At 31.9% G+C, this 72,089-nt stretch overlaps 3 protein-coding genes, 1 long non-coding RNA gene and 1 other non-coding gene across 7 annotated transcripts; 2 read left to right on the forward strand and 3 right to left on the reverse strand.

Annotated features, from left to right (window-relative positions):
• Positions 1–8,484: 8,484 nt before the first annotated feature.
• LOC131173914 (uncharacterized) lies at positions 8,485–17,847 on the forward strand. The gene is made up of 4 exons (XR_009144231.1): positions 8,485–9,022; positions 9,473–9,530; positions 13,548–13,604; positions 17,612–17,847. It is a non-coding gene; the product is annotated as an uncharacterized LOC131173914 (long non-coding RNA).
• Positions 17,848–19,443: 1,596 nt separating this feature from the next.
• Positions 19,444–24,982, reverse strand: LOC110647093 (kinesin-like protein KIN-14P). The gene is made up of 18 exons (XM_058143133.1): positions 24,740–24,982; positions 24,380–24,507; positions 24,176–24,259; positions 23,935–24,012; positions 23,760–23,852; positions 23,621–23,650; positions 22,569–23,459; positions 22,411–22,492; positions 22,239–22,334; positions 21,974–22,153; positions 21,740–21,846; positions 21,474–21,652; positions 21,035–21,199; positions 20,691–20,944; positions 20,426–20,586; positions 19,881–20,329; positions 19,711–19,790; positions 19,444–19,613 (listed from the first exon to the last, which is right to left on the reverse strand). Exons 1-18 carry the CDS (start codon positions 24,951–24,953, stop codon positions 19,552–19,554), a joined length of 3,333 nt encoding a protein of 1,110 aa, XP_057999116.1. The 5' UTR covers positions 24,954–24,982; the 3' UTR covers positions 19,444–19,551.
• Positions 24,983–30,166: 5,184 nt separating this feature from the next.
• LOC110647092 (NADH dehydrogenase [ubiquinone] 1 beta subcomplex subunit 10-B) lies at positions 30,167–38,972 on the forward strand. Of its 3 annotated transcripts, none has more exons than XM_021800767.2 (3): positions 30,167–30,554; positions 30,665–30,710; positions 38,702–38,972. In XM_021800767.2, the coding sequence occupies exons 1-2, from the start codon at positions 30,266–30,268 to the stop codon at positions 30,694–30,696; spliced, it is 321 nt and encodes a 106-aa protein (XP_021656459.2). In that variant the 5' UTR covers positions 30,167–30,265; the 3' UTR covers positions 30,697–30,710; positions 38,702–38,972. The 3 variants fall into 3 exon arrangements, with proteins under 3 accessions (XP_021656459.2, XP_021656460.2, XP_021656461.2); XM_021800768.2 differs by having other exon boundaries at positions 30,202–30,554; positions 38,684–38,972; XM_021800769.2 differs by lacking the exon at positions 38,702–38,972 and adding an exon at positions 35,901–36,312 and having other exon boundaries at positions 30,202–30,554.
• An 11,844-nt stretch (positions 38,973–50,816) lies between these two features.
• Positions 50,817–50,923, reverse strand: LOC131178112 (small nucleolar RNA R71). Its single transcript, XR_009147245.1, has one exon. It is a non-coding gene; the product is annotated as a small nucleolar RNA R71 (small nucleolar RNA).
• Positions 50,924–63,633: 12,710 nt separating this feature from the next.
• LOC131173918 (zinc finger protein CONSTANS-LIKE 16-like) lies at positions 63,634–65,573 on the reverse strand. The gene is made up of 2 exons (XM_058136685.1): positions 64,405–65,573; positions 63,634–64,245 (listed from the first exon to the last, which is right to left on the reverse strand). The coding sequence occupies exons 1-2, from the start codon at positions 65,464–65,466 to the stop codon at positions 64,003–64,005; spliced, it is 1,305 nt and encodes a 434-aa protein (XP_057992668.1). The 5' UTR covers positions 65,467–65,573; the 3' UTR covers positions 63,634–64,002.
• Positions 65,574–72,089: the final 6,516 nt, after the last annotated feature.

Here is a 72,089-nt window from a genome sequence, read left to right on the forward strand (position 1 = left end):
TTTCTTCCTTTTTTTAAACCCTAAGTTTAATGATATATTTATAGTAGTTTAAAGATAAATTAACCTAAATCTAAAGCTTTTTAACTAAAAGTTTTTTAAAGAATAAAGATAAAAATAATTAAAAGAAATATATGTTTTGGAATTTATTCCTTTGTGGATGTTCACCATGGGATAAATATCCTCTTTTTTATTTTTTTTTCTTTTTTAATTGATTAAAAAATGATTAAAAGGCTTTTTTTTAATTAATTGTAACACCCCTAATTTTTAAATTTATTATTTTTGGGTAAATATTGATATTTTATTTTAATTAAATTTTGGGAAATTATTTGAGATTTTTTGGGTTTTAGAAATCAGGTTCGATTTTCCGAAATTATAAAACTTTGATGATTTTTAAAAATTAATTTAAAGACCACGTGGCAAAACTAAAAATATATTTGGAGTCTACAAATTTTTATGAGTTTTCTACAATTTTTTCAAAATTTTTGGGCCTCGTTTTCGGTCCCAAGGCAGAGTAAAAATTTAATTTTGGGTATCCTGAATCGAACCGGCCGAATCAAACCGGATCGGATCTGACCGGCCGAATCGAGCCAGCTCCTTCTTCTTCTTCTTCTTCTTCTTTTTCCTTCTCGCGCGTTTTCCTCTCTTCCTCTCTCTCCCGTTTTCTCTCTCCTCCCTCGCCCCCAGGCCGCGCTGCCGCCACCCAGCCTTCCCCACCTCGCCGGCGCACTGCCCCATTACCTCCCCACGGCCGGCTGACGCTCCAGGCAGTCGAAAAATGGGGGCGAAGACCACCTGCGTGCAGCGCGCAGTTTTAGCTTCCCGGCCAAAATCCGATCGATCCGGCCACCGATTGGGCCGGGTCTTGTGTCAAACAACATCTACACATCGAGAGCTTTCTATAGACACTAAGAACACCAAAATCCATCTAGCGGTTTGTCCAATTTTTGTCCGGGAAGTTTTAGCCTATTTTGACTTTTGGGCTAGATTTCTCGCAAACCGTGAACCCCACGAGAAAACTGAGAGTATCAGAGCGCTCCACTCGTCGAGAATTTCGCGGCAATATAAATTTCAAAATTTTTCGACACCGTTTTTCAGTGGATCCCACAAAACTTTATAGTATTTTTCCTAGCATTAAATGAGCTTAAAAAATTTCGTAAAAATTATATACTAACCCCCGTGTTGTGGGCTTCGTGTAGGTACCTTCAATTCGCAGAAATTCGACGGTTGCCCAGGTCTATGAATTTCCAGCCAGACAGATAGGCTAGTGAAAAAGTCTCGGAATTGGATCAAGATTTTGGCTACCCCACCATTGTCAGACGTCCCGAGCGCGTTCCCGAGATCAGAATCAGCATAGGTAAACCCGAACCTTGCTTTTTCGTAATTTTCTAGTGCTTGAATAGGATTAAAAATCTATAAAATATTCGTGATAGCTTAGAAAATTATGATTCTTTTTGCATTAGCTTAGTAATATTGCTAAGGACCGCAGGGCAAAGTTTTAGAATTTTTAGAGCTTATTTGGTTAGTTTTTGCAAAAAGGGTCAATTATAAAGACTAAACTGTAATTTTATATATTATGATTGATGACTGTTTGGATGGGCCCAGGAGGGGCTGTCTGATATGATTGAGTTATGGATATATGGTTTGTAGATATAGAAGTGTGTTTTAAGCCTTTTTGCAGGTTTGGTAGGTCCTAGGTATAGGGAAGACTCTGCCGAATTTTCGGCACGACTTAGGACATATTTTGTATTTTCTTGATTTGTATTGAGTCAATTGTATTAAATAATTGTAATAAAAATTGTCAGGTGAGCCAAGACAGCTTTCCTCCTCTGCCCAGCCACCACAGTGACTTCGGTTGAGTCTGTGAGTAAAATATTAATTTTAATTGTAATTTTAATATTATTATATGTTCAAGCATGCCCATGCATCACTTATAAATATGTATTTATGTAGTTAAACACTAGGCATGTTTTATGTTACATTCATAATTATTAAAGTGCCTTGGATGTTATTGTGGTAATTTGGAGCAGCATACGTGCGTTGGCGTGCGTGTGGTATAGTGTTGGCTATGGACAGGACGGGTAGACACGGCTTGAGATCTTCGCTGGGACCCTGTCCTTCGGGGTAAACATGGCTTGAGTTCTTCACTGGGACCCCGATTTGGTTTATTAAGTGGAAGTCCGAGCTTGAGTTCTTCGCTGGCACAGTTTGGATTAAAAGAGCTGTATAGGGGATCAGCTCCCATATATGTATTGTTTGACATTATCCGGTGTGTGAGTGCTCCAAATTGCCTTTTTGATGTGATTTGTATGAAATTGATGACGATGTTGCATTTCACTCTACAGGGTGCATTAGCTTTAGATAGCTATAGAGATTATGGTTAAAATTGATATTTTACTCTCTAAGTCAAACGCTCACTCCTGTTCATTATTTTTCAGGCTACAGGAGGATTATTTTTGTGGTTAACCTGCTTTTCTCCTTCGCAGGTTGTTTATTAAAGTTTGTGTAATTCTGATAACTCATAGAATTTTCGCATGTGTTAGAAATATTCATTTGATTTGGGTCTGTAATATAATTACCATGTTGGACTTGTAAACTTATAATTATATGCATGTTTGTTGGACTGGATGAGAGAGCCGAGCTCCCATTTATTTTTATGTTGTTATGAGTATGTGGAGAGTGAGCTGAGCTCCCCAATTGATTATATATCATGTTTACAGGTCGGGTGAGTCAAAAACTCCCTGTTGAAAGGTCCATTTTATGGTTGGACTCTGTTTAGTTGAATTCTTGAAATTGGTCCCGAATGGGCCTTAGAGTTGGGTTGAGGAATAGTTAGGCTTACTACGGGCCTCGGGGGCTTTAGGCTGGCCCAGGTCCTAGTGCCAGTCTGGCCCATAGGTTGGGTCGTGATAAATGTGGTATCAGAGCTTAGGCTCTAGATTCATGGGAAAAAAAAATTGTCTAAAATGTTGGAAAGAGTCTAATAGGAGTCACATGCGGAAAAATAGGGTCCACATTTGTCTTGCATTGTCATCTTTGCTTCTAGTTTCTGCTTTATATAATTGTGTAAAATATGAGTCTATAGAGCTGTGTAATATGTCGTTTTGAAATTTTGTGGGCTAATGCTGCTGAATTTTAGAAAAATGCGTAGTGGCAGGAGAGTTGCCACTGCACCAGAACCAGATGTGCCTGACGAGGTGTAGGCACAGGATGAAGTGCCTGCCCCGAGGAAGCGGGGTAGGAGGCCTAGAGCTGCTCAAGTAGAAGAGCAGCCACCACCAGTTCAAGAACAGTCTTTTATGGCACAGGGTCCCATGGACCCAATGGCAGCTACTCTAGCTGGTTTACAGAGAACCATCGATATGATGGCACAATACATGGTTCACCCTCCCCAACAGCAGTAGTCCACCGCACTAAGAGAGGAACCTTATAAACAAATAATTAATTTCAAGAAGTTGGTGCTTGGTACTTATGATGTGTCAGATGATGCCTATCGGTTTTTGAATTCCTGCTGACAGGCAGGAACAGAGTTGTAGTTGACTGATAGGAGACTCATAGAGTGTGTGCAGCATGTCATGGGGCTTATGCCTAGACAATGGATGAGTGACTTTATATTACCTCAGATGGAAGGTTTGTCATGGGCCCAGTTTGTGGAACTGTTTATCAATAGGTTTGTGCTAAAAAGTTTCAGAGATCAAAAACAGTGGGCCTTTGAGGCCTTAAGACAGAATGGCAGGTCTGTAGATGAATATGCTACAGAATTTCTGGAATTGAATAGATATGCCCCTACAGAAGTGGCTACAGAAACTATGAAGGTGAAGAGGTTCCTAAAGGGGCTTGACAGGAGGTATGCAAACTTAGCCATAATGTCTGATTAGTCTTTTGATGTGGTAGTAGATCGAGCCAGACAGATTGAGATTAGTTACACCGGAGATGACAGTGCTAGAGCAAAGAAAAATAGAGCAGAGAGTTCTTCAGTTGTTTCTCACATGAGTGCTCAGGATAGCGGAGGCCATACTAATTACAGAGGAAGAAGTAGGAACAAGAGAAGTGGTTTTAGACACAAATCTCGAGGATTCAGATTAGGTACGGATCTAGCAGTGGTCACAGCTCGGGATACAGCAGTTCTGGCTCTGGTTCAGGATCCTCCCTTGCGCCTTGTGCACAGTGTAAAAGAGGACATTTAGGACCTTGTATGATGGGTTCAGGAGTATGTTTCAGGTGTGGCTAACCAGGTCACTTTGCTAGGGAATGCCCCGTGTTCAGCGAGCCACAGATGGGGTTACAGGGTTCTATTGCAAATGTTCCTCCTCAGTTGTATCCTGGTGCTTTCAACATGGCAGGCAGTCTGTTCAGTGGCCAACAAGGCCGAGGACAAGGGGGACATGGATTTGGAGGCAGATCAGGAGGTAGAAGTTAGTATCAGGGTTCTGCCACCCAGGGTAGGGGTCAAGCTCGGGTTTTCACCCTGACCCACCAGGATGCTCAGGCTTCTAATGCAGTTGTGGCAGGTATTCTTCTAGTCTGTTCTTATAAGGCTCGTGTTTTAATAGATCCGGGTGCTATGCACTCATTTTGTCTCCCCAGTGTTTGCCATAAGATTGGGCAGAAACCCTACAACTTTAGAATGCCCTTTGTTTGTAGCTACCCAGCTTAGTGACAACATAAATGTAGATATGATTTTTCCGGGTAGCCCAGTAGTAGTAGATGAAAAGATCCTCCCAGCAGACTTAGTTCCTCTACCCATAATGGATTTCGATGTAATCTTGGGAATGGATTGGTTGGCAACTCATTATGCCACTTTAGACTGCAGGAACAAAAAGGTGTATTTTCACATACCTGGTGTGGAAGAGTTTAGCTTTGATGGTGACAGGAGCGTGGCTCCATATAATTTAGTGTCAGCAATTAGTGCTAGAAAAATATTGAGGCGTGGATGTCAAGGGTATTTGGCATTGGTGAGAGATACATCTATAGAAGGTGTCAACATGGAAAATGTTTCTGTTGTCAGAGAATTCATGGATGGCTTCCCTGAGGAGCTTCTAGGGTTGCCACCAGGAAGGGAAATAGAGTTCTGCATTGATGTTGTGCCGGGTACAAACCCCATATCAATGCCGCCTTACAGGATAGCACCAGCAGAATTGAAAGAGTTGAAGGAGCAACTACAGGAGCTTTTGGACAAGGGTTTTATACGTCCAAGCACTTCACCCTGGGGCGCTCCTGTTCTATTTGTGAGAAAGAAAGATGGGTCCTTGAGGTTGTGTATTGATTATAGACAACTGAACAAGGTGACTGTGAAGAACAAGTATCCACTTCCTCGGATCGATGATCTGTTTGATCAGCTCCAAGGGGCTAGATTCTTTTCCAAGATAGACCTATGATCAGGCTACCATCAGTTGAGAATCAGGAATGAGGATGTGTCCAAAACAGCATTCAGGACAAGATATGATCATTATGAGTTCTTGGTGATATCTTTTGGACTAACTAATGCGCCAGCAGCCTTCATGGACTTGATGAACAGAGTGTTCAGGCCATTCCTAGATCGTTTTGTCATCGTATTCATAGATGACATTTTGGTATACTCTCGGACCGAGGAAGAACACATGTGGCATTTGAGGATGGTGTTGCAGACTTTGAGGGAGCACCAGCTATATGCCAAATTTTCAAAATGTGAATTTTGGATAGAAAGCATCTCATTCTTGGGACACGTGATTTCTAGTGAAGGCATTTAAGTGGATCCCAAGAAAATTGAAGCTGTGACTGATTGGCTTAGGCCTACAACAGTCACTGAGGTGCGAAGTTTTTTGAGTCTAGCTGGCTACTATAGGCATTTTGTGCAGGATTTTTGCAGGATAGCAGCTCCCCTAACTAAGTTAACTCGAAAGAATGTTTCATTCATTTGGACAGATGATTGTGAGGAGAGTTTCCAGAAGATTAAGGAGTGTCTAACCACCGCCCCTGTGTTGACACTACTTATGAGTGGTAAAGGATACACCGTATACTGTGACGCCTCCAGAGTTGGCTTAGGGTGTGTTTTGATGCAGAATGGAAAAGTAGTGGCTTATGCTTCAAGACAGCTGAAGAGGCATGAGCAGAACTACCCCACCCATGATTTGGAAATGGCAGCTGTAGTCTTCGCACTAAAGATCTAGAGACACTACCTGTATGATGAAGTGTGCGAGATATACACCAACCACAAGAGTTTGAAGTACATCTTCCAACAAAGGGATTTAAACTTGAGACAGAGGAGATGGATGGAGCTTCTGAAGGACTATGATTGCACCATCTAGTACCACCCTGGGAAGGCCAATATAGTAGCAGATGCTTTGAGTAGAAAATCTTCTGGCAGCTTGGGGCACATATAAGCGGAGAAGAGACCGTTGATTTAGGAAGTATATGAGTTGATGGATCAAGGTCTAATCCTAGATCTTTCAGATGAGGGGTATTGTTGGCCCATTTTTCAGTGAGGCCAAACCTATGAGACAGAGTTAGAGTTTTCCACACAAAGAACAACAATTGATGAAGATCATAGAAAGAGTACAACAGGGTGAAGGTGGTGAGTTTGGATTTGCCAATGATGGCGCTCTTATGCAAGGTTCTAGGATATGTGTGCCCGATGTGAACAATCTCAGAAATGAAATCATGCGAGAGGCACACTATACACTTTACAATGTCCACTCGGGCTCCACCAAGATGTACCATGATGTGAAAGACAGCTATTGGTGGAATGGCATGAACAGAGACATAGCAGACTTTGTGTCCAAGTGCTTGACTTGTCAGAAGGTGAAATTTGAACATCAGAGGCCGTTAGGAAAGCTGCAAGAGCTCCCTATCCCGGAATGGAAGTGGGAAATGATTACTATAGATTTTGTGACTGGGTTGCCTCGTACCACACAGGGATATGATTCGATATGGGTAATTGTAGACCGCCTAACCAAATCAACTCATTTCTTGCCTGTGAAGACCACATGTTTGTTGCACAGTACGCCCAGCTCTATATTCGAGAAATAGTCAGATTGCATGGAGTTTCTGCTTCCATAATATTTGACAGAGGGCCTCTAGTTTACTTTTCGATTTTGGAGGAAGTTACAGGAGGCACTTGGCACACAGTTGAACTTTAGTACCGCTTTCCACCCTTAGACAGACTAACAGTCCGAAAGGACAATCCAAACACTGGAAGACAAGCTCCGCATGTGTGTTTTGGATTTTGGAGGTCAATGGGATAATCAGCTACCATTGGTAGAGTTTGCCTATAACAACAGTTATCATTTCAGCATAGGGATGGCACCCTGTGAGGCACTATATGGAAGAAAGTGTAGGTCTCCTTTGTGTTGGACGGAGATGGGAGAAGCAAAGGTGCATGATATAGACCTAGTGCAATACACTTCAGAGATGGTTCCTTTAATCAGGGAACGATTGAAAATAGCTTTCAGTAGGCAGAAAAGTTATGCAGATTTCAAACGGAGGGATGTAGAGTTTGTAGTATGCGACTATGTATTCCTGAAGGTTTCTCCGATGAAGTGAGTCATGAGATTTGGAAAGAAGGGCAAGTTGGAACCTCGGTATATTGGACCTTTTGAGGTTACTGATAAAGTTGGAGTAGTTGCCTACCGGTTGGAGTTACCACCCAACCTTTCTCAAGTTCATCCTGTATTTCACATCTCCATGCTTAAGAAATACATACCTGATCCTTCTCATGTTCTACAGCCGGATGTAGTAGAGCTGAAAGAAAACTTGACGTTTGAGGAGCAACTTGTAGCCATAGTGGACTACCAAGTGAGGCAGTTAAGATCAAAACAGATCCCTATGGTTAAGGTTTTGTGGAGGAGTCAGTCAATGGAAGAGTGCACTTGGGAGTCAGAGCGGGGCATGCATAGCAAGTACCCTTATCTATTCAATGTGTAATTCTGTACTTTATTCTGCCTTGTGTAAAATTCGAGGACGAATTTTCTATAAGGGGGGAAGAATGTAACACCCCTATTTTTTAAATTTATTATTTTTGGGTAAATATTGATATTTTATTTTAATTAAATTTTGGGAAATTATTTGAGATTTTTCGCATTTTAGAAATCGGGTTCGATTTTCCAAAATTATAAAACTTTGATGATTTTTAAAAATTAATTTAAAGACCACGTGGAAAAACTAAAAATATATTTGGAGTCTACGAATTTTTCTGAGTTTTCTACAATTTTTTAAAAATATTTGGGCCTCATTTTCGATCCCAAGGCAGAGTAAAAATTCAATTTCGGGTACCCTGAATCGAACCTGCCGAATCGGGCCAGCTCCTTCTTCTTCTTCTTCTTTTTCCTTCCCACGTGCGTTTTCCTCTCTTCCTCTCTCTCCCATTTTCTCTCTCCTCCCTTACCCCTAGGTCAGGCCGCTACCCACCTTCTCAGATCTCACCGCCAAGACCGCCCATCGCCTCCCACGGTCACCGACGCCCAGAGGCCGAAACGCGAAGACCACTTGCGCGAAGCGCGCAGTTTCGGCTTCCCGGCCAAAATTCGATCGATCCGGCCACTGATTGGGCTGGGTCTTGTGTCAAACAATATCTACACCTCGAGAGCTTTCCATAGACACCAAGAACACCAAAATTTATCGAGCGGTTTATTCAATTTTTGTCCGGGAAGTTTTAGCCCATTTTAATTTTTGGGCTAGATTTCTCGCAAACCGTGAACCCCAAAAGAAAACCGAGAGTACTAGAGCGCTCCACTCGTCGAGAGCTTCGCGACAATATAAATTTCAAAATTTTCTGACACCGTTTTTCGGTGGGTCCCACGAAAATTCGTAGTATTTTTCCTAGCATTAAATGAGCTTAAAAAATTTCGTAAAAATTATATACTAACCCTCGTATTGTGGGCTTCGTGTAGGTACCTTCAATTCACAAAAATTTGATGGTTGCCTGAGTCTGTGAATTTCGAGCCAAACAGGCAGGCTACCGAAAAAGTATCGGAATTGGATCAAGATTTTGGCTACCCCACCGTTGTCAGATGTCCTGAGTGCGTTCCCGAGATCAGAATCGGCATAGGTAAACCCGAACCTTACTTTTTCATAATTTTCTAGTGCTTGAATGGGATTAAAAATTCATAAAATATTCATGATAGGTCAGAAAATTATGATTCTTTTTTGCATTAGCTTAGTAATATTGCTAAGGACCGCGGGGCAAAGTTTTAGAATTTTTAGAGCTTATTTGGGTAGTTTTTGCAAAAACGGTCAATCATAAGGACTAAACTGTAATTTTATATATTGCGATTGATGACTATTTGGATGGGCCCAGGAGGGGCTGTGTGATGTGATTGAGTTATGGATATATGGTTTGTGGATAATAGAAGTATGTTTTAAGCTATTTTGCAGGTTGGGTAGGTCCCAGGTATAGGGGAGACTCTGCCGGATTTTCGACACGACTTAGGATGTATTTGGTATTTCCTTGGTTTGTATTGAGTCAATTGTATTAAATAATTGTAATAAAAATTGTCAGGTGAGCCGGGACAACCTTCCTCCTCCGCCCAGCTGCCACAGTGACTTCGGTTGAGTCTGTGAGTAAAATATTAATTTTAATTGTAATTTCGATATTATTATATGTTCAAGCATGCCCATGCATCACTTATAAATATGTATTTATGTAGTTAAACACTAGGCACGTTTTATGTTGCATTCATAATTGTTAAAGTGCCTTGGATGTTGTTGTGGTAATTTGGAGCAGCGTGTGTGCGTTGGCGTGCGTGTGGTATAGTGTTGGCTATGGACAGGACGGGTAGACACGGCTTGAGATCTTCGCTGGGACCTGGTCCTTCGGGGTAGACACGGCTTGAGTTCTTCGCTGGGACCCCGATTTGGTTTATTAAGTGGAAGTCCGAGCTTGAGTTCTTCGCTGGCACAGTTTGGATTAAGAGAGCTGTATAGGGGATTAGCTCCCATATGTGTATTGTTTGATATTATCGAGTGCGTGAGTGCTCCAAATTGCCTTTTTGATGTGATTTGTATGAAATTGATGACGATGTTGCATTTCACTCTACATGGTGCATTAGCTTTAAATAGCTATAGAGATTATGGTTAAAATTGATAGTTTACTCTCTGAGTCAAACGCTCACTTCTGTTCATTATTTTTAAGGCTACAGGAGGATTATTGTTGTGGTTAACCTGCTTTTCTCCTTTGCAGGTTGTTTATTAAAGTTTGTGTAATTCTGATAACTCCTAGAATTTCCGCATGTGTTAGAAATATTCATTGGATTTGGGTCTTTAATATAATTACCATGTTGGACTTGTAAACTTATAATTATATGCATGTTTGTTGGACTGGATGAGGGAGCTGAGCTCCCATTTATTTTTATGTTGTTATGAGTATGTGGAGGGTGAGCTGAGCTCCCCAATTGATTATATATCATGTTTACAGGTCGGGTGAGTCAAAAACTCCCTGTTGAAAGGTTCATTTTATGGTTGGACTCTGTCAGGTTAAATTCTTGAAATTGGGCCCAAATGGGCCTTAGAGTTGGGTTGAGGAATAGTTAGGCTTACTACGGGCCTCGAGGGCTTTAGGCTGGCCCAAGTCCTAGTGCCGACCGGCCCATAAATTGGGTCATGACATTAATAAACTCAAGTTGCCCCAAAGCTCAATTTTATATTGATAACTAAAATAGTAAAATTTTATTGGCGTAGTGATACATGCATTTCCTATAGTCATATAGATTAGATTTGATAGTCATTTTATCCATTTGTTAGTTATCTTAGTTAATTTCATCAGTTATTTAGTTGATTTTTCACAATTATCAATTTTTAGATTAATTTGTAATTTTTTTTTTTTTGGAGATAAAATGGTGTTCTTAAGGGACTAAAAGGTACTTATGCAATGAAGAGTAAATTCCAAGTCCAAAAGTATCAAAAACGAAGCCTAAAAATTGAAAATTTTGAAGGCTACTGAAAGTTGCATAAAGAGTTGCATAGCCTATATAACTTTTGTCTAGAAAATGAAAGAAATTTTCAACTTGTCGAAAGTTGCATAGCCTAGTGCATAGGCTATGCACCTGCCTATGCAGAAAGCTGAAAATTGCAGAACCTACCAAAAGTTGCATAACTTCTTGCATAGGCTATGCAGCTTCACGCACTTACTTATGCACCTTTATGGAAGACAAACCTTAACCTGTCGAGAGTTGCATAACTTCTTACATAGGCTATGCAGGTTCACGCACCTACTTATGCACCTTCACAGAGAACCTCTGAAGCTTGCCAAGTCATGCATAGGGGTTTGCATGGCCATGCAAATATGTCTTCACTCATTCTCTACAGCTTTGACCCTGCATAAGATTGTATGCGTACAGTTTCAACTATGCATTTCCTCATTAATTGGCTAAAGTGGCAAATCTTCCCATATGAGCAATGACTTTGCCACACACTTTTTTTAAACCATTCTAGGGTTTTTGTCAAGGGTTATTTAAGTATCCTTAGATCACTTTTTATTACAAGAAGAAGAATAAGAAAAAAATATTTGGAAAAAGAAGAGAGAGAAAGCAAGGCACACACCATTTTTGGACGGCAATAGCTTAGATTCTTCTTCTTCTTCTTCACTGTTTCTTCACGTCAAACATTGGGTTTTTTAATTTTAGTTTATTTTTCATGTTTTATTTCTTCTTCTACTCAAAATCTCTTATATTAAACATAGATTGTGAGTAGTTTTCTTTAATTTTGAAGTTAGGGAATTGAACTAGGTTAGTGCAAATTTAATAAAATTTATGAGGTTTAATCAATTTCTTATGTGCTTATTTACATGCTTAGTGAAAGGCCCCCATTAAGTCATGTTCTTAATCTTTGGCTGAATGACCGAAAGGAGAAGATCAAATGATAGATAATCAAGAAATTGGACTTAATTAGCTTAGATCTAGAAATAAACTAAGGATTAAGAGGACTTATTAGATTGATTAAAGAACTTAATGGGTCTTGATTAATTTTAAACTCTGCAAAAGTAGAATTTAATTAACCAAGGCACTCTTTGATTCACTCAAAAGAGATTTTAAAGGATTTTAGAATTAGTCTACTTTAAACCCATAAATTTCATAGATTAGACTAACTAAGAAAATCCCAAACTAACTTGAATATGAACCCTTAACTTCAGAATCTTCTTTTATCAATTATTGCTTGGATTTTACTTTTGAGTGCTTAGTTTAATCTCATCTTATCAATTTTCATTATTAATATTCTTAATTTCTTTATTTAGCCAATTATTAAATTAGTCATTGTTTGAATTGAGTTTTGCATTTCATACCTTAAACTTCAAATTCTCAAATTTCCTTTATTTGTTTGATTAAAGTACAATTTACCATAGTTTATTTATATCAAAAATTCAATTAAAAACACAACTCTTATTGGGAACGACATCTTTTTCTATACCACTTGAACGACTCGTACACTTGTGGTAGTCCACATCACCTAGATATTTAATTTAGCTAATTTAATTATTTTCTAGTCCCATTTAAGGCTTTAGATAAAATTAAATTAGGCTTAATTAAATAAAATAGGCTTTTTGGTTCCCTTTTCACATGAAAAAACTTCTAATTCAAAAAATGCAATTAATTTCCTAAAAAAATATTTTTCCTAAAAAAGAAAATTAGTTAACTAAAAAAAGAATTTGGCTAACTAAAATCAACTTAGTTATTTCTTAAAATGAAATTACTTACTAAAATGCATGGGTTACTTCTTAAAAAGACGAATTATTTTATTTCTTAATATTCTTGCCATTCCATAGCCTCTTGAGTGCTTTAGGATTCTTCACTATCTAGTGGTATTTTCATGATATGGCTCCTCACTGCTTCTATAAAGCATACATTCCATGGGTTAAAAAGCATGTGTCTACATCAGCATTCTTTTCCTGATGGAGACGAGGGTGGGTGAGGGAAGAATGTCTTTTATTAAAACTAGTTTGGGTTATAAGCATATGTTTGTGGCTCGAGGGGTTAATACTCATGGAGGTTTGGTTTGCCTGTGGGATGATAGTGTTTCATTGCTGTTGTTATCTTATTTTATTCATCATTTAGATTTTGCAGCTAGTATGGATTGAGGTTTGGAATCATACAGTTTGCTAGTTTTATGGTTGGGTATAGTGGAGATAAAACCCTTTCTTGGCAATTGTTGTGGTAGTTGAATGAGGAATCTAATATGTCTTGGCTTATGCTTTGTGATTTTGATGAGATACTATCTCATTTAGAGAAGGTGGCTGGCTCTATTAGTCTAGAACCATATCTTAATTCTTTTAGGGAGGTGATGGTAAAGACTAATTTAGTTGACTTGGGCTTTAAAAGCTATCCTTTTACATGGGACAATGGTATGGATAGGGACGAGTTTATTGAAAAATGACTTGATAAAGCTTTAGTGTCTTTTGATTGGAAGCATGATTTTCCTCAGGCAGTTCTTTCACATCTATTACATTTGAGGTATGATCACTTGCCTTTTATTCCTAATTTGGAGGCTCAAATTTTATCTTCGGGTAGGCATATGAAGCGATTCTGGTTTGTAATGTAATTGTTTTAAGTAAATATTGATCAATTTGTAATGTAATTGTTTAGGTGAGCTGGGCTAGCCTTCCTCCTCCGCCCAACCACCGCAGTGACTTGTGAAGTACTGTGAGTAGATACTGATTTTACTTATAATTTCAATATTATTATGTATTCAAGACATGTTCATGCATTACTTATAGATATATGTACATAGTTATTTGTTAAGCATACCTTGTATTACATTTGTATTTGCTGACTTTGTTGTAGTTATTACTTTATGGCGATCTGGAGCTACGTGTGTGAGTTAGTGTGCATGTGGTATGTATATAGATATGGTTAGGACGGGTAGACGTGGATGGAGCTTGACTCGTTGGGACCCGATCCTTATTATGGATAAATAGGGGTAGGTATGGCTCGGGTTGATCTCGCGGGCCCCCGCATTTGGATATTAAGAGAAAGTTCAGTTTTGAGTTGATCTCATTGGCAAAGGTTAGAACTAAGAGAGTTGTATGGGGAATCAGCTTCCATATATATATGTGTGAGTATAGATTTGACACACGGATATGTGAGTACTCCAGATTGCCTTTGGTGTGATTATAACTTGACTTGTTTGAATTGTGTGAAGATATTGCATTTTATTCTTAGGGATGCACTAGACTTAGATAATTATAGAAATTGCATATAAAATCAATATATTACTTTGTCAGTCGAATGCTCACTCTGTTCACCATTTTTTTCAGGCTACAGGAGGGCTTTTCTTTGTGACTTACCTGTTTTCTTCCTCACAGGTCTACTAGTCATTGTATTTATACTTATGTTATGTTATTGATTTAAACTCTAGAACTCCGCATGTGCTAGAAATATTTTATTGATTTGGGGTTGTAAAAGATTATTAATTGAGGTTGTAAAGTTAATATTATGCATATATGATTGAATAGGATGGACATATATTTTAGATGAAGGAGCTGAGCTCTTATTTGATTAAATTAATTGATTGTGAGTTATGAGAGTGAACTGAGCTCCCCATATATATATATATATATGTTGTGATTACAGGTTGGACGAGCTAAAAACTCCCCGTTGGATAGTTCAATTTATAATCAGACTCTTTCCGATTGATTTCTTGAAAATAAGCTTGGATATGGGCTTTAAGGTTGGGCTAGAGAATAGTTAGGCTTACTACGTGCTTTGAGGGCTTTATACTGATCCAAGTCCTAGTGCCGGTTTGATCAAGAATCTGAGTCATGACGTTGAATATCCACAAAAATAGTGAATTCTTGCAAATGGGATAGAGAGTGTAACATTCCCACTATACGTGTTCTGTACGTTCTGTTGCTCCGGTGACCTAATATCAGTCCGAGCAAGTCAGGATGTCTGGAACTACACTTCGATGATAGTGAATAGACATATAAGGATGAAATAAATAAAAATAAAATACAAGAAAAATAAAAGAGAGAAAATAAAACTAAGTTAACTGAGCCGGCACCGTAGAGATGGGTGACTGCACCGGGAAGGCCGTTGCCAACCCCAGTACCGCGGGGAATCCTTGGAATTAAATTTCGGGACGTAAGTAAAGGTTTATTGAAATGTAATTAAACTAGAATTATCAAAAAAAAATTAATAAATTAGTACAAAGAAAAATAAAAAATCGAGAAATAGACAAAAATCAGTGTTACTGAAAAATCGGGAATACAACCCGAAGAGGGGCATTTTGGTCATTTGACACCAAGAGTTGCCTTTTGACCTCAATGTCCATTAAAAATAAATGATATTACACTTTGAAAATGTCATGAAAAATTAAATTGAAATAAATTATGTAAATAGTGAAAGAATTGAGATAAGTGAGCAAATTAGGAAATTTTGAATTATTAAACATAAAATTTAAGTTAGTGCTCCACTAACTCAAACTTTAGGACACTTATCTAAGTCATTTTTGGGCAGAATGAGTCATCTCCTTCCTCCCAAACAACCACCCGAAATGAAGATCCTCCATGGAAGCACCATTGCCGCCCCACATGCAAAGCTCCATTGGTGCATGATCAAGCAATGATTTCTTGCAAGTTCTTTCATTAAACTTGATCCACACCTCTTGGGTAGATTATAGGGAATAAAAAGGAAGAGATTTGGTGAAGTTTTAATAAGCTTCAAAAGTGATAAGTGTCCAAATCTTCTCCCTAGCTTTAGTAAACCTTGTGTTTAGGTTGAGGTAAGTAATTTGGTGAAGGGAAATGAAGAAAACATTGAGGTATGAACTTATCCATTTTTGGCAGCCATGAAAGTTTGTTGTGATTGAGTTTTTCTCACCTCTAATAAATGGGAATCAAGGTTGATTAACTCAAATGAAAGTTGTAGTAGGTTAATGTCCAAGTATGTGCATGTTAGTGCTTGAATTAAGGGTTTGAAAATGGGACCTTGATGCTTTAGTAAACTGCCATGTTGGGCAGCCTTAAATATCATGAATTTGTGTATGAGTTTATGAAATTTATCAATGAAATATGATGGTATTGAATGGTGGGCAGTTTGTTTAATTGCCATGGAAGTGTATGTGTGATATATGTGTTGATGTACATTGAATTTGGGTTGAAGTAAATGTTAAACATTAATGGTGTATTGTGTGCATTGAACACTTGAGTGTTCTGTCCAAAATGCTTGCTGAAATTGTGTACAATATATATAGAAGTACCATGATTAAATGTTGAAGTATTGAGAGGAGGAGGATTGTCAAAATTGGAAGTGTAATGTTCAAATGCAGGTTGTGTGTGTTGGCAGCACTTAAATTAGGTCATAAGTGCAAAACTGTGAACCCAATTAGTATGAGGCCAATGGGGGGTGAAACTAGACACCAAATAGGCCAACTTTCATGTAGAAATGTTGTCAAAATTCTGCTTAGAAACTAACCTTAAAAATGACCAAATCCGGAATGGCAACCTTGCAAACCCAGATTTTTGATTATATGAATAGTAGTCATTAGGATGACCATAACTCACTCAAAATAGGTCAAATTGATCTGAAATTTTTACCATGGATAGCTTAGACATAGAGCTATAATTCTTATGAAGACATCAAAGCTCAGAAATGGCCAGAACCAAGTTAAATAGCTTGCACAAATTCGGGTATCAAAACTGCTAGAACTGAATTTGACCTAAAATTGACCAAATCTTGCACTAAAGATGTAATCTGTCCAGCTTTAGTAAATTGACCATATCTTGGTCTATACAACTCAGACTGACCTGAAATTTTCCAAAGGTTCAATAAGACATAGAACTACAATTTTGCTTCTTTGACCAGAAGCTAAAAACTAAGAGAAATAGGACTTTAAGCTAGACTAATCTAGCATACTAAAATTGAAAATTTGACATTTACATACAATGATGCTTGAAGTAATTTGGCAATGAATGCCAACTTGTAAAAAATGGTAAATTGCACTATATTGGTAGCATATTGAATTACAAATTGTGACATGTTGATACTAGAATCAACTTATGCATAGTACCTAAAAAGGTCAACATTTACATTGACTTGTGAATTACATGATAACTAGTAAACTCTAGAAATTGAAGAATTAAACAATTAATTTATAATGTGGCCTAATTTGCCTAGTTGACTAGTTTGGATAGGTTGGCATGCCAATAGCATTCTGACAGCTATTCTGTAAATGGCTACATGCCATACTGTATTTTTACGACTTATTATGCCGCACTGTGACTTTAATAGCCTACGGCTATACGTATTGTGTTATTATACTTGGCTTATCGCCAGATTGACTATATGGCTTTTTAGCCATATGATTTGCATACCGGGAGACACGTTGTGATCGATGGTGTGACGGCCCGAGGTACTAGGTACCCTGTGCCAGTATATCCGTTTATCCAGTCTAGTCAGTGTATAGGCTACACAGGCAGTTAAATTAATCATTGCTAAATTCAAATAGCTAAATCCAGTCTACTGACATACAGCACTACTGAAATTAGCAAATATTGAAATGTTAGCAAATAAACGTAAAATCAACAACTGTATAGAATATTGATGTCATAAATTCATAAACAATTCATTTACTTTATTTTAGTGTATATTTCTTTATATTTGGCATCACTAAGCAAAATTGCTTAGCGCGTTACTTTTATAACGCGTAGGTATTTGAGACACAGCTGGAGAGCCCAGCAGACCTACGACCGGGTGAGACATCAGATCTGCACAGGAGTCCAGAGTCATCTACACTGTATTGCATACATGGTAGGACTTAGGATATCTTGTATTTTATACTTCTGTTATATTTTGAAATTCGGCCCTGTTTTTTTTGTAATATTATAAAAGCTCTAAAGTTTGTAATATTTTGTACATATTAAATAACATGGAGATTTTTTGGATATATTTGAATTGTTATGGAACTGTTTAATGATTGTGAAAGTTTATTAACTTTACTGAGAAATTGAGACAGTGAATGAAATTGTGATTTTGAGAATACTATATTGAGATTGTTTTTAACAGGTGCAGAAGGATTGTTTGTCCAATTTACAGGCGGCACCTTGCCGGATTTTTATTACTATTTTTGAAACACTGATTTTATAAAAAAATTGAAAATAGAACCAGTATGTTATGAATAGCACATAAAGACTTCTTAAATCAAATTGAGTTCAGAAAATGTGATAATCACAGACTAGGTGTTCCGGCACGCCTTACTCGGAACTATATCCGAGTAAGGGGTGTTACTGAGAGGGAAGCTTAGCATAGAGCCTCTTCATGGCTCGTACCTCAAGTACAGTTTACTCTTGTTCTTGTTTTGGATTTAAATTAAATCACATCTCAAAATGATCAAACTAGACCCTATTAATCTCACTGACAAAATAATTTTAGAGTGAAATCTGCAGTAACATAATAGATTGTTTAAGATTGTGCGGGAAATTCTCGTAACAGAACTTGGAAGAAATAATGCTTGGCTGAAATATTTCCAGCTTGAAGTTCATCAGATGAGATTTATGCATGAGCGGTCTAAAACATGATTCTTGGATCAGAATATCTCCCAACTCCTTTATAGATTAAAAAAAACCTGAAATGTTACCGTTTACACTTTTGAAGACTTCCAATCCCCCTAATCATCTGCTCTCATCTATCAGTGGACAAAGCTCAAAAGTAGAGTATCGTTCCTTGATTTCTGTCTCCGTAGATATAATATATATACACACACAGAGAGAGAAATGCGAGCGTTTGATATCTAAAATGCAATTTAATTATATGTTTTACTATTAATACCTTCAGTTTAACAAGGTGTTTATATCTGGGATTTGATTTGGCTTGAAATTACAAAACTTGCAGTCCCACACCTTCAAAATGGGGTCCTGAATTCAAACTTCAAACCCAGCCACCTTTCATGAATAATCAGCAGATCATGATTAGGTTAATTCTCCCCGAGAATCAATTAAAGAAATAAAATCAAACTAAAACTCGAAATCAGTGTTACCTAAATCGCTCCTATCCCTTGTACCATTTTTCCGATTCTTCATACCAAATGTGACACATTTACGTACCAAAACACTTAAAATTGGCGAATTCTAAAAAACTAAGTGAATAAAATTAAGTAACACTGCTCGAAACACTTCACGTAATTTGAAAATTTTAAGTCTTTTTGATTTTGAGGTTTATGCAAATTGAGATATAGAGACGACAATCCAATAATATCAGCACTGTTGAATACTCAATGTAAAGAAAATTGGTAAGTGCAGAGTCTTACTTCCACCAGCAAAAGGAATCAGGTTCTTGAATGGTGCATAGAAATACCAGAACACTATATCTACATGCTTTATTTAATGTTAGTAATTTACAGCCTGAATTCCAGAGGAAATATGCAGCCCTCCAATTTTGTTGCTTCGACTTCAACTGTTACAAAACTGCCGACCTCCATCGAGGCATGGAAGTGGGGAGAAAACAAGCCTATTTAAATGCATCTATAATTATAATAACTATATGATACTGTAAAATTTAGACAATAAATTCACACCCCTGAAAGAAAGAAACAACGTACGGAATATTATTTAAAAAAAAATGAAGGAATAGTTAATTCGTGATTTCTAATTATTTACTGCCATCGTCTAGGAGGCTTGACTGAGATGGAGTTGGTAGCAGCAGTTTTCCTGATACCTGAAAGAAGCAGTAATGGGGAATGTTCAGAAAAGAAGAAACTTATCTGCTTATATTATTCATCAGCATTTACTCTAGAAAGATTCATTTTACTTACTTGGTGTTCTTGGCAAGCTTCTGGACACTGATGACGTAGTTTCCCCTAATTTTCGTATGCTTCGTGATAGCACTTTATTTCTACATGAAATAGATTTTGATATGTGAATATATGTATTGATACATACTGATGCATGTGTGTTTCTATATATGAATATATGTAGAACTCACTTCTCTGATTTTTCCAAAGGTTTTGTGCCTTCATCTGTTAAGATATCAGGTTCTGTTCCTAAAGAAACACAACCATCAGAAAAATCACTTAATCTATCTTCACGGTCACCATCTCCATATTCTGAAATTTCAGCATCCTGATTTATGTCTCCTCCAGAATATTTTGATCGCTTGAGAAATCTACTTTGTTGTTTGAAGTCATCCACGGACTGCTGGGAATCAACTTCAGAATACTTATCGCCGTTTTCTGAACAGTAATCCCTATCAGAAGTTTCCTTTGAGGATTGCTTTTGGTTTCGCAGAACCCCTACCATAGGATCATGCTTTAATATGCTTGTTCCTTGCTTCTGGCCATTAACACCAGGATATGCATTTTTTAGATCTTTAAGCAATTGAAGTTGCTCGATCTCCCCATCTTTCTTTGAAATTGTGTCTTTAAGAGATGCCACCTGTAGACAAAGATCATATGCAATAATGTAAACTTGTTCCCAAAATAAAACTCAGCTTTTAAGACATTTCTAAGGTTGAAGCAAACATCAACAAACCTGCTCCATTAATTCTTTAATATTGCCCTCTTTACTGCTTCGTGCTGCACCTAGCTCAACTCCAGAGACTCTTTCTGCGAACTTTAAAGTACTTACAGTTTCAGAATATGAACTTACATCAGGATTGAGCTGCACAAACATAAGTGTCTTTGCTTGACCTCCTGTAACAAGAAAACCCAAAAAATGTACATTTAGTTTAAGTCTAGTTCAAGAATGCTCTGCGTGTATATAGAATTAGAAATTCAAAAATAGTTTGAAGCAATACCTAGAGAGGTTTGAAGGAGTTGAGTGAGCTTGCTATTTCTATAGGGTACATGCGAACTCTTTTGTGCAAGAGCAAAAATGACATCTCCAAGGGCAGATAAAGATTTGTTTATATGTTGAGCTTCTCTAAGCCTATCTCCTGTTACCTCTGAGCGATCTACCCTTTCACTTCCTGCTAAATCCACCAAATGAAGATTACCCTGCGAAGTAGTACCAGTGTGCAAGTCCTTTCCACGAACATGAATACTAACAACACTGTATGTAAAGATCTAAATGAAAATCTCAACACGCTTCCAAGACTTTAATAATATGCAGGTAGATATGCTATATAGCAAGTGTAAGAACCTGTGAGAGCGGCTGCTTCTTTCATTCAAGGCAGTAGCACTGACAGCTCTGTTATTTAATCCAATATTCATTAATTCTATAACATCTGAAGTTGATCTGACAGGGTACATGCTAGCATCAGGCACAGCTAAACCATTTTCTTGGGAAACAGTCTTAATCCCAAGTGTGTGCAAATCAAGGGAAACAAAAGTTTGAGAATATTGTATTCTTCATTAAAATTGAACATATCAAGAAAATAAATAATGCAAATTCAGCAGAAACTTTAGATTAAACATGCTAGGAAGCATAAAGTGGATTCAATATTTGAAAGAAGAAGTTAAATATTATTTGATTGCGGAGATCCATCATTCATCAAGTTAGGGAAAAAGGTGGCTTGTGCATAAGATGTGAAAGTGCATAACTAGTTAGTTAGAGTTCAAGAATCTATTAAAAAGGATATCTTTTCTGAGCATTATCATTTGCTAGTAGATCACGCAATTGTTCATTATATATTTCAAACATTTGTACCCCAACTTCATACATAAAGGAACTGCTCCTGTTCTGAGAGATATTGAAAAGATCATTGAGTGCTCGATAATTGACCCCCCACTCTTCTTCAGTTGCTCCATTAGGACCAGTCTGGGCCAGAAGGTCAACTTGAATTAGCATCAACTGATAAAATAATACCACTTTTCATGAAAGTTAAATGTTGTAAGGAGTTCATACCATTGTGTAAGTTTTCCCTGAACCAGTCTGTCCATAAGCAAATATGCATACATTGTACCCATCAAGAACACAACGTATCAAGGGTTGGGTGTCTGAAAAAACCTCCCCTGTCAACATTCAAAAGATTAGCACGTGAGATATTGCAATAATTTCACACCACAGGCATATTCAAGTATATTTTCCATTCCTAAGAATTATATAGCCAGAATTACTATAGTGATTTAAGAAATATACCTTGAGTGGCATTTGGACCATAGACCTTATTAAACCTAAATAATCGATTGCCATCCTTCCCTTGTTTGGAAGGATTCCCGACAACCAACTCTCCATTTTCACCAATATGCTCTATTGTTGTCCTTTTTTCAGCCTGACCAGACAACAATGGCCTTACGCGACAATATACTCTAATGTTTCCTGTATCACAGAAATAGAATTGAAAAGTTATCTTGAAGAATGCACCAATTTACAATCTTGTACAAAAAAGACTAAAGGGTGTCACCTTTTAAATCCTGCAGCTCATTAAAAAGCTTCCGATTTTCAGCAATTACTAAATGATAGTTCTCACTTTCAACGGATAATTTTTTAAACTTCAATCCTGAAAGAGATAGAAACTTAAAAGAAGTTTCACCATCACTACATAAAATGATAAAAATTTCCAATTTCCAACCAACCTAGGCAATTAAATTCCTCTGAATAGCTCTTTTGTGCTTTTAAAATTTCACGCTTGATGCACTCCGAAGACAACCTCAGTTCCTAGAGATTCTCATATATTTAGTAAAATGAATAAGTAATATAAATCTAGAAGATAACATAAATGAGAGGACAATACCTGCAATGCACCAAACTGAAACTCTGCCAAACTCTGGAAAATGAGTTCTTTCTTGTTCCAGCTCTCCTTTTGCGACTTGGAATATGCCTCGAGCACTTTCACCTTGTTCCTTGAATCTTCTAAGAGGTGCCCAAGCTCTTTTAGCCTCTTCTCAAGGTCTACTTTAGCATCTTTAGCTTCTGTTTCCATTTGCAAGCAACGCAGTTCATAGGTCTTTTTGGTTATTTCCAATTCTTGCTTCAATGCTGAAAGTTCATTATTTGTTTGCTCCTTCTCTATCATCATTTTAATCACATCCTCCTCCTCAAGTTTTCTTTTTTCATCCATTTTAGCCTTTTCAAGTTCAAGTGTCCTCTTGGCTCTTTCCAATTCTTGCTTTAATGTTGAAAGCTCAATGTTTGTTTGTTCCTTCTCTTTCATTAATTTAATCATAGCTTCTTCTCGTGTACTTTTTTCATCCATTTTTGACTTTTTGAGTTCAAGTGTTTTTTTGGCCATTTCCAGTTCTTGCTTCAATGTTGAAAGTTCAAGGTCTATTTGCTCCTTCTCTTTCATTAATTTAATCACATCTTCCTCCTTATGTGTACTTTCTTCATCCTTTTTGGAGCTCTCAAGTTCAAGTTTCCTTTTGGCCAATGCCAATTCTTGCTTCAATGTAGAAAGTTCATAACTTGTTTGCTCCTTCTCTTTCATCAATTTTTTCACATCTTCCTCCTCCAATTTCCTTTTTTCATCCATTTCAGACTTCTCAAGTTCAAGCATTCTTTTGGCCCTTTCCAATGCTTGCTTCATTGTAGAAAGTTCACGATTTATTTCCTCCTTCTCTTTGATCAATTTTATCACATCTTCCTCCTCAAAATTCTCTTTTTCACCCATTCTGGACTTCTCAAGCTACAAAAAGAAAAGAAGATCACATGATACAAATATAACAACAAACATCCACAGATCAAGAAAATGAGTAAAGAAAAAAGAGAAAAGAAAAGTATCGGGTACAAGCATTTCAAATGTCTAGGTTATATATAAGTTGATATTTCGTTTTCTATGAACCATACCTTTATTTGTTGAAGTTGGCCTTTAACAATCTGCAACAAATTGCATTCATTTAATAATTAGAAAAATATATGCAACCATATATATTGAACACGTATCCATTCATGATACCAAGAAGGGGAAGAAAATCATTTGGCATACCAGAGTCTCTTCGCCAGTCCCAGAAGCAAGGACTTCAAGAACTCTGATTCTTGATTGGTACTTCTCCTCACGAGACTTGAACAGGTTGTTTTGCTGATGCATTAAATGATAAAGAAATTAATACAAAGAAGCCAAGGAAAAACCATTATATATAAAATTTTAAAACATTCATTACAGTTCTTATGTGTTCTGCTTGAGTTGAAATACGTCGTTCAATCTCTTGCACAACTTTTCTCAAAAGGCACGCAACACGCTGCATAACAGAAGTAATATAAGAGCATACTTCTAAAACTATTCATATGCAGAACTATACGTAGGCATAAAAAGAGTTGCAAACATATGAAGATACACATATATTATTTGTATATATTATAACATGTGTTTGCGTTACACCAATATGCCTCCGCATTGCATACATGAGGTATTTCGCCATTCTGTCTTTCAATACTTTCATCCAAAATTCCATTCACAACACTCAAAAGTGACTGAGTTGGGGCATTCTGCATAAAAGGTTTGAAACATAATTAAAATGGGTTTGAGTTCATAATAGAAAGAAAAGAGAGAAAAAAAAATTAACAAAATACGAATGTCCATGGAAACTACACAGACTGAAAACTTACATCCAAACTGTTTGATTTCATCATCTCTGAAATCTTTGCAGCAGAAAGATCCGCATACCGCCCTTGTTTCAATTGAAATACCTCATGGAACTTATGTCCCATATGACGCATCAATGCAGTTGATGTCTCTGTGGAAGGACAAAAGCATAAGAATTTTAGATGAACCATTTAAATCTTAAAAATAGGATTTCAAGTTGATCCAGTAAAAATAACATAGAGTTGTCTTTATTATTATTATTATTATTATTATTATTATTATTATTATTATTATTATTATTATTATTATTATTATATTTGAAAGAACTATCTCCTTCTTTCAGAAAGCAGAAAATTAGCTAAAACTTGCTGAAAGCATCGCACCTGCCATGACAGGACCACGAAGAGCTCGTTGAAATTTTGAATCTTGCAAAACCTTCAGTTTATCTTCTCCAGATTGGGGAGAAGTAATTCCATGAGAAGATACACTCCCACAAGGACTTCCACCCCTGGTAGTTGCACTAGTGGCTGAAAAATCATCTCCCTCACAGGTAAATTGTTCCTTAAGTGTCAAAAGGCAATCCATAACAATCTTCATAGATCCCTACAAAAATGAATGACAAAGCAAAGCATAGCGCAAGAGGAAGAGAGAAACTAACTATGGTTGACAATTTTATTGCTGTTCAAAAAGTGCAAAAGTTATGTTGAATAAAGAGGACAACTACAACACTTCTTAATATTTTTAGGGTTGACGTTCAAAAAAATTGAAACCTTCAACACTTTTTTGTAATTATATCCAATCTCTTTTTTTTTTTTTTAAGTTTAGCTCAATTTTAAATATTTGTTGTAATTATAGCCCATGATCACAATTGATAATTGGGGTTATTGATGTGGCATTTGACTAGATAAAAATATTATTATTATTTTGCATGTGATTATCGATGTAGCGTGTACTTTAATTATTAAAAAATTTAAATTTTTTTAATTTTATTGCAATTATATCAATTTAAAGGTTTATTTTAATTATGGTCAGCTAAATAATTTCGACCTAAATTAATTAAAAATTAATATTTTATTATTTAATATAATAAAACAGTAATTTAGTTTACTTAGTGTAATAAAAAATAATTTCTTCTTTTTTTCCTATATTTTCTAAAATGTATTTATACAACTCATTTGTGAAAATAAATAAAATTTATTTTTAAAAATTAATTTTTTTTAAATGTCAATTATAACCATGATTATCATTTTAGCATACATAATTAATAATTAACATATAGTGGATGTGGAGAGAAGGAGAGAGAGGCTAGAGGGAGGGGAAGAGTAGAAAATAAGTGGAAGGAAAGAGAAAGAGAGAGAAAGGTTGGTAGAGGGGAGAGGAGAGGAAATTTTTATTGTATTAAGTAACAAAATACTAATTTTTTATCAACTTGATCAAAATTGATTAATTGGCTACGAATGAAACAAACCCTTAAAATTAGAATATAATTACAAAAATAGAAAATGTTTGATTTTAGATAATTAGGGTGCAAACCACATAGACAAATATATCTAAAATATTAATGTTTTGCCAAGTGAGACGCTACTTTAATAGCCAATTCTCAATTTTGGCTCAGGTTATAATTGAATAAATATTTAAAATTGAGGTAAAATTAAAAAAAAATAAATAGATCGGATATAATTAAAAAGCTAAAGTTTTGAATTTTTTGGACAGTTTAGCCAAATTTTTTAATGAGAGCCCATGGTTGAAAACTTGCTTGTACTTAGCAGTCAAATAGAAGAACTACTCATCTAAACATCAGATATATTTAGATACCTTTTCAAGGTCCGATAACTCAAATCGGCTGATCCCCAAATCATCCATGGCCGCCAGAAACTTCTTAACATTTTCTGAGTCTGATGATGTAGAATGATTAGAGACACCTCCCTAAAGTAGAAAATGCACTGTGAAATCAACTAAACTCATAGCATAACTCAATAAGTGATCGTCATAACAAATCAGCAAGCTCACTTACAGAACTGGGCCTGAACTTGTTTAGAATTTGAAGTAGAACAGTGCCATCAATCAAACATGCTCTCAACTCCTCAGATGAAGCTTTTAATGGCAAATTCAAATTAGGGAGAATACTATTCATCCACTCTATCAGTACTATTTGTTGCTTTGCTGGAGATGGACAAAAGAAGCAGCAGATAACAAAGGAAAGAAGAAACTTATTTCAAAGAAAAAGTGCAGATAAAGCTATAAAGAAAATCAGTGCTTACCCTCAGTGTCATCACTAAGGATTACAGTTGGTTCAAAAACATCTGAAGTACCAGAAAATTTTGAGCTGTTGTTTCTTCTATACTGTTTTATGAGGTTATCTGCCATCGAATTCATAATGGAAAGTAGGAAGAAGGGGCATTTAGCTTCAAAGCCAATAAAGAAAACAGTTTGTAAATGTACAATTCTCCAAGATTGTCATAAGTAGTCCTGAAAAATGATTAAATTTGAACATCACAAGGTTGATTTATTCAAAATAATCAAAGAAACTTGCATTTATGAATTAAACGTTGCCACTAATTATGCGTCTCAAATGGCTAGGGACAAATATATAGACATGAAATTTGTCAGCATCTGTAACAAGAACATCTACTTGAATGTTGATTCCCTTTCCATTGTAGGACAAAAATACTTGAAAAGAGGTAACCTATATCATTCTTTATAGGCTATATTAAATCTTTTTATTTGAACTGTTATCCCAAAATTGTTTTCCTTCACATCTAATTTTTGGAACAACATTTTCCTACCTTCTCTTCCTTAAAACTTGCAGGAGATTATGGGTTTAATGTCAATAATCCTAAACTTTGGATCTCATCATGCATGCTCACCCATGTAAATATACTATAGAATTCATGAACACAAGTGTATGAACATATACACACAATTTTTTAATAAATTGCAATGAAAATTTGCATACCTGGGCTACGGAATGCAGAAATTATCGTAAAGGACTTTGCAGGAACATTACACTTTCACCATGAGAAGAACTTATAGCAAATGAAACAGTTCCATTAATATTTAAAACCCTTAAAACAGAAAAAGAAAAATAATAAGTTAAAAACAAAAGGGGAAATTCAAAAAAAAAAAATTGATGCGCTATAAACAGGAATTTTCATTCAATGAGCACATTAATGGATAAATTCAACTGTGAAGAGAAAATGGGGAGCAACGAGGAAGGCGAGCAAGATTCAAAAAAATGATGAATAAAGCACTGGAATTAATATATAACATCCAAGCAGGTTCATTAATTATCAGACAATCACAAGCATAAACACACACAAATACACAAGGAAATATTACATTAAAAGAAATGATGACGAAAAATGTGGCTAAAAAGAAGAATAGCAAGAAATGATCAAGATCCATAACAACCAACCTGAGGAAGGCAGAGAGAGATAGAGACGTGAAGCTATGCAGGTTGTTTAAGGTAAGAATGGAGGTGTACGTACGTCATGTCATGGAAGGAAAGAAATAGAATGCATGCATTAGACTTCTTAGATTTTTCTCTTTGTTCTTTCTGAAAATTTTCAGTTATGATATGTTTGGTATTCCGTGTAGCGTTGGTGTTCTTCTTGAAGAAAAGATAGAGAATTGAAGAGACTGCGCGCGAAAGTAGCAGTTTAAGTCTCTGAAGGTCTGTGATCATTCATGTGAGCTTTCGCCACGTCGTCTCTGCTAATCTTTGGTGGTCAGTGAAATGTGGAATCTGGTCCTGTCTTGGCTTCTCTTGTAACCTTTTTTTCTCTTTATGTTTCCTTGTACCTCCTTAAAACCATACCATTACAATTTATTTTTTATGATTAAAAAATAAAAAAAAAAATATGATTGGATGGTGGTAAATATATATAAAAGAAAATCTACAATCATCATATTTATGAAATTGAGTTGAGACACCGGTAAAAATTATTTTATTCGAATTTAAATTTAATTAATATTTTTAAAATTTAAATTTATTTTAAATTAAATTAAAATTTATTTTTAATTATATGATTCATTTCAAATTTATTATTATTATTATTATTATTATTATTATTATTATTCAAAAAATATCTAAATTATTTTATTTGTTTTATTTTAATTAATAATTTATATAAATATTATTTTTTTATTAATAATTTATATTTTAAAAATTTAATATTTCATAAAATATTTAAATTCTATTTTATTTTAAATAAAATATATAAAAACTTATAAATATCACTTAAAAAATATTTTATATTTAATTAAATATCTATATAAACGAATTTGAGAAGTAGATAATGGATATATAAAATTCAAACCTAATTCAAATTCATTATGATTATTATTTCTCAAACCTGAATATGTATCATATCTAATTATATATCGTCTAATATTATTTTATTAAGAATCGATCTGATCGAATATTCATAAAAACTCAACTTGTTGCCATCCTACAGCCGAATGATTTGGCTTTGGACATATTGGGTTGGTTTGAACTTAATCCAATTGAGTAAAATTATTAACAAATATATGAAATATACGTAACTTTTCTAATATTGTGTTAAAAGATTATGAATCTCATGACTGATTTACTTAAAAAACGAGTCTTGACCCAGTTTTGTAAACACATATAGATCCTATCATGGCTAGGTTTAAAATAAAAATTGAATTGGTCTAATTTAAAATTAAAATTAATTAAATTCAAGTTGATCGAAAATTATATTTAAATTAGACCATAATTGATTGGTCTAATTTTAAGTTAAAATGAAATTAAAAAAAAATTATTAAATTTGATTAAAATTATAAATTTATATATTTAGTAGCAATTGTAATCTTAAGAAACATTTAGGCATTAATAGTAAATTAAGAAAAGAAAATATTTTATTTTAAATTGGGTGCCTATTTGGAGAGTGATTAGAAGCTATATTTTGAAATTATAGATTTTATTTGTAGAACATTAAAATAATTAAATATAATTATAAAAAAATTCAAAATTCAAAAATATGCTATATTTTTAACTTCAACAATATCACATTTATTTTTTTTTTAATTTCTTTCAATCTTATTTTTTATTATTTTCCGTGAAATTACTGGTAACCATAGTTATTATTTTTTTAAAAAAATCCTTATTTCATCTCAATTATGCTGTTACATTTATACTCATCAATAAAATAAAAAAAAAATAAATCCTTTACAAGATTGAGGATAAAAAAAAATATATATATTTTTAATTTATCTTTACATAAATAAATATTGTAGAAAGATGAAAATCGCGATAAATTGGGATGACAAAAATTTTCAAACCTAGCTCGATCCACCCTGAACCTAAACCTGATTAATTTTTCCCAATCCCGATTTGTGGGAAGTGGGGACGGGAAGACCTCCCCACTCAAAAAACTTGTAACTCGCCTATATAGTAATATATTCTTATTTTTTATTAAAAAATAATTTATTTTTATATTTTTAAATATTATATTTTATTTTTTAATAAATAAATATATATATATACTAATAAATTAAATTAAAAAAAATTAAAAAATTCCTAGCTCTGCACCCCGAAAGAAAATGCCTTGCTCCGATCCTGAATTCCTACAGAGCATAGATGAGAGGAGCCATCCCGCCCAGACTCGCCCCGTTGCCATATCTATTCAAAGTTTCTTTTATCATCTGCAAATTGATGGCATCCCAAAATGTTTAAATGGTGGCATCAAGGGTTCAACTGTAATTTGCTTTTTTTTTTGAAGTTTTATTTTTATTTTTAATAGAGGCCCAACAAACGATAGTTATGAATGTGCAAGGCCGATCAACAAATTAGAATGGGTGAGGACCCAGCCCAGCCCAAATCAAAGCTCAAGTAAGGCAAAGTCAGAGAGCTGAGAGCAGCGTGTGTCGAGAGAGAAACAGCGACGATGGGAAGGAAGAAGGGAGTAGCAGAGTTCGAGGAATCGCCGCCCGATGACTTCGATCCATCCAATCCCTACAAGGACCCGGTGGCGATGCTCGAGATGCGGGAGCACGTTGTGAGGGAGAAGTGGATCGACATAGAGAAGGCCAAGATTTTGAGGGAGAAGCTCAAATGGTGCTATCGCATCGAAGGCGTCAACCACCTCCAGAAGTGCCGCCACCTCGTTCACCAATATCTTGACGCCACTCGTGGCATTGGCTGGGGCAAGGAGCAGCGCCCTCCCTCTCTCCATGGTGCTTTTTCTTCCTCTTCCTTTTCCCCCAATTTTTGGATGCCGATGGAATTTGAACTGCTTAGAAGGAAAATAACTCATTTTTCTTTGGTTGATTAATTTTGTGTTTAGGTCCTAAGGCGGAGGCAGCTGCGTCTGAGTGAAGGGTTATATTAAGGTATGTGAGATTGTACTACTAACTCGTAATTGTTACGAAGTATATTTGAGTTGTGATTGTTGATTCTCTATCTGTGAGAATATTATGATGAGAAATTGTTGCATTTTCTAAGCGCAATTGTGGGGTTTTGTTTGCCTGATTTTCTGTGATATCTAGGGCTCAACTTAGAATAAATGAAGGATGATTGTACTTTGTTTCAAGATTGATTAATAACTATAAATTCTTTCTAGAATCGAGTGTGTACAGTGGCAGCAATGACCTGGTTTTAAATGCTTTTAAAAAATTCTTGACTGCTGGAGAAGTTTTGTTATTGATAAGTAGAAATGGGAAAAGCAATTTGAGCTTAAGAGATTAAGAGTGATAGGGACCTGTAAATGCATGGGAAATTTTATGTGTACATACTACATATGCTTGCCTTCAGCTATGTAAGTGAAATGATTAGTTAGATTTTATATTCTTGCAATTGTCAAGCTAAGAATTTGATGTTGTGTATTTCTAGCAGTTGAGCATTTTTGTTTGTGGGGATAGAGTGTGAAGTAATAATGTTATGGACTTGGCTTTGAGGAAAATCATTGGCTTTTTGTAATGGAAGAATTCCAAATAACGCAAGATAATTTAGCACCCAGCTCTACTTTGGAATCAATACTCAACTCAACTAAACCTTTATCTCAAAAATTTTTTTGGGTCGGCTATATGGATTCTCCTTCTCCACTCTAAACGATTTTGGGTTAAATCCTCGGAAATGTGTAATGCTTCTAGGTCATGTTATACTACTCTCCTCCAAGTCAGTTTAGGTCTACTCCTTCTTTTCTTTCTATCCTCTAACCCAATGTGTTCTAATTGTCTAACTGGAGCCTCCGTATGTCTACGCTTCACATGACCAAACTACCTAAATCTCCTTCTCTCAACTTGTCCTCAATTGACATCACTTTCTACCTTTTTTCTAATACTCTCATTACTGACTTTATCTAGTCTAACATGATCACTCATCCACGTTAACATTCTCATTTTCGTAACTCTTATCTTAGACACATATGACTCCTTCATTGTCCAACACTCACTACCATATAACATGGTCGGTCGTATGGCTGTACGGTAAAATTTTCCTTTCAACTTATTGAGAATCTTGTTATCACATAAAACTCCCGTGGCACGTCTTCACTTCAACCATCCGGCTTTAATCCTATGACTAACATCCTCCTCACGTCCCTCATCTACTTGAAGGATTGAGACGAGATATTTAAAGTGATTACTTTGGGACAATACCTCTCTATCCAAACTAATCTCTTTCCTATCATCAGTTCGGCCTTCACTGAACTTGCATTTCATGTATTCTGTATTTGTTCTACTTAACTTAAAACCCTTTGACTCTAGAGTACTTCTCTTAAACTCTAGCTTTCTATTGACTTTTTCACGCGTCTCATCTATCAGAACTATATCATTCGCAAATATCATGCACCAAGGGATACTTTTCTGTATATGTTTCGTCAATTCATTTACAATTAATGTAAAAAGGTCAGGGCTTCCAGCTGAACCTTGGTGTAATCCAACTGAGATAGAAAAATCTCGTGTCCCCTCCCATTGTGCGCACAATAGTAGCTGCTTCTTCATGCATATCTTTCAACACTTGTATGTACCTAATAGATACCCTCTTTTGTTCTAACACTCTCCATAAGACATCTCTTGGAATAATATCATAAGCTTTCTCCAAATCGATAAAAATCATGTGTAGATCTTTCTTCACATTTCTGTATTTCTTCATTAAGCTTATAATGAGAAAGATTGTTTCCATATTTGAACGACCGAACATAAGCCAAATTGATTAGGAGAGATAGAAGTATCATGACGTAGTCGATGTTCCACAGCTCTCTCCCACAACTTCATAATATGACTCATGAGTTTAATTCACTTATAGTTTGAGCAACTCTGTATGTCTTCCTTATTTTTAAAAATAGGTACTAAAATACTCTTTCTCCATTCATCAGACATTTTCTTTGAGTTTAGAATCTTATTAAACAATTTAGTTAACCATGCCACTCCCATATCTCCCAAACACTTTCACACTTCAATTGGTATTCCATTGGGTCCAAAGGCTTTACCCACTTTCATTCTCTTAAGTGCTTCCTTTACTTCTGAAGATTTAATCCTTCTAGTATAATTCACATTCTTTTCTCTTACTCTGTAGTCTATATTCACGCTATTACCACTTTGATTATTATTAAAGAGATCATCAAAATAATTTCACCAACATTTTTCCTTTTTTATCCTTAATGCATCTAACTTGATTGAGATCTTGACATTTCTTTTCTCTCTTTCTTGCTAATCTATAAATATTTTTCTCCCCTTCTTTAGTTTCAAGTTTCTTATATAACTTTTCAAAGGCCTACCCTCTTACTTGACTAATTGCCTTTTTTTCCTCTTTTTTTGCTATCTTGCACTATTTATACGCCTCATTATTATCACACTTAGGTAATTTCTTATACCATTTCCTCTTTTTCTTCACTGCCTTTTGTACTTCCTCATTCCACTACCATCTCTCTTTTGAGGATGGTCCATGTCCTATAGACTTTTCAAGTACTTTTCTAGCTACTTCTCTAATTTTTGATGCCATCTGTATCCACATACCATTGGCCTCCATATCCAGCTTCCATGTTTCGGACTCGAGAAGTTCATTTTTGAACTTCACTTGCTTTACTCCTTTGAACTTCACTTGCTTTACTCATTTGAACTCTTACTACTTTGTTCGAGTTACAATATTTCTTCTAGCAATCTTTACTTGTTATTGTAGTAATAAAGGTCGTTATAGTTGCAAATTTTTTTGTCCCTTCTTTATAAATGTTAATGAGGTTAGAAGAGAGAGGATAAAGAGAAATTACATTGGATTTGTTATGTAATGCTTGTTAATTGAAATTATGAGCTACATTTATAACAAATGAAATTGTTTAATACATTTACACTTTATGTGGATGGGGGTATAACTATATAAGAGAGGATAGGAAAGGAAAAGGGAATAGGATAATAATTATTCCCTGTTTGGATGTTTGATGAGGTTAGAAAAGAAAGGATAAAGAGAAATCAGTTGTCCCCTCAAATTCCATTTTGCTTTCTCTTTAAAGTTGATGGAATAAGAGTTGTTTCTTGCTTATGATTGATAACAACTTTTTAATATGACTACTTAAAATCTTTTCTTATCTTTTCAAACATTCAAACATAAATAATTATTTTAAGGGGTGTTTGATTCAGCTGTTGGATGCAATTGATAGCTGATAGGCATTCAAACAGTTGAACCAACCTATTTGGTAAACCTATCAACTATCAGCTATCAACTGTATCTGACAATTAAACCAAACATGTATTTGATCCCTCCTTTTATTTGTTTCTTCTCCTATGAACTAAATACTAGACTTCTGAATCCAATTAAAATTCCCAAACATAGTGTAGATGTTTGGCATCTTTTTCTCACATTTATGTGGAACCTATTCTTGAATTTAATTGTAGGTTGACTAAAATGAAGATTAAGGCTAATTAAACCTAGTTGCACTAGATAGTTACTCCTAGATCCTTTGTTCAACAACTAAGCCAAGTAAATTATTGTGTTAATCTTCTAATATGAGTTGCTTTGAGTACACTTGTCAACTCACATAAGGTACTGGCACCTCATTCATTCAAAGGTGGGTGATCTAATGAGGTGTACACCTTATTGTTAAGGCATGTGCCTTAAGCAAGGTGAGAGGTGCATGCCTACTTACACCTCCACAATAAAAATTTGCAACTTTTTTTTTTTTTTTTTGAAAAAGCTATTTCATGTAAGCACGCCTCCACAACATTTCACATAGCTTCTAAGAGAATACATTTTTTTTTCTCATAATAATTTTGGTTTTCGTCACGGAATTAAATTGCAGTTGTGGAAATAATGTCATGATAATGACCTATTGCTATGCAATTTTTTTTGAAAAATTTGTAAAATTCATGAAACGAATAGATATTTAAGAATATAAGTAAAATTAAGATGCACAACTAAATAATAAGTATAAAAATATTAAATAAATACATTAAACCAATTATTCATAGATATCATTAGCATTAATCGTTTTAAAATGTACTCGTTGTAAAATAGGGATGTAGATTGCTTTCCTACATGGCAAATAAACCTGTGATCTTCGCTCAAGAAATGAAAGTTTTGTAAAAAGATAGAATCTAGATTGAAATTTCAGAGACTAAGAAACAAAAGAGGAAACCCCCAGAAACCAGAAACAAAGGACTAAAATGAGGTGCCTGCCCCTTTCTGAACAGAAAAAAAATAATTAAAAAGGTCCCACATGAGTAATGATTGTTACCTTTACTATTAAGTAACGGGCATAATGGCTATTGTACCCATGGATTTAAATCTCGATTGCGGGTAACAAAAACAAGTCTGTAATGGCCGTATCGCAATGGTAATGGCCTATCCCTATACAATTTTTGCGTCTTGCCTCGCTTGGGCGCACATCTTGCGCCTAGGCTTCGAGACCTTTGGCGCCTTGGTGCGCTATGAACCTTTAATAACTATGGGTGTCACTATAATAGGAGGCCAAAAAAACTTGTAAATAATAGTCGTTATATTACGTAACAGCCGTTATTTAAAACCATGGTTGCGCTGGCTCTTTTTTTTTATATATATATATAATGGGTATAACGGTAATTGGGCCTTTAAAACCTGTAAATTATAACTGTTATGTTACATAACGTTTGTTATTTAAAACCATGGTACTTATAGGGGATTGAGTAAGAGGTAGTTCAGGTAGAACACTGAAAAGGGATTTTGGCAATCATGAGAGAGAGAGAAAGAGAGATTGGAGTGAAAAAGAATAGGGAAGATAGAGTGAGAAACGATAAAGAAGAATATGCAAGGCAAAAAGGAACTGGCTTGGTTGCTGCAGAAACAGTAATGTTTTCTTCTCCTGTAGAAAGCTTGTCTAATCAAAGGCAATTGCCTTCTTTCTTTCATTTTGTTGTTATAATTTGATTTGGCATGCATGAGATCATGGGAAGGTGTCTCAGAAGACAGAATAATGGAGATTTCTAGATAAAATAACTTTTTTTTTTTAAAAAAGAAAAGGAAAAAGCTGCAGAATAGAATGTTGCTGAGGCACTCCTAGGTGCATGCCTTTTAAGGTGCAATTTGCCTTATTAAGTTCACTTTCTTTTCAGTGATTAAGGTCCTGCTATGCTTCATGTGCCCTGCACCTAAGGCAAGGGATATCTTTTTGGATGTGATTTGTCAACTCATTCATGACTAAAGCAAAAAGACAAGGGCTCGAGGTCCATCCTTGGAGCAGTCTGATTGTGATGTGAAAACCTTTTGTATCATCCCGCTCAGTTTGAACGCTTGAGATTACCTCTTTATGCATATCACTTAATACCTATCTAGTAATTGTTCGTTTTATCCAAGTCTCATTATAGAAACTCTCTTTGGACCCTATCACATGCCTTTTCTAAATTGGAAAATACCAAATGAAGGGCTTCCTTTTTTTTTTCCCCCCTCTTTTTCCTCCTTGGTAGTTGGTACTTATTTGTCAACCCTTTTATGAGAAAATAAAATAATATACATAATTTTGATGCATTGGATGAGGAATTGAAGTTTTGTTTGATCATTTGATGAGTTTTGGATCATTTTTTTTTTAAATGCATCTCTAACTTTTTCTTGTAAAAGTATTTTCATTTGGAGGACGACGGACTTTTTGAAATTCCAGTAACAGTTAGATGACCGTGTGTGAGCAATCCAGTTTCTCAGCCCATTGAAGCCCAATTGGAACACATAACTGAACTGGATAAGTTCAGTTAATACATGACGGTTTGTGCTATAAATTTGGATCGGTCTTGTTAAGAGATATTGGAAAATTGGTTATCTTTGTTAACTGACCAATTCTCTCTCCGAGTTAGACATATGAAGATGTGTTTTAGCTAATTGCAGTGTCATTTCAGCCTTAATGCTATGTTTGTAACTAGGAAGTTTGGAGATGAAGGGGGAAGTGTTTCTATAAAATATAGTATGGAGTGAATAGGAAGTAAATGTATTGTGTTACCTTCTCACTACTTAGATATTTTAACAAGGAAAAGAGACGATAAAAGCAACGCATGTTTTCCATTTTTTGTTAGGTGTAGGAGAAATGAAATGAAAATTTTTAAGTGTAAAATTGGAAAAATATTTTCCATTCTAATCTAAATATTAAGAGAAAAGGTTAAAAGTTAGAAATTGGCAATACAGTCATAAAACTATGGCATCCCAATCTCGTTCTTTACCTTACTCCTTGTTCTTGATGTAGGTGTACAACTTCTGGGTATCATAGAGGATAAGAACTATGAAAATGGATTGTTGATTACCCTTTGATGCAGTATTGGAAGAGGATTATACATAGGAATTGCATTCATTGTATAATTAGGAAGTTTAGAGTTTTATTATTTACAAATTTACTTCTCTATTTGAAATTTTTTTTGAATTTTTTTTTTGAATAGGGGGCAATATTGTGGGTATTAACTCTCATGAAAGACTTGAGTAGGGATCCTTTTACAAATGCACCAACTGTAGTTCTGACAGGGTACCAATATTTTCTTATTAATCAGTGGATTGAAAAGCAAAATGAAACTTGTGAGGAAGTAAATGTCAGAAGGCACAAAAAATGTGAATTGAAATGCCACTATAGCTTTTAAATGTTGACCTGCAATTGCTAGTTGCTACCATCGGAATTTACTTCTTGATTTGAATTTCCTGTGCCTGTTTTCTCTCATGAATAAAATGCACCATTAATCTTTAAAATAAAGTATGCAATCCAAGATAGTGGACCATATCAATATATCTTATTATAGCCGTAACATAGGTTAGCAAATTGTATCTAACATACTTATGTGTATGTGTTGAGAGGCGGTTTCATTCTGAAGTGATCTATTAGCTAAATTAGCCCATTGAGCTTTTACAGTTATTTAAAGTACAGAACCTTGTCATTTTTATATTAGGAGCTGTCTCATCATTTAGAAATTTTAAATGATTGGATTTTAATGAGAGAGCAATTTGAAATGGTTACTCAACTCTGATGGCATGCTTTCTATATTTATTTTAGTCGAGGGGCCCTTGGAAAGTCTTTAAGACAAAAGTGTGTGGGAAAAAAATAGGAGAGAAGTTGCTACATCAAAATTTAGTTTTATTGAAGGACTGTTACAAGGATTCTAAAATAAAAAACAAATAATTAAAATTTACGCCATTGTATGGTGTGTGGCACAAATGGGACGGCGGGGCTCAACTCAACTCAATTAAGCCTTTATCCCAAAAATTTGGGATCGGATATATGGATTCGCTTTCTATTATTGAGTTAGGCAAGGCACGATTCTAATTGGTTGGGAGTTTGAATAGGAGTTGATCAGAAAGAAGTTTTCAGAATCAAGAATAATAAGATTCTAAGATTTTCTAATAGGGAGTTTCACTATTATGTATAATAGAATATTACTTTTCTCTATCCTTTCCTCTACAGAGGAGATGTTCCACCTGATTTGTTGTACTGTGTGATGAGTCATATTTTTTTATTATATTTGTTTTAGTCACTTTCTTCTCATTGTCTTTCTTGTCGTTATAATGTATATGGTTGATGCAGCCATTTTGATGTGAAATGGCTTTAATAATTTGTTTGTTAATCATTAATCATAGCAAGGAAATAGCTTATATTAATACATGTATGTGGTATTGTGGTCATGATTGTGAAATGGATTATTTGGCACCAGCTGGATATATAACCTTTAATTATAATATATCGATGAACCAGGGTGAGCTTTTACATTGCTTCTTTTTAACTAGAAGATCATGTATTTGAGTCGTGGGAACAATATCTATAAAAATGTAGGGGGAGGTATATGTATAACAGATGATTGCGGAACTGACGTCATTCTTTTTTTATTGTTTATCAATCCATGTGAAAAAAAATTAATTTGCATAATAGAAATAGGTCTCTTTCTTCTTGCAGGTGACGTAATTAGAAGGAGATTTACTCGGAAGTGGGGGGAAGCTTGGGATTTATTAGTTGAACGCATTGCTGTCATTGTGTTTGCTTAATCTGGATTGGTATTATCCAGTGTTTTTTTACTTGTCTTTCCTGCCATGTGCAGAGCCAGAAATTACTCTGGATCTTATGATCCTTTTGTTTATTGACATCCAAATAACATCAGCGACGTGGACAGGCCCAAGGAATGAAAGAAACTTAGATAATGAAATAAAATTTTTTTTTTCTCCTGTCATTGATTGCTTTAGTTTAATTGTGATGGATTATGATTTTGTGACACCTCAAATTACTGATTTGTGGAAGGAGAAAGACATTGGAATTATTTCTATTCTTCTTGCCTTGTCAACATTTGGTTTTAAAAGTTAGTTAATTTCGCTATAATGGTATTTCTGGATGTGAATTGATGGGCGGCGCCGCGGTATAAATGGCGGCCTTAAGAATTGGCGCACGTCGTTATTCCCTTATCTTCTTCTGGTAAAAGTTGACCTTTTGTTTAACGAGACAATTGTGTTTGAGAATTTGAGCTGGGTGATCTTTTAAGGTTTTATCATTGTTAATATTTTAATATCTATATTTTAAAAAAATTATTTAATTTTTAAAATTTAATTTCGTCGACAATTAAGTTGTTTTTCATTTTTAATCAATTTGTCATTTAGTTATAATCAGCGTAAGCTAATCGTGATTATATTCATTATGTGCTCATAATTTGTATTTTTATATGATTTTTTGTTAATTTTTTATATATGATATTATTATAATAGTATTATAAGTATTATATTTAATTATTTAAATTAAAATACTAATTTTAATATTATTTAATTAATTATATAAATAAAAATATTTATCAATATAAGAATTATTATTTTTTTATTCCATTATAATTTTATGAAAATTGTGTTATATTATTAATGCATAATATTAACTTAATTTAAATGTAATATAATAAAAAATGTAATAATAATTTTTAAAAATATAAATGAGTCAAAATATTTAAAAATTAAAATAAATTAATAATAATTATAAATTAACTCATTAAATTAAATTCATTTAAATTTTATTATTTTATTTTTTAAAAAAATAAATTTAATTTACATATATGTTATTAATATATTATTGATTAAAATATATCATACATTTTTAATTATTTCATAATAATTATATAAGAATATCCTTTAAGTAGTCAATTTTTTTCTTCTTTTCTTATTTGTATGTTCCTCCTATTTTTATTATTTTAAAAATTTAAAAGTATTCTAAGAGTACCTTAATAAATAGTATTATAAAAGTATTTTCTTAGAATACTTATCTGACTTCGTTTTGAATTTTTAAATTAAATATGAATATGAATTCTTTTTCAAATATATTGCTATACTGTAAGTGCAATCTTTTTTTTTTTTGTATTTTTTTGAAATAATAATAAACATTATATACAAGTAATTTTAAAATAGGATTTATAATAAAATTTTAATTTATATTAATTAATATATTTTGCGAATAATATTTATTTATAAAGATATTTTTGTAAGTTAAAAGGTTCGCCTCCCATTAATATATATTATTTTTTGCTTTCTTATTTTAATTAGTTATTTTTTGTAAAATTTTATATTTAATTGAAATTAAATATAAATAGATTAAAAATTTTAAATTTATATAAATATTAAAATTAATTTAATTAATAGAAACATAATTATAATTAATTTAAAAAATGATGAGATTTTTTAATGAAGGCAAACATTTATATATAGAATAAATAAAAAAGATTAAAGTATATTTTCTTCCTTGTATCTCTCTGTTAGTTTTACAATAGAACCTTAATAAATTACTAAATCAATATCGATGAGTATTTGGTATGAATAGTTTGACACTCTTATTTTTTAAGCGAAGTTGAGTGTTCAATCCTCATCAATGGAAACAATGTATATTGAGATTGTTTCACCCTTTAGTAGGCCGATCTAGCACGAACAAAACTACTATCATAGTCTATTCAATTGGAGATACTGTGCAATATGAAAAAAAAATATTAAATCAACAAAATTTAAAAATGAATAGAAAAGCTAAATAATTTATTCTTTAAAATCTAGAAATAAAAATATTAATAATAATAAAATTTGGCGATTGGAGAGCTTTTGGGAGAGAGGTAATGTATGTATACCTAATATTGACATCATTATACCCATTCAACAGGCAGTGATTCTTTCACTTATTTTACTGGAAGTAACTCATTTGTGAAAAATCTTATGTAGAAATTATATTACGAGAAATGAAAGTGGTTTTTAGGGTGTTTAAATATTTTGTAAAAAAAAAAAGGAAAAATTATATCTTGACCCTTTTTTTCTACTGGAAATGTCTTTTTTTTAAAAAAAAAAAAAGAAAAATTTTACTCTTTTATTGCCTAATTATTTATTTACCGTCATAGGAATTTGGTAATGGGTGAGACTAAGTGCACATCTCTGTTTTATTTTTATAATTTTATAAGTTTGATATATATTGTATTGCATTTTATCATTGAAATTAATGTATCATATTTTGAATATTATTAATTAAATATTTTAGAAAAACAATATTTAATAATAATTTTTAAAACAAATTTTTCATATAAATAAAAAAATAAAAATATAATATTATAAGTTTTAAATAGGATAGGTTGGATTTTTTTTTTTAATTTATTGGAGGTACAATGGTTCAAGTAATAATTGGTGAGCTATACACTAGCCTTTCCTTTTTCACCATAAAGGTGAATAATCTCAAAATAAATAGATGGAGAGATTTAAACTTGAAATCTCCTTATTTCATATGCCTTAAAGGAAAAACAATAAGAATTTAACATTGAAGAAATATTTTTTATTTTGTTACAATTAAGGACAAAAACTTTATTTCCTTTAGTACTTTACGGACAAAAGGCTAAATATCGTTAACATGGTACTGCTAACATCATCATCATCATCATGTTTAATGTGGCACTGATATGATATACTGACATCATCACTACATTAATAATTTTTATCTTATAATTTATTTTATAACCTAAGTGCAAAAAGATCGAAAATATATATCCTAAATTGATAAAAGAAAAATTCAATCCATAAATTTTAAAAGTGCAAAAATTTCAAAAATACATGAAAAATTAAAAAAAAAAAAGAGACATAAATAGGAGAAAAGAGAGGCATGAAAGAGAGAGAAAGAAATGGAAAGAGATAGAGACAAAAAGACTCTCCCACGTCTCTCTCCTAATTTCTCCCTCTCTTTCCTCTCTCATTTTTTTTTCTTTTTTTTAAGTTTTTATATACTTTTAAAATTTTTACGCTTTTAATATTTAAGGTTTATAGAATGGCTATATATATATATATACTATGGAGTAGAATAAGTTTCTTTATGATGGCTGTCAAACATCATAGAATATTTGCTTAAAAACATAATAAGAAAAAAATTACAATTAATTTTTAGAATAGGATATATCACTGGTTGATATTATGTAAAACTAGCTTAAATGTTTATGCTATGTATAAATTTAATAGAAATTAATTTTTTATATATCTTATTTAAATTTAAATATTTCATTTTTTTTATTAAAATCACTTTTAATATTTTTTATATAATTTGATTATTAAAATTTCTAATATATACTATTACTACATAAATAATTATGAAAATATTTAAATTTAATTAAAAAAATATAATTAGTAATTAGTTATAATTTTATTATAAAATTAAATTATTTTTTTAAATGATATAATAATCACGATAATCAAATGATAACTAATATTGTGATAAAAAATAATAATTTTCTTTTATTAATTATTGTATAGGTTACAATGTGTACTAATATTAAGAATGTAAACTTTAAATAAAGAAAACAATTTTATAAAACTAAATAGAGTGATCTTGGAGTATAAAAAGAATTAAATAAGACCATTTTTATTAATTAGGCTACAAATTACTTTTTATTAATTATTACATAAGTTGTAATAAATATTAATATTAAATATAATTTAAATAATTAAAGAAAAATAAAATAATAATAATAATAATAATAATAATAATAATAATAATAATAATAATAATAATAATAATAATAAAATTAATAATAAACAAGTCAAACTATCCTCGTGTCAAAATTTAACTTATTTTATATTATATAAATAAAAGAATGCGAGTACATTTCGAGGAATTGAAGAATTTGCCATTCTGAAAAGCTTAATTTTCATTTTCTCCCATATAACGATATATTTATAATTTCATTTTTTATAATATAATTTTGAATTATTCATTAATTTCAAGATATATAATTCTTAATTTTCTATAATGAAATGATACTAAAAAATTTAAGAAATATTAAAAATAAATATTAATTAAATATATCAAATATTTGCATCACAAACCATTTTAATATTAATAAAATTTTCGTGATAAAAAAAAATTAAATACGTTATAATTTTAATAGTCTCACATTAATCCAAATAAGCTCTATTAGATTTTACAACTCTTATTTTATATATATATCCTCTTGCTAATTATTCATAAATATTTTTACTGATTGCAATAATTAATAAATCTTAAAATCTTAAATAATTTTATTTAATTATCTCATTTAAGTTAAATTATCAATCTGTTTAAAAAAATTTAAATTATCAATCCTCTAAAGTTAGTTAAATAAAATATGATTCAACTAACATAAGTAACCTAAATTCATCTTATAAAATGTATAATATTCGATGAAACATACTAAGGAGTTGTAAAAGAAGAAAAAATAATCCAAAATAAAAATATATACATACTATGAGATGTGTGAGCATTAAATAAAGAATAATATTATTTTTATCTTTGATAAACTAAAATAAATATATAATAAATTTTCAAATAATATATTTAATTATAAAAGCCTTAATTTTTAGAGAAATTATAAAATAACGGTTTTATTATAACTGTTTATTATAATAAGTGAGTTGTATTATAATTACTAATAAAAATTTATTATGATAATTGAAATAACAATGTCAATAATAAAAATACTTAAAAAAAAAGATAATTAAATAATTAACATAATTACTAATGATAAAACAAGTCCATTTTTAATGGTAAGTGCTATATGACAGGACCACATAAAAACTTGCCTCAAAAAATAATTTCTTTGTTGTTGCCATGTGAAGAGATTTCTCTCTTGGATATTAAGTATTTAATTCTTTTTTTCAAATATTTTTATTATTATCATTGTTATCTTAATTTTCATGTTTATTTAATTGTTAAATTTTTATAATCTCTATTTTTATTTTTTTTTCAATTTCAATATTTTATTTTATTATAAAAAATTTAAGAATTATACATCTTAAAATTAATAAAAAAAACAAAACTATATTATAAAGAACTTTAAACATATTATGCAGACAAGCATTTAGCTAATTAATTAAAAAAAGTAAAACAAGGACTCATGCAGTAAGCAGGGCATCTTCTTTGGTATGTGCCAATTGGAGGTAGCTCAACGCTTAGCTAGATATGATCTTTTTGTCATTACCTGCATATCTGGGTTGGCTAGACCGTTAGAATATTGTCATAGAAAAAAGAAGAAAGAAAGAAAGATAGAAGAGATGATGGTTTTACAGTTATTTTTTTTTTAAAATCATTTAAAGTTTTTTTTTTTATTTTTTATAATTAGATTTAATTGAGATTCGAACTCGAAACTTTACAATCTTGATCCATCAATTATCACTGAGTATAAGCATCACTAAGTTAAACATCATTGGTAAATGAGGTATTGTGTAAGATGAAATGATCTCAAGTATATAATTTCGATTATTAGGCGCTAAATTAGTTGAGCAATATATATTTATCTATGGACTCATTCGCAAGGCACAGAATCTCATCGACCCCATATATGCTCAGGCTCGTGTCATAGCTAGTAAAAAAACATATGATCTCTGATCTCCTTGACATTCTAAAATAAAACCAAATGCAAGTTAAACATATTGAACATAAACTAGGCAAATATTGGAGACTCACCTGGATTTAGGGTTCGAATCTTGCCAAGATTATCCACAAGATCATTGAAAGAAGTAGCTATGTATAGTTGAAGGAGCTCCCTTCAGTCCAATGGGTGGGCGCGAAGCACGGAAGGAGTTGCTCCCACACCATGCACCTGGCCTAACTTAACATTTCCCTTTTTCAAATGTCAAGTATTGCCATAGTGCATGAGATGGCAGCTCTTGCCGCCATCAGCCCTCTTTATTGGACTCAAAGGAGCTCCCTTAGCTCCTACTTCTCTCTCTCTCTCTCTCTCTCTCTCTCTCTCTCTCTCTCTCTCCCTTCCTTGAGTATTATCTCTCAATCTCACAAGGGAGATGTCTACGTATATATATTATAATCCCAGGAGCACGGAGGAGGGACATGCTGCAGAGGAAATCTTCTAATCTCTTTCTGGTTTGATTCTTCGCTTTAAGAGGTTTGTTGTTATTCAAAACTTTTCACAAGTTGACAAAAATAGGTATAAATAAGCATATTGCCGTTTTTTTTTTATAAGCATAGATTTTTTTTATTGACAATATAAAACCGTAAAAAATTTAAAATGGCAACATCCTTCTAAATTCTTGTTATTGGACTTCTTCAGAACATGCAATTTAGGACGAAACATGCTAAGTGAAAAAACTTGACGAAAGAGTACATCAAACTAAGTGAACGAAGATAATAAAAAAAAAATGCAAAGCAACAACTATATATAAGCAGCAGAAGATTGCAATTTCGAATAAGCACTAACAAAACTAGCATTAATTTTCAGGATTGATAATCTATCTTTGTTCATTTTAAAAGTTATGCATGTAAGAAGGAAGGATTATACATTCCCTAATAATTTGTAAACATTCTGAGAAAAGAAAATAAAAGATAGAAGGCAAATTCCATCTTTTTCTTGTAACTTAAAACTTAAACGTGCGATTATACAGAGAAATCCCGTGAGAGACAAAATCATATATCAATTTAACATAACTGAGAAGAAAGAATTCGATTCCAAACACCAAAATGCCTACAAATACTAAATCCCACAGCCACCCATTCCTAAAGTTAAAGGCTTTCCTCGTAACTCACATCGTATCCAATATAATAACTATATATGGGATTGCAGCCGTTAATGGTGCTGAGATAAAGATGCAATATTTTGAAATTATCTTCATCCTGCATTTCTCAAATTTCAAGATTAGGGTTTTCTTGTTACAGATTAGTATTATGCTGGATATTTAGTGGTTCTGTGCATATGTGCACCTAAGTGTTGCCATTAACAGTTTGGATCTTTTTTTCCTTGACAAGAGATTGAAATAAAAGATACACATTAACCTTGTTAATTACAATTGAAATTAATTAAAATAAATCAAAATTTTTAATCAAGATTCGAAAGTGTAAAATTACAATCTCGAATGTTTATATATTATTAAATTTTACTATAAGATAAAGGGAGTTTATTAGTATCCACGTCTCAGTCTAATATAGATTTCATATGAAATGGCTTGTTAAAAATATTAAAATCAAATCTTCTATCTTAATTATAAATTTAAAAGTTTAGATTGTAGGTATATAGGGAGAAAAACATAGAAGAACAGAGGAAGCTTTTGCAAATGTCTTAAACGAGGAAGAGGTAAAATCAGGACAAAACTGTTCGCGTTGAATGGGCCAATACACAATCGTGGTCTTATATATATATATATATATATATATAATTTGAACCGGAGATCTCTCACTCTCTACACCTTATAATGTATTTGGATAGTTTATAGAGTTTTTCTCCATACCTTATAATATATTTGGATAAAGTGTATGGAGTTTTTAAAAATAAGCTAAGGTAAAATAATTTGAGATAAATTATCAAAACCTTTTCAACTCATTAATTTAGTAGGTTTGAAAAGTGAAAATTTTAGAGGTTTTACGATCTTTAAAAACCTTATCTTTTTTAAAAAAATCTTCTTTCAAAAATAAGTAGGATATTTTAGAAACTCTTATCTCGCCTCTAAAAATTTCCTCCCAGTTTACTAAAAATGAACAAAAACCAATTAGATGATATGATTAATTATTATTGTATGGTTAAATTTGTCACGGATATATATAAATAAATAAATAAAAGGAGTCCATATAATAATATACTTACTTTAATTTTTATTTAAATTATAATATGGAAAAGCTAATAAAATATTTAAAATCTTTAAATATTTTTTGAATTTATTATTAATTTGTATAATTTAATTTAAATATAATTTATTAAATTTAGAATTATAAAATTTTAAATTTAATTTATAAAACAATGTATTTAATATTAACTTATGAGAATAAAATTAATAACAATTGAATAAAATATTTAAAATCTTTAAATATTTTTTGAATTTATTATTAATTTGTAAAATTTAATTTAAATATAATTTATTAAATTTAGAATTATAAAATTTTAAATTTAATTTATAAAACAATGTATTTAATATTAACTTATGAGAATAAAATTAATAACAATTGAATAAAATATTTATATTAAAATATATACAAAATTAATTAATATATATATATAAATTAAATTCATGTATAAAATCAAGTTTATAGTCACTACAACATTTATAAAATTTACCTTTATAGAATTTATTTATTTGAAACAATCTAATTCACAATCTAAAATTTGCCATCCTATGAAGCAACAAATAATGATATTCTCCTTATTTAAAATTAGAATTTTTAAAAATTTAATTTAAATAATTTTTTTATTAATTTTCATGATTTAATATTTTTAAAATTTAAAAAATTTTCATTTAAAAAAAATAAAATTCATACAATTATAAAAATTCTTTTCTTATAAATAATTTATTTCAAATGAATTCATTAAGAATTATATATATATAATTGAAAACACGGTATACACTATTTTAATATATATATATATATATATATATATATATATATATTATTTTTTTTTTCACAGTGAAAACAAACCAAAGATTGCACTCCAAGCACTAAAAATGGAATTTTAATGATATCAAGACATATGGAGATCACATAAATCCATGCTAGCTGTTGATCATAAGGTGTTTATATATATATATATATATATATATATATATAAGATTATATTATAAAAATAGTTAGAGCACATCAAAATGAAGACTGATTGTATCCAAAACATGAAAAATAAAATGTAATAATTAATTACTGATTCAGCAAATTTTTGTAAGAAGGAACAAACAAACCAAAATGCCAAACCAAAATTTGTCCAAGGGGATCTTATCAGAGAGGTCTACTAATTTGTTTGGGATAATTAAACTGAGGTTTAAGAAATTTTTTATTTTAAAAAATATTATTTTAGATGTTATTAATTTAACAATTTTAAATTACTTTATATGTTAATTATTTTTTATTTTTAGTTAAAATTACAACACATCAATTTAATTAAGAACTAACTTTTAATAATATCTAATTGTTATATTCAATCTTCTCAACAAAAAAAAATTATATTCAAGATAATATTTTTCTTAATAATTAACTTTAACAAACATATTAAACACTATATACCAATTCAATCTCTTCATTATATGGACTGTATTTAAATTCTACTGATTATTGGATAAAGTTAATGATTGATTTAATGATATGATTGGTTAAATTAATTTTTTTAAGACAATTTGTTTAATTAGTTTTTTTATATAGAATAAGAAAGATAGTTCATTAATTAAAAATAGAATACAAAGATAAGTATATTGATGCATGCATTTTAGATCATCATTTAGGAGTAATTTTTGCACATAATTTACCCTTATTCATAGCTATTATTTTAGATATTAGTATATATTTAGTCAATTTTACAATTTTCACATTTCTTAGTTTAATTTTTGGAATTTATTTGTTTTGTAGGTTAAATCTGGAGAAATTTGATGTATTTTGATCAGAGTAGCCATTTGGAGGAGATTAAAATCGAATTGCAAAAATTTTGAAGTTGAAAAAAAAAAAAAAAAAAAATGGCCGAGAGCGACACAACCTGCAGCACAACCGAATTAGCTCATGTCGCAGGTTGTGTCGATCGTCAGATATTCACGCCGAGAGCGACACAACCCGCGACACAACTGACTCGGCTTATGTCGTTTTTACTGGAAAATTGTTGACGTGGCATTTCCGTTACTCCAGCCTTTTTACCTCACTTTCTCTGGATCCTTCCCCCTTTTACCCATTCTAGAACAGTCCCCTTGCCTATATAAAGTGCCCTTTATCACTTTCTTTCCATAGAGAGCAAGGGAGGCATTTTTGGCAAGATTAGAAAGAGAGAAGGGAGCACTTTCTGCATTTCTTTTTCCAAAGAAATGCAGATCACGTTCAAGCACTTTTGTGCAAAGAATCACTGCAATTTTTTGGGTTTTTCTACCCCTTTTAGCTTACATTTCCATTATTTCTTCATTTCTTCATTTGGGTTTGTCTTTAAACAATGATTTGTGAGTAGTTTATTGAGATTCTAGAGATGGGTTTGTAAATATTGATTTGTTTTGTGGTTTTGAACTGATTTAGCCATTTAAATGAAGATTATTATATTTTGATTTATTGCTTGTGTGCTTATTTCCTTGCTTGATGAATGGGCCCTCATTAAGTTAAGTTTTAATCCTTAATAGATGGACTGAAAAGTGAATATTGGGGATGGATAATCTTGCAATAAACTTTATTTTCTTGGTGTTAGAAATAAGCTAAGAAGATTAAGGGGAACTTTCCAAAAATCAATTAGAGCATTAATTGGGTTTTTGTTAGATTTGAAATACCGTGAAAACAGGGTTTGATTTAATGAAAACCAATTTTGAGATGCTTGAAAAAGGTTTCAAAAATTTAAGAATTGATTTCCCTCAAAATTGCAATTCTCATGTGTTTGGCTAAATTAGGGAAAAATCACATGCAAACAATATTAAAAATCCAATCTCTAGAATCAATTTATTTTTCATTGAAATTAGATATAAATCCTCCAAACCTCATAAATAGCAATTTAAATTTAAATCCAATTTAAATCCAATTTCTATAATCACTTTATTTTTATTTTTATTGAATTTAGATTTAATTCCTCTCAATTTCATAAATAGATATTTCAAATTAATTTTTGGGTAATCTAGTTTAATTAATTTTAGTTAATTGATTGATCTAGTTTTAATTCCTCAAATACCAATTTTAATTCCAAATTTCATTTTACATCTTTAATTTTTGTCTTAATTTTAATTTTTAGATTTTATTTTTAATATCTTTTAATTTTTGTCATTCTAATTTGCTTATACTTTTATTTCCAATTTAAGCACAATTCCCTGTGGGATCGATATCAATTTTTAAAACTATACTACTGTGACCCGTGCACTTGCGGACACACCGTATCAAGTTTTTGGCGCCGTTGCCGGGGAATTGTTTGTTTTAAGTTGGATTTTAATTGTTTTAAGCTAATTAGAATTTTTATTTTCTTTTATTTTCACTATTGTTCCTTGTGTTTTTCAGGTACTTTTCTTGTTTATGAGACGATCGAAAAGCACAGTTTATTAATCGAATTGTTGTTCAATCTCGAAATTGAAAAATTACGAGCTAACAAAAAGAATACAAGAGAAGAAAAGAAGCAGAAAAAGAAGAACAACAAATATTTGAGCAAGAGGAGACAATAGAAAATATGGAGAATCAAAATAGAGCTATTGGTGGAGATAATGGAGGAAACGAGCAAAACGGGCAAAATGCTGTTGTTAATCAAAATGATCCTCAAAGAAGATCCATGTTAGATTATGCTTTTCCTAGATGTACTGATGTGAGAGATAACAGACCTATTATTGGAGCTAATCAATTTGAATTAAAAACTGGTCTTATTCAAATGGTTCAGAATTCACAATTTGGAGGTAGCCCACTTGAAAATCCTCATTCTCATTTGAAGAAATTTTTGATGATATGTGGTACACAAAGACAACCTGAGTTTCTGATGAAGTTATTCGGCTCACCTTATTTCCATTCTCTCTTCGGGATTCAAAGATTGGAGTGGTATGACTCACTTCCACAAGCTATTATAGCTACTTGGGAGCAGCTATCTCAAGCTTTTCTATCTCAATTTTTCCCACCTGGGAAAACTACTCATTTGAGGAATTTGATGGTAGCTTTTAAACCAAGGGATGATGAAACTTTGTATGAATCTTGGATGAGATTTAAGGAGCTTGAAAGGCAATGTCCTCATCATGAAATACCGAAATGGATGATTGTTCAGAATTTCTACACCAGAGTTACTCCAGCCATAAGAAACACAATTGATTCACAAGCAGGAGGAGATTTCATGAGAATGACAAGTGAAGAATGCTATGATCTATTAGAGAAGATTGCTCATAATACCCATTTATGGGGAAATCCTAGAGCACTTGAGCCAAAGAAAGCTGGGATCTATGAACTAGACTCAGTTAGCTACATGAATGCAAGATTTGACCAGTTGACTCAGCTTCTTAGTGATTTTTGCACAAAGGCAACAACCTCAACTCCTACAACTATGCAACAAGTTGCCTTCACAGATGGAACTCAAAGTTGTGGAGTTAATTACTCTTCTTATGGTGATGATTATTTGCAAGAACAAGCTGCTTATGCAGGAGGCTATCAATAGAAACCTATGGGAAATGCTTATTCTAATGTGAACAACTCAACATGGAGACCACAAGCAACTTTTGCTCAACAAGGCCAAAGCTCAAATTATGCTCATAACCAGCAGTTTATGCAGCAAAATAGGCCTCAATTTCAGCCTCAATTTCAGCCCACAAGGCAGCCACCACCGGGATATCAAGCAAGAGCACAACAATCCCTTCCATCCCATGAACCGAAGCCATCTTTGGAGAACATGATGGAGAAATTTTTTGCTGAACAAAGCAAGATGAATAGCAAATTGGAGGAAGAAATGCAACACATGAGACAAACCATGGATCAATTACAAGTCCACAACCGCATGTTGGAGACTCAATTGGCGCAACAAGCAAGCTCATCAGGAAGCAATTCCTATGGGAAACTACCTAGCCAACCACAAAACCCTCATGAACAATGTAAGTTGGTGACCTTGAGAAGTGGTAAGAAAGTTGGTCAAGAGAGTGAAAACAAGAGAGAAGAAAAAGAGAGCACAAAAGAAGAAAATTTAGTTGAGAGCAAGAAAAATGAAAAAGAAGAAGAAAGCAAAAGTGAGCAAGATGAAGGAGAGAAATCATACATCCCACCTGAACCTTACAAACCCACCCTTCCCTACCCTCAAAGATTCATCAAGCACAAGCTAGACAAACAATTTGGCAAATTCCTTGAAGTGCTAAAGAAATTATATATCAATGTGCCATTCACTGAGGCACTATCCCAAATGCCAAGTTATGCCAAATTTTTGAAGGAGATTCTTTCCAACAAGAGAAGGCTAGAAGATTATGACACCATCAATTTGGGAGAGCAATGCAGTGCTATAATCCAGAAGAAGTTACCTCCCAAACTCAAAGATCCGGGTGTGTTTTCCATCCCTTGTCATATTGGTGATAATTGTGTGGCAAATGCTTTATGTGACCTTGGAGCTAGCGTCAGCCTAATGCCTCTTTCAATATATGAGAAGTTGAATATGGGAGAGTTGAAGCCCACAAACATGTATCTTTCATTGGCTGACCGTTCAATTAAGTATCCGGAAGGCATTCTTGAAAATGTGCCTATCAAGGTTGGGAAATTCTACATTCCGGTGGACTTTGTCATTTTAGATATGGAAGAAGACACAAAAGTTCCTATCTTATTGGGAAGACCCTTTTTGGCAACAGCTGGTGCATTAATTGATGTGAAGGGTGAGCAATTGACACTTAGAGTGGGAGATGATCAAATGATATTCAACATCAATCCAGCCATGAAAAGAAAACATGAAGAAGTTGAGTCTTGTTTGCGGGTAGACATTATTGATGAGATTCTTCAAGAGCATTTTAGACAAAGTTATCCACAAGACCCACTTGAAAATTGCTTAGTCCATGGTGGGAGCATTGATGATGACAATCACAACATAGCTGCTTTTGCACAACACTTGGAGAGTTCTCCACCACATCCTGAAGCCACAATTTTTCAACTTGAAGGAGTACAAAATTTGGAGATCAAACCACCATCATTAAAGGTAGAGGATGCCCCAAAGGTAGATCTTAAACCTCTTCCTTCCAACCTCAGGTATGCTTTTCTTGGACCAAATGAAACATATCCTGTTATAATTAATGCATCATTGACTAATATTGAGAATGAAAAATTATTGAGAGTTTTGAGAGAATATAGAAGAGTTTTGGGTTATGCAATTGATGATATAAAGGGAATTAGTCCAGCAGTTTGTATGCATAGGATTTTCCTTGAGCCAAATAGTAAACCTTCCATTGAACACCAAAGAAGATTGAATCCTACAATGAAGGATGTTGTGAAAAAGGAAATCCTAAAATTACTAGTCTGGAATTATTTACCCTATTTACGATAAAGTGAGTGGGTTAGTCTGTGCATGTTGTACCAAAGAAAGGTGGGGTGTGATTGTTAAAAATGAGAATAATGAATTGATACCCACTAGAACTGTTACAGGTTGGAGAATGTGCATAGACTATAGGAAGTTGAACAATGCCACAAGAAAAGACCATTTTCCCCTTCCTTTTATGGATCAAATGTTAGAGAGATTAGCCAAGCATTCATTCTTTTGTTACTTAGATGGATATTCTGGTTTCTTTCAAATTCCAATACATCCTGATGACCAAGAGAAAACTACCTTTACCTGTCCCTATGGCACCTTTGCCTATCGAAGGATGCCATTCGGATTGTGTAATGCGCCTGGCACATTTCAAAGGTGCATGATGGCCATTTTTTCTGATTTTATTGAAGAAATTATGGAGGTCTTCATGGATGACTTTTCAGTATATGGCACTAATTTTGATTCATGCTTGACTAATTTGTCTAAAATTTTGCAGAGATGTGCTGATAATGATCTGGTGTTGAATTGGGAGAAATGCCACTTTATGGTCCAAGAGGGGATCGTTTTAGGGCATTTAATCTCAAATAGGGGAATTGAAGTGGATAGAGCTAAAATAGAAATTATTGAAAAATGCCCTCCAACCATCACAAAGGAGTGCGGAGTTTCCTTGGACATGCCGGGTTTTACCGACGATTTATTCAGGATTTTTCTAAACTTGCTAAACCCTTAACAAATCTTTTGAATCATGATGTTAAATTTGATTTTAATCAAGATTGTATGGTTGCTTTTTGCAGGTTAAAGACGGCATTAACAACAGCTCCTATCATGCAACCCCCAGATTGGACTTTGCCATTCGAAATTATGTGTGATGCAAGTGAGTTTCTCGTTGAGCCGTATCCTTGGCCAAAAGATAGAAAACCTTATGCCATTTACTATGCAAGCCGAACCCTTGATGAAGCCCAAGTTAATTATGCCACAACTGAAAAGGAGTTCCTTGCGGTAGTATTTGCACTCAATAAATTTCGTTCTTATTTGGTCAACTCAAAGGTAATTGTTTTCACTGATCACGCAGCAATAAGGTATTTAATGAGCAAGAAAGAAGCTAAATCTAGGTTGATTAGATGGATTTTATTACTTCAAGAATTTGATTTGAAAATAAGAGATAAAAAGGGTGTTGAAAATGTGGTAGCTGATCACCTTTCTAGGATGAAAACTGAAAATAAAGATGATGAAATTGTGCCAATTGATGAATTTTTCATGAATGAGCAGTTGTATGTGTTGAATTCTGCACTTCCATGGTTTGCTGATATTGTGAATTTCTTGTCTTGTGGTGTCTTGCCACCTGATTTATCTTGGCAGCAAAAGAAGAGATTTTTGCATGATGTTAAATTTTATTCTTGGGAAGAACCTCTTTTGTTTAGGAGATGTAATGATGGAATAATTAGGAGATGTATACCAGAGGAAGAAATGCATGATGTTATTTACCATTGTCATTCCTCTGAATATGGTGGTCATTTTAGTGTCTCAAAAACTGTTGAAAAAGTCTTGACATCAGGTTTCTATTGGCCTAATATGTTTAAACATGTGAGAAATTTTGTAAGCAAGTGTGATAGGTGCCAAAGGGTAGGCAACATTTCCAAAAGAGATGAGATGCCCCAACAATCCATATTAGAAGTTGAATTATTTGATGTGTGGGGAATTGATTTCATGGGGCCATTTCCATCTTCTTATGGGAATAAATATATCTTGGTAGGGGTAGACTATGTATCTAAATGGGTAGAAGCTATTGCTACACCTACCAATGATGCAAAAGTTGTGGTGAAATTTCTGAAAAAATTTGTTTTGACCAGGTTTGGTGCCCCACGTGCCATAATCAGTGATGGTGGTAGCCATTTTTGCAACCACCAATTTGAAAAATTGATGAGAAAATATGGGGTAAAACATAGGATTGCCACACCATATCACCCTCAAACAAATGGCCAAGTAGAAATCACAAATAGAGAAATCAAGCAAATCTTGGAGAAAATCACAATAAGTCCAGAAAAGATTGGTCCCTTAAATTAGATGACACTCTTTGGGCATATAGAACAGCATTTAAAACCCCCATAGGAACTACACCTTATAGGTTAGTTTTTGGGAAATCATGCCATTTGCCCGTAGAGTTAGAACACAAAGCTTATTGGGCCATTAGAGCAATCAATTTTGATTTACAAGCTGCTGGACACAAAAGACTTTTGCAACTTGATGAATTAGATGAATTGAGACTTGATGCTTATGAAAATGCTAGGATCTATAAAGAAAGAACTAAAAAATGGCACGATAAGCGTATCAAGAAAAAGGACTTTAAAGAAGGAGATTTGGTTCTCTTATTCAATTCAAGGTTGAAATTTTTTCCAGGAAAATTAAAATCAAGGTGGTCAGGTCCATTTAAAATTGTGAAAGTTTTACCTTATGGTGCTGTAGAAATTTTTGGTAAAAAATCTGGTAATTTCAAGGTAAATGGGCAAAGGTTGAGGCCCTATTCAGTTGGTGAGCCAATTGAGAAAATAGCAACTTGCTATCTTTCTCATTCTCCATAACATTTTGAGTGAGTATGGTCAAGCTAAAGACCTAAACTTAGCATTTTTGTACATAACTCATAATTTTTCATTGATTCTTTATTTCTTTCATATATATATTTGTTTTAAGTTTTTATATACTCCGTATTCAGAATTTAACATTGTTCTAATTTCCTTGTGCAGATGAGATGCAATGCATTGCAACAAATGAGCATAAAAAAAAAAAAAAAAAAAAAAAAAAAAAAAAAAATTTCATGTCTTTAATTTCGTTGCTTAATTAATTAGTATTTTGAACTTATTTAGTTAATATTTTGTTTGTGTTGTTTTTCTTTTACTTGAACCATTTACTTATTCAGTTTTTTTTTTTAGTTCCTCATAAAATACATTTTTCTTTTATGTTTTTAGTACATTGCTCACTCGCTTTAAAATTTACACTTGATAATTATATTATCTGCGCTTAACTTCCCTATTCCAAATTTTTGAGATTAATCGATTTAATGGATTCCATTGCACTGTTTCTTTTGCAATGAGTGCAGCAGCTGTCCAAATTTTACCTAATTAAATTGGCTGCACTTCAATGAGGTAACACTTCTTATCTCAGCTTGTGTCACTTTCAACACAAGTTGTGCTATCGCTTATGCAACAGGGTAATAATTTCTCTATGCACATATAGCCAAATTATCCCATTCCTTGCACATTTTTAACATTGAGGACAATGTTCATTCTGAGTATGGAGGAGAGGGTAAATTTTTTGCAAAAATTATTTTTCCTTGCAAAAATTATTTTTCCTTTTTCATTTGCATATAGTGACACACTCATTACTTCATACTTGTACATATTCACATATATACACTGCATATAGCTTCATATATACTTAGTACTTAGTTGCATATAGGTTGACTATACATTTATACACTCATGCATTTCATTTAAAATTTTTGGATTTTTAAACCAGTCTTTGGATTCCATAAGCCACTTATTCAAGCAATCCAACTTGTCTTTAGATGGTTAGTGGAATGAAAGTTCCAGCTGGGTACAAAGTCTTAAGCATTATTCTTTCTCTTACTTAATAGCTGAAAATTAATACATTCATCTAGGTATGCAGATTCTGATTAGTTATTTTGAGTTTTGAGTGTCTGGATAAGCCTTTAAGAAAGAAAATGGTCATTGTCGTCTCACCATTCCTAGAACAAGCATCTTAGATCTTTCAAAGCGAAATTTTTAACTTGCATTTGATAAGAATATGATTTAGGCATTTCTTCATATTTTAAACCTCGCATTTAGCCTTAACCTACCTTAATTTCATTTTAACCCTTGCAAACCCCCTTGAACCTTAATTCCCTAATTTCTTTGGAACCCAAATCATTTACCTAGCCATAAAACCTAAACACTACCACCTATCTATGAGAATAATATTTTAGCAATTAAGTGCATAAAATAAAAAATAAATAAAAAAATAAAAAAATAAAAAAATAAAAAAATAAAAAAAAAATTTTCGGAGGATTGAAACATCTTGAAAAGTGCTAGAGTAATTGTGAAAAGTTGAAAAGGTCACCAAAATATCCCAAAGGTAATTTTGGGTGTGACGTGAAATAGGGACACATACAAAATAAAAAAATATATTATAAAAGTAGTCCCTTTATTGTGTTAGCACTTAAGATTTATTGTGAATTTCTTTCCTCTTGACTTGATAAAAAAAAAAAAAAAAAAATTTGGATGCACTTTGAGTTTCATGATTAATATTATTCTCATATTTTGTTTACCTTATTCCCTTTCTTTGTTAACCACAATTTTACCCTATTAGACCCCATTACAACCCTTAAAAAGACCTAATGATTCTTTGAAAAATGCTTGTTACATTAGTAGAGTTAGATCTTTTATGCTTGCATATGGGTTTGGCAATATAATCTTCCATACATTACTCACCACCTATTTGAGACACATTGGCTATCTATTTCATTTAGGTTTGTTTTGGCACAATTGACTCTTGTAGCTGGTTGGTATTTGTTGCTTGGGTTGATTGGTTAATTCTTAGCTATTCTGTAATAGTTGAGAGTGCTTGCTTCATTCTTTGTGCTTTTGCTGGTGGGAATTTGGAATGTTGGTGGCTAGAGGTAAGTTGGTAGTTTGGATTAGTGAATTTTTGAGTTTTCAAAGACTGATTCTATTCCCTTCCAAATGAGTTTTAATGAAATTTTGCTTGAGGACAAGCAAGAGTTTGAGTATGGGGGAATTTGATGCATGCATTTTAGATCATCATTTAGGAGTAATTTTTGCACATAATTTACCCTTATTCATAGCTATTATTTTAGATATTAGTATATATTTAGTCAATTTTACAATTTTTACATTTCTTAGTTTAATTTTTGGAATTTATTTGTTTTGTAGGTTAAATCTGGATAAATTTGATGTATTTTGATAATTGTAGCCATTTGGATTACATTAAAATCTAATTGCAAAAATTTTTAAGTTTAAAAAAAAAAAATGGCGAGAGCGACACAACTGCGGCTGGACAACCGAATTAGCTCATGTCGCAGTTGTGTCGATCGTCGATATTCACGCCGAGCACACACACAACCGACGACACAACCGACGGCTTATGTCGTTTTTACTGGAAAATTTTTGACGTGGCATTTCCGTTACTCCAGCCTTTTTACCTCACTTTCTCTGGATCCTTCCCCCTTTTACCCATTCTAGAACAGTCCCCTTGCCTATATAAAGTGCCCTTTATCACTTTCTTTTGATAGAGAGCAAGGGAGGCATTTTTGGCAAGATTAGAAAGAGAGAAGGGAGCACTTTCTGCATTTCTTTTTCCAGCAGCTGCAGATCACGTTTTCTGCACTTTTGTGCAGCAGAATCTGCTGCAAATTTGCTGGGTTTTTCTACCCCTTTTAGCTTACATTTCCATTATTTCTTCATTTCTTCATTTGGGTTTGTCTTTAAACAATGATTTGTGAGTAGTTTATTGAGATTCTAGAGATGGGTTTGTAAATATTGATTTGTTTTGTGGTTTTGAACTGATTTAGCCATTTAAATGAAGATTGTTATATTTTGATTTATTGCTTGTGTGCTTATTTCCTTGCTTGATGAATGGGCCCTCATTAAGTTAAGTTTTAATCCTTAATAGATGGACTGAAAAGTGAATATTGGGGATGGATAATCTTGCAATAAACTTTATTTTCTTGGTGTTAGAAATAAGCTAAGAAGATTAAGGGGAACTTTCCAAAAATCAATTAGAGCATTAATTGGGTTTTTGTTAGATTTGAAATACCGTGAAAACAGGGTTTGATTTAATCAAAAACATTTTTGAGATGCTTGAAATAGGTTTCAAAAATTTAAGAATTGAGTTCCATCAATATTGCAATTCTCATGTTTTTGGCTAATTTAGGAAAAATCACATGCAAACAATATTAAAAATCCAATCTCTATAATCAATTTATTTTTCATTGAAATTAGATATAAATCCTCCAAACCTCATAAATAGCAATTTAAATTTAAATCCAATTTAAATCCAATTTCTATAATCACTTTATTTTTATTTTTATTGAATTTAGATTTAATTCCTCTCAATTTCATAAATAGATATTTCAAATTAATTTTTGGGTAATCTAGTTTAATTAATTTTAGTTAATTGATTGATCTAGTTTTAATTCCTCAAATACCAATTTTAATTCCAAATTTCATTTTACATCTTTAATTTTTGTCTTAATTTTAATTTTTAGATTTTATTTTTAATATCTTTTAATTTTTGTCATTCTAATTTGCTTATACTTTTATTTCCAATTTAAGCACAATTCCCTGTGGGATCGATATCAATTTTTAAAACTATACTACTGTGACCCGTGCACTTGCGGACACACCGTATCATATATTTTGCATAAATAAAATTAATAACTTATTAAAAAAATAATATAAGTAATTTAAAAAAATCTAATTATATTAACAAAATATGTAGATTGATCAATGGATGAACTACACACTCCACTTTTCAATTTATAATCCTTTTACGAATTTAATCAGATGGCCTCCGAAATTAAATTCTAATGATCTACACTTCTCAAAAAAGATAAAATAAAACAACTCAACAATAAAAATGCATTATAACTCCATTAAAGAAGAGAGCACAATAAATATCACTCCAAAATTAGATCTCCTATTGAGGTAAAAATCAACAATTCTAAATAAATAAATAAATAAAACAACTCAACAATAAAAATACATTATAACTTCATTAAAGGAGAAAAACATAATAAAATTATACACTCAAAATCTACAAGCAAGTTGTTATTGGTGTATAGGTACCCAAAGAGGAGATTAAAGAGAGAAAATAGAGAGAGAGAAAAAAAAAAAAAGAATGATAAGTAAAATGAAGAATTTTTAAAGAAAAGGTAGAGCCTCTTTCTAAAAGAGAAAAAAAATCTTCCATTCACGCAATTGAGATGTATTGCAATAGGTTAATTTAATTAATTTGATACAATAAAAAATTAGATAAAAGTTCAAATTTTCAAAGATTATTTGCATTTACACACGCTTTTCTACTCTTTGAAGATGACATTCTAATAATTTAAATTTGAAAATGTCAAATTGAATATTATAAATTCAATTTCCTTTTGTATGAAGGGACGATTCCCATTATCTCGCCGGCCTCTAGAAGAGAGGTAGAGTGAGAGGGAAAAAATCTATCATTGTTACAAGCGAAGAATCAATTTGATATTTCATAATTAAAATTTAAAAATAATATTTAATAGTAAAAATTAAAAAAATAACGATTAAATATTATTTTTGTTTAAAAATGACAATTTAGGGCTATTTTTGTTTCCGTTTTTGGGCTTTTTTCTCTATTTATAATTTTTTTAAATATTTAAATAATATAAATGAGAGGTTAAAAATTATGATTATTAATCTTGTAATAAATGTTCAATGTCAACATTTAAAAAAATTATACTACTTAAATTTTATAATTTTCATAATCATTTTGATTTTATTAATTATATATATCTTTTAAATTTGTCAATTAATTAAGTCAAATTTGACAAGAAATGCCATACAATTTCAAATTGCTAAGTGGCAAAATATATATTTTTTAAGTATTTATGATTAAGGATATTTTTGGACTAACATTGAGACTAAGTCTATTTTCGAATGATTTTAAAGATACACCACTGCACATTAATTTGATGCATTCAGAATAATTTATTTTAGAGTGTTTCCTAACAAAATTAAACCTCCATAAGGAAAATGCAGTGAAAATTTTATCTTAATTTTATTTTATATATTTAATAATATTTTTTTTTCATAATTACATTTTAATATATCATATCCCATACTAATATGAAAAGTTTTTTATTTTTTTAATAATATGTGGTAATTTAAGAGTTTTGCATCCTTTTTAAGTTTGGCTCATATAACTATTACAATTGAAAGGCTTAATTATAAATTTTAGAAAAGGTTCAATTTTGAAATATTTTTAGGATTATAGATTACATAAATAAGTGTGTACGTTTTATGAAAAATACTATAGCTTTTTTCATATGTCAAAGTTCTTCCTATCATTATCATTATTATTTTAATTTTCTTCATACCCTAAAGTGTTGGTTAAAATTTATATGAAAAATGTTGGATTAAAAGCTCTCACCCCCTAGAGTGAATCAAATTACAACACCTTTCTTGATCTTCCTAAAAAAAATAAATAAATAAAATTCATGTAATGCTAATCCTGTAGAAGGTTAGAAGCCCATTCATTTTAGACTCAAAACCTTAATTTGTTGGACAAAGTCAATTAACTACTCAGCTTTTCTCCTGAAAGGTAATATGGTTACTTCACTATATATAAAATTATAGCAATTTTATTATATATTATACAAAAATTAACAATATTTATACGAATAAATAAATATTTTTTTGAATGTATTTAATAATTTTCTCTATTTGTACATAAAATTAATTGTATTTAATCCTAGCTAAGGATATATTTATTTCACAGAAAATATTTTCCTAAAAAATTTTCTTTTACATTTTTGAGCATTGAAGCATTAAAAAAATTGATAAAAAAAATATTTTCCTAGTCAAAGGGAGAATTAAATCATTTTTAAGGAAAATGACTTCTTTCTTAAAAAAAAAAGTCACTTTTTATTTTTTAAAAATTTGATAATCTTATTAAAATGTAAAAATATTTATATACATATGAAATAAATACATATCATTAATATAATATTACAATTAAATAATAAAAAGTATTTTCATAAAAATATTTATTTAAAAAATATTTTTAATAAAAAAATATTTTTCTTATATAAATTATTTTCTACAAAATAAACAGAATCTTAATAATATATATATATATATACTATTACTACTTATTTTGCTAGTGGCATACATATTATTACCTGTCCACACAATCATCAAATGAAAAAATATACATAGAGGTTTTAAAAAAAAAAATCCATGGAACCTACCCTGTAGAAGTGTTGGTCCAAAAACAGTCGATGTGTGATCTGTAGCATTATACAATATGATGCAACAATATATATGTGCTGTACTCGTCATAAATGAAACGTCAAATTCCATTGAAAAGCAAAAGTAAAAAAAATAAATTAATAATTCCATTCATGCAATTGAGTTGTCCTGTCATCTACATGAAAATTTTTGTTTTTACTCTATACAACCATATATATGAATCTTCCAGGTTACGTATTAGATCTTCTTCTATATGTAGCTATTTTTAATTTCACATGCGCCTAACATTTCCTCACAAGTATTCTTTCTTGCCTAACCTTAACTGGTTTCCTAAGGGCTAAATATGCTTGATTTGGAACTTTAATTTGGATGTGTTCGTGTATCTTGAGGATTACAATGGGTGGTTGTGGAAATTTCAGTTTTCTTTCCAGCAAGTATATTCATCACCCATGAAATTTTTTTCAATTTTATTCACATGATCACATAAGCAGTCAATGGAGGATAATCTCTCTCGCTCCTATATAGGCATGGAGTGCATAAAGTTTACAAGATTAAACATTTGCAGGTATCTCAATATCAACTTAATTGACTTAGATACGTGATCAAACCTAACTTAATTCCAAAATAAAGAAAGTTACTCAAATTTTTATATTTAGTACTTTTACCTTATACTCTACCGATGTAGAACAATATTAATTACTTATAGTGCTTACAAGACTTTTTTTTTTTCCTTAGCCATCTTAATCTATGACTTAAAACGCATATATATACTTCCTTGTGCTAGCTAGACCTGCATATATATTGCCAACTCAGTACTGTGCAACTAAACAAAAAGAAAGACAAGCTCTTTCTTCTACTACCACTTGTTCTCCTTCCTCCACCATTCCCTCCTCTTCCAACTTCATAAAATAATTAATTAAGGTTGAGAACTTGATATTAATACCCGAGTCATCTGTTTGAAACAAGGTGGGCACAAAAACAAACAGAAAGAGGAAATAGAAGAGTATACTACCAAACAAGGAATTACATGAAAGAGGGAAATAACAGCAGACACACTTACAATATTATAAAATCAATGCTTTTAAAAGAAAATTACAAAATCAACTCAACTCTTACGAATATAGCTCAAACGCACATTTATGTATAGAGTAGTAATTATGTAACTCTTCATGTGCAAGACGCTTCACATGCTATAACAACTAAACTCTTCACTTACTAGACTTTTCACATACTATAACATTAATTAGACTCTTCACACAAATCATGCATTAATTCAAGCACAAATATCTATATTTATTTATGTTTAAATTTATATTTCCAACATCATCTTCATATGATTATGATATAACTCAACCTTAAGTAATTACATAAATTTTGCTCAAAAGAGAGAGAATTGCATGTCCAGAATTTCTATGTGCAACCAATTGATGCACACATGCAGCGATCCGAAAGACATTCCAGACAAAGAAATTAATTCATAGAAATTCTTGCTTTGTCAAGATGACATCTTCATAATGCCAAATGTTTAATTACATTACAGTAATCAAAGGATTGAGAGGAAGGCAAATGCCTAAGTTACTTCTTTTTTTTTTTCACAAGCCAACCAATTTTATTAATAAAATATACAGGGAAAAACTTAGCAGGCATAGTCTAAGCTAAAATGCAGTACACCCAACCATGGATGAGCCATACTAAGTAAAAATACCCGGAAAAAAGTTACTTTCCTCTTATAACCTTATTAACAAGGTTAGCCCATAAATCCAACCATCCCTTGTTGCCAGCAACAAGAAACAAACATATATAGGCATTAGTAGTTAAAACAGTTATTTGTTGATGCAAGGAAATGCAGTTCCCATGAAGGACATCCTCTTAACGAATCGACCTTTCATTCTAGGCCTTTTCTCTGCCTTCAGTTTCCTCACCTCGTATCTTATCTTCTTTGAAAATAATCTTGTCCTTCGCTTCTCCTTGTACCTTAATACTCTTGCTTCTCTTCCTCCATTGCCACCTCCTGTGTGTCCTCCCAGGACCCCATATGGGTGGTGATGAGCATTAGGGCATGTACCCTATAACATCACAAATAGAAAGATAACTAATTATATAGATCAATTAAAACTTCTAATCAATTTTGCACAGCCATTTTATTAAAGACTATATTGATGCACTACAATGACGTTCAAATTAGCTAAGCATGCTTGAGAGAAAGACAAGTAGTGTATATATACCATGTAGTGAGGCCAGCAATCATCAGGATTGAGCTCTGGTCGGCTTCCTGTAGTCCATGGAGAGCCATGGCTGGCCCAGGCAGTGATAACTGCTTCATAATCTAGCCTCAAAGATACGTTTCTTCCCATTTCTTTCGTGTTTCCACTATTCATCATGGTCGTGTCAGTCACAGATGGTACTGCCTTCTCCTCCTCTTCCTCATCTCCAGTTATCGGTGACTCGTAATTGAAATTCCAATCAAATGGTTCTCTTGCTATGTCGAAAGCTTGATCGAAATGGCAATCTGTGAATGCTTCAAGTTCTTGTTCATCCTTGACCTTCACTACTTTGTCCTCAAAACAAAACTTGTCATCATCTTCCTCTTTATAATCTAACAACCCAAAATCCTTGATATCAGGAGAATTGTCCTCAAGTCCTCTTCCAAGTAGGTTCTTAACATCCGCAGCAAACTCAGTAAGATCCATATCTGAAGGTACAAACGCAGGTAAATTATCCAGGTCACATGTGGTTCCTTCCTGTCCACAACCATCAAAAACCATATTTCCCTCTTCGTTCCCCATGGCTATTTCGTTTCCTTCACATGCTATCATATCATCAGTGCATAGTTCTGCAGCAAAATGATCAAACACAGGAACCCTATACAGCAACTGATCTTCATCTTCGTCGACAACAGTATTACCCTCTTCTTCACTGTCAATCTCGGGAACAAGAGGAAGAGAATTCATTAAGATTTTCTCTTCATCTTTAAGTTGTTGATGTGCTAATAAAGACTTCTTGTTGTTGTGCCTTGGGGTTCTTGCCTTTTTAGTGAACCCTTGAAGCCAAGGGGGAGAATCCACACTGTTTATCGAACCACTTGTCATAGAAGAAGCAGTTTCGAGCCGGACCCTTTCATGCCTGCTGGCTAACTGGTTGGCGGAATGGACTGATTCATCACAGGCCTGGCAAAGAAAAGCGTCATCAGAAGCGCAGAACCACCGAGCTCTCTTGCGGGAACAACCATCGCAAGGTCGAGCAGTCTTGCCTGCCAGGGCTTTTGCTGCTTTCCTTTCAGTAATCATTGAAGAGATTTTTGTGTAGAAATCGAATTAGCCAAAGGGAGGATTGAAGAGCTAACGAAAAGTCAAGGTGACCGTTAAAAAGAGTAATAGGGTGTCTTGTATAAAATTTGGGGGGCCATTTGATACAATTATTGATTAGAGAGAGAAGTGTCGTTTTAGGATTCTGACCCACAATTGTGCTTTTACTCGTTGCACTAGGTTGCTCGCACTTTTGGTAGGTTTCTACAGAGGCTTGATTGCGCGTTTTGGGACCCAAGAATTGCTCTTATCTCAGTGTTGATTGGCTAAAATTTTGAAGATAATCCCAATCCCTGGAATCTCATTGGTTGCCAGTCGAATGTAGGGATTCCTAGTGGAACCTCGAGGGATAATCAAGGGTCCCTTCTCTCTCTTTCTGAGTCAATGAAACTTGAGTAAGACCCTTTTGTCACTGTTTCACTATATTTGAATAATTCCCGATAAAATTTAAAGCTCTTGCTTGCGGTCCCCTTGGGTAGCTTTCAACTCTCTCTATTGTGGTTGCCTTCAACTCTCTCTCATTCTCTCTCTCATCTAGAGCATTAATCTTCTCTAGTTGATGCATGGCATGACTTGAACTTGGGGCTTCACTTGGGCACAGTTTAGCTATACAGGAGTTTTACCTGTATAATGTTTCAAGTGCATCTGAGCCTTGAATTTTAGGGTCCCAATAGAAAACAATTTGCACCTCAATTTGGTTTCAAATTAATAATTTTAAATAGAATCAGATAATAATTAATGGACTATATCACTATAAAGGTTAATAATTTCAAAATCGATTTTTCTAATGAGTGCAACATTACGCATGTTAAACTTCATTAAATATATTTATTTACTATTATTTTTGCATTAGTAACGTAAGAAGTTATATTTTCTATATCTTGTTTCACTTGTAATATTACAACTTTTTATGTAATATTGATAATTATTAATAAATAAATAAGGAGACTTATCCATTCCCTTGACCTTAATTAAAAGTAAATGAAGATCAATCAATAATTGGTACATAAGGTACAACAACACATATTTAAGTGGATAGAAAACCTGAAACCTTTAATGGGCTATTTTGTAGTGAGGAAGAGGTAGAGGAACATAGTAAAGAAAAAGAAAAAAAAAAAAGTAAATTCCCTTATTTTGTTGGAAGGAAAAAGGAAGAATGAACAATTAAAAGTTCAATTCCCCTATTCTGTAAGAAGGAAAAAGAAAAAAAAAATTGTAAAGATTTGTGCGGAAAATGCTCTTGAGTGTTTTGAGCCATTTTGTTTTCCACCTAAGTTAGGTAAAAAAAGTGGAAAACAATGTTAATTTTTCTATTTTCCCTCCATGAATTTTTTCCTCCTCAATTAGTTATTTTTAATAGAATTTTATTTATTCAATATGTGCATAATAGAAAAGATACAGTAATTTTCTCTCCTCATTTTCTTTCCATCAAAACATGGAAAATAAGCAAATCTTTTCATTTTCTTTCCTTTCCTTATGGAAATTATTATTTTCCTTTACATAGAATTTAACTTTCCTTATAATTTCACTCGCTTTCTGTGAAAAATACTTTTTGAAAAAATAGATTATTTTCTGTTGTTTGATATGACATGAAAATCAATTGAAATATAATTATATTCATTGTCAAAAATTAAGTGAAAAAGGGAAAAAAAGAAAAAATTAAAGACACTAATTAATTAGTTGCTAGTTCTGATGATCCAAAAGCCTAAGTGAGCCTACAACCAAAAGAAAAGGATCAATGATAGTCAAGTAAGCATTGGGAATAATGATTTCCCAATCTTGAAACAGAAAATCATTTTTCCAAACTTGAGGAGCATTTTCCCATAAACGGGAAAATGATTTCCCTCCAGTGTTTTTATTTTGTGCTCCAAATAACAAAAAACATGAAAAATATTTTTCAGAAAAATATTTTTTATAAAATAAACGGAGTCTTAATTATAAAATTAGTATGAAAGATTACTATAATGTAATTTTTAGTAAGAGGTGAGGTGATTTTAATTTATACTGAATTAAATTGCAGGCCTAGTTGGTGCGACAAGGGTTATTCAAGGCATTTGAGAAAAGATATGCTTTTACCGGTAAGCATATATAGAAGATCCTAACAAAGGAGAAATTTCAGAGCGAGTGCATAGTGCGATCCCATTATGCTGGGCTAAATAGGGGTTAATAAAAATTGCGAAGGAAAAGACATTAACTGAATTAGGTCCAAATTATAGTCTTTTTATATTATCAAATCTCTAACTAACCGGTTGTATATAAAACAACGATTACATGTCTCTAAATGAAAAAAAGGTACATCCATAATATATATATATATATATATATATAGAGAGAGAGAGAGAGAGAGAGAGAGAGAGAGAGAGAGAGAGAGAGAGAGAGAATAATTCAATAGAATTATTCTAGGGTTAAAAAATATTGATATAAAAGTTGAAGATGAGGACTAGGCTATTATTCTTTGGTGGTGTTCTTTACCTCCCTCGTATGATCATTTTATTGATATCATATGATGTATGAGAGAGACAGTCTCTCATTCGAGGATGTCAAGATAACTTTGAACTCAAAAAAATTTTAAGTGACATTTGTATTAGAGTCATATTAAGGATCAAGCAGAGGGTTTGATTTGTAAGAGGTAGAAAAAGAGAAAAGGGATCCAACTGTAGAGGCAAGTTCCAAATCAAAATCTAGGTCCTAAAAAGGCTAATACTTTGAATGTCATGAGGAGGGAAGATAGATTTTTTGAAGAGCAAAAATAAAGGAAAGCATAAAGCACGAGAATCCATTGATATTGTAAACGTATAAAGCATAAAGTACAAGAATCCATTGATATTGTAAATGTTATAAGTGAAGATGGGTGTTATGATGATATTAAAAATATTCTAACACTACTTATCAATAGCTTGGAAAAAGAGTGGATTCTTGATTATGCTTACACTTTTCACATGACTCTAGATAAAGATTTGTTTTCCATGCACAAAATAATTAATGGAGTTGTAGTTTTATAAGAGAACAACAAGGGATTTTCGGTTATTAGTGTGGGTATGTTATTAGAGTCAAATTATATGATGGTATAGCATGTTATAAATTAGAGATTCGGCATGTTTCAAAGCTGAAGAAAAATCTTATTTCTTTGAGTCTTTTAGATTCTCATGATAATCTATATTCAACTGAAGGTGGTGTCCTAAAAATATCAAAAGATGCACTTGTCATGATGAAAGGGAACCAAATAAAAAGCTAGCACTATTGTTGATAGTTTTGATACATCCTCCTCAACTTATATATAAAAAATATTGATTGCTAAAACTTAAAATTATATTCTTGTTTAGAATCTAGAATTTCACAAGAATTTAATTCATTTTTTTTTGTCAATTTTCATGTTTAAAATGAGAATTTAATTCTTTCTAATTTTAAAAAAATATATTTAAAAAAAATAAAAAAAAATCAAATATGAATGTGTGAGGACTTAATTAAATTCTTTTTTTTATAAATAATTTATTTAAAAAAAAAAGTCCATATTAAACCATGAAAAATGATTCACTTACGAATTAACATGTTTTTTTAATTAATTTTGTTTAAATTTTGTAATTTTGTAAGCTACAACTAAGATGGTTATCCTGACAATTCAGCTTTCTTATCTGATTGAAAAACAGCCTGGGCAAGAGCCACAGTTGGTGACACAAAATATTTGGCCTGTCATAGGATATTAATTTAGAGACAGTGTTCCTGAGAGAGATAGATCGATCCAGGACATATATTTTTGTTTTCCATCTATAGATTGAAAGAGAGGATACATCTGAGAAAATAAGCAAGCATGATTTTGATTATCTAAAATCTAGCACAACTGATGGAATGGTTACCTAATCATCCTTGAACACCTGTGTGTCCCCTACTCCATCAGATTAGATATTTGGGTTTTACTACTTCATTCTTTTTTATCTTTTGCTGCTCATTGGAGTAGAGAGGGACCAATGCGCAAAATTCAGCACCTGAAATCAACTGCTCCAACATCTGGCTCTGCCTTTGCCTCTACATTACTCTCTTGGTAACCATGATCTGTCTATTCTCCACATTGTGATGTCTTAGTTTGGCTTTATATTTTTAGTTTGGCTTTATATTTTTACTCATTTTTTTTTTCAATAACTAAAACTCATTAATAAGAAGAAATCTTGGCTCAATTTTTTAGCTTTCTTTTCACTCCAAACATGTAATGTTATGGCTACACACCACTTTCTCGAGAAATTATTTCATATAATCATTATGTGCATACAGATAAATTTTAATAGTTCATTATAGATTTATAAATAATAAAAAAAAATATTATTATTGTTGCTTACATTTTATTTGATTATATTTTGAAATAAATTCTAGGTCGTTTTCATGCAAGAGATAAGATGTACAGAAAACGTGCCTTCTTGCCATTGGATACTCTGGCACTAATTCGACGGTGACTGCTCGTGTTTTCATGGCCAGTAAGTGTATTAACTTGTACTGCAAAATATCTACTGAGCCTTATTTTTTTTCTTATTTAATTTTAATTGAAAATTTAAATTTTAGATTTTATAAATTTGAAAATAATTTAGTATTATTAAATTAAAATTTATTCTTAATTTATTAAATTATTATTCTATATTTAATTTATTATATATTAATTATAATTAAATAGATAAAAATATGATAAGTAATGAAAAGGAAAAGGTTGGTTGGGTTATAAACAAAATGTCATTATTTTATCTCTTATTAATGTGATATTTTACTCAGTTTTAAAATTTAGCAATTTTAAGTATGACTTTAATGAAATTTATCTTTACTTTTTTTTTTAATAATAAAGTTGGGATAACTAAAAAATAATTAATACTCCAATGTTCAAGATTGTAACATATTTACTAATAAAAAAAATGAAAATTTTATCAAATTTTAAATTATAGTCATAATTCTCAATAATAATTTAAAAAGTTCATAACATTTTCCATCTCTTTGACTATATATATATATATATATATATCCAAGCGAATTAATTAATTAATCTTAAAACTCTACTCAAAGAAAAAAGAAACTTCAAAACTACTAGAAATTCTCCTTCACAGCAAATATGATAATACAACAAACTCAGAAAACTAAAATAAATATCTAAATTTAAAAAATTATGCAAACATTCAAAAAAAATTTATTATATTCTAATTACATGTATTTAGGTAAATAATATATATTTTTATTTATCAATAATATCTTTCATTTTATCTAAGCAGAATTTGAAATATTTATCTTATTTGGGGTAATACTTTTGCCCATAAATTTTCATTATTTATAATTTTTAAAAAAATTAAATTAATCCTAATAATGAAAAAATTAAAATTTTTTAACTTTTTACTGTTATACTCGATTCATTTAAATATTTATTATTTTTTATCGGTAGTGAAAATTGAAATAGATCAACGTACAAAATCATGATATGTCAATTAACTGAAAGAAATATTATGGTTAAAATTATCTTTTTCTACCATTAAATCTTTAAATTACATAGTATTGCTAAATATTTTTTGAAATAAGATTTATGATAAGATAAGGATTTTAATATATTAATTATAATTTATTGCAAATTAAAAAATTATAAGAATAATTTAATTAGTTCATAAATTATTTTATTTATATTTTTATATTTATTACTTATTTATTAGGAAAAAAATTAAGACTATAAGTAAGTGTAAAGTTTGATTAATGAGATGGATTTTATAATATTTTTTATTCTTTTATATATATACTTTTGTATAATATAAATTAAAAATTTCAAAATTGAATTATTTAAAATAAGTTTAAATATATTAACGAAATCTTTAATTATAGAATTTAAAAATATATTATTATAATTATATATTATATATTAATTTTATTTTTTTAATATAATTTTTATGTTAAATACTTATGCATTTAAATAAGTAGATAATATAAAAAACTTATTTAAAAAGAAAATTTTTAAATAAAATTTTGGAATGAGTAAACATGTAAATTTGATATTATTATATTTTAATAAAAAATTAAATTTTATTTTAAGATTAATTATCCGAATCTAAATATTTCTTAATAGTATCTTTTATTTTTTTAATAAATTTATAATTACAATATTTTATTAAAGTAAAAAAAAAATTAATTGAACATAGGACAAATAATTAGAAAAAAAAAAGCTCAACAACTTTTCTTTAATTTTATTTGAATTTTTAATTTATTAATTTTATCAAGATTATAAAATTAGTGTTAGTTCTGTTTATCCTAAATTAGTCAAAATTTAAATGACATTCTAATAATTTTTATTAAAGCTTCCAATAAAACTATTTTTACTTTATCATAGATTAAAATAATTTGGGAATATAATAATATTTTATTTTTATTTTTACTTTTAATAAAAATAAAATATATAAAAAATTATTTATACATAAAAATAAATTCTAAGTTTAGTTAAAATTATATTTTTATTGATATCAATAATGTTATTAGAAAAATAGTTATAAATTTGTAATCAGTATTTTTTATATTTAAATTGAATTAAAAATTCAAATTCTCAATTTTAATATTTAGTTAAAATTTGTCCGCTATTAATATTTTATAAAAAAAGT

The sequence above is a fragment of the Hevea brasiliensis genome, chromosome 2 (assembly GCF_030052815.1).
Source record: "Hevea brasiliensis isolate MT/VB/25A 57/8 chromosome 2, ASM3005281v1, whole genome shotgun sequence".
NCBI classification, from domain to species: domain Eukaryota; kingdom Viridiplantae; phylum Streptophyta; class Magnoliopsida; order Malpighiales; family Euphorbiaceae; genus Hevea; species Hevea brasiliensis.

Coding starts and splice junctions, on each gene's coding strand:
- LOC110647093 (XM_058143133.1), bottom strand. CDS start 24,953: ATGAAGATTGTTATGGATTGCCTTTTGACACTTAAGGAACAATTTACC. Junction 20,945..21,034: donor AGAAGCAGCCGCTCTCACAG/GTTCTTACACTT, acceptor CTTTACATACAG/TGTTGTTAGTATTCATGTTC. Junction 20,587..20,690: donor ACTCCTTCAAACCTCTCTAG/GTATTGCTTCAA, acceptor TTCTTGTTACAG/GAGGTCAAGCAAAGACACTT.
- LOC110647092 (XM_021800767.2), top strand. CDS start 30,266: ATGGGAAGGAAGAAGGGAGTAGCAGAGTTCGAGGAATCGCCGCCCGAT. Junction 30,555..30,664: donor GCGCCCTCCCTCTCTCCATG/GTGCTTTTTCTT, acceptor TTTTGTGTTTAG/GTCCTAAGGCGGAGGCAGCT.
- LOC131173918 (XM_058136685.1), bottom strand. CDS start 65,466: ATGATTACTGAAAGGAAAGCAGCAAAAGCCCTGGCAGGCAAGACTGCT. Junction 64,246..64,404: donor ATTGCTGGCCTCACTACATG/GTATATATACAC, acceptor GTGATGTTATAG/GGTACATGCCCTAATGCTCA.